Here is a 72,089-nt window from a genome sequence, read left to right as displayed (position 1 = left end):
AAGTATTCAGACAGGCAAGTTTAAAGGCCCCAGTTCAGTCAAAAATGTGATTTCCCTGTGTTTTATATTTACTTCCACACTATGAGGTTGAAATAATCGAGTGACATTTAGAAAATGATGATAATGCCCTTTTAGTGTTTTAGCTGTTTGAAAAGACTGCCAGAAATTATAGCCTGTTTTGTTGGGATGGAGTTTTGGCCTGCCTGGTGACATCAACAAGCAGTAAATTGGTTCATAGATCAATAAGAAAGAGAGTTACAAACCTCTCTGCCAATAACAGCTAGATTTCAGACCACCCACAGACAGTCCTAGCAAAATTCTTGCTTAAGAAGTAGCTTTTTGATACGAAGCTATTTTTGTTTATTTTTGACTATTTTCATTGAAAACATTAACAGTAAGATACTTAATTGTTACCCATAAATGATTTGATATTGAGTTAAAAATGGTTGCATTGGACCTTTAAGCACAGCGATAATCATATAACGGCCATTGCCCCCCCCCCCCCCTCTCTCTCTCAGACTGACACTACATCCAGCCAAACTACACAATAACCAACATGGCTGGAGACCCTTCTGTGACCAGACAACATATTCAGTTCCACCTCCCCAAACGATCTCTTTTCTTCCCCCAACTAGTAGCAGACAATGAATGTCAAGACACAAATAATCAAGGGTCCCTAGAGAGAACAGGGAGGGATAATAAAAGGGGTGGCTGTCTTTGGGATGTACTTGGTCAGTCTCAGCTTTGTGTCTGTGTAACAGTATAACTGTAGACCGTCCCCTCGCCCCCATACCCGGGCGCGAACCAGGGACCCTCTGCACACATCAACAACAGTCACACCACGAAGCATCGTTACCCATCGCTCCACAAAAGCTGGGGCCCTTGCAGAGCAAACACAGCAAGTGACGTCACCGATTGAAACGCTATTTAGCGCGCACCACCGCTAACTAAGCTAGCCGTTTCACATCCGTTACCTCTGTCACAACACCATCTCACAGCCACGGTCATGTTCATTAGGTCATCAAACAGAAGAAAACGCACTGAAACAGAGAGAGAGACTACCTGAATGTGTCCCTATTTTTCATTTTCCGTTGCAAAGTGTTTTGGTTTGGTGTGCGCTAATGAATAAGACCCAGTTACGCAGAGACACAGTAGGATGGACAATAACCACAATAACAGAAACACGGTTATCTGGGTGTGAGAGGAGGGGGAGTGGGTGACGACGTGTCTGCAGAAAGTGTTTAGGTGACTGTCAGAAGGGTGAGCAGGTTAATGATGCTTTGGATGTACATTTTCTATTTGCAGTCTTTGGTAAAAAAAAAAAGAAAATGTAAGACATTGAAGAAGACAAGTGGTGTTTTGGTCTTTGGTAACACAAAGTTACACAATCATTTTGACACCTTAAACATCCCATCCCACATCCCCCAACCCCCATCCCAAATCTCCCACCCCCCATCCCCCATCCCAAATTCCCCATCCCCCACCCCTTTCTATCGTTCACTTGAATGAATCCAATTTTCATGTATTTTACTTTTGTCTATTTTCATTCATTTATTCATTCCCTCCCAGGTGTACTGGGCCAGAGGATCAGGAGGGGTCAGGGGGTGATGTCCTACTCTATAAAATACCAAGCCTCCGTCCAGTACAACAAATATCACTACTGTAGAGGCACCCTCATACACCCTCAGTGGGTGGTGTCTGCTGCCCACTGTTGGTAACCATGAGTAGTGCAACTTCACATTCATTTTAAAAGATTTAGATGCACTACTGTTCCACTGGATGTCATAAGGTGAATGCACCAATTTGTAAGTCGCTCTGGATAAGAGCGTCTGCTAAATTACTTAAATGTAAATGTAAATGTAAAGGTCGGGTTGACCTGCTCAGATGATACATGCATCAACCAATGGTTGCGTGCCACATCATCGACCGTGTCATCCACTGACAGATTGCTATATCATATAATGTGATTAGCTGATACTTGAAATACCTATCAACGTATATTGTAAGATGTGGCATGCGTCAGCCACAACTGGGCAGAGGAACGCGTCTACAGTCTCTTTCAACAGCCACTGTGTCTGGAGTGCATTGAGTCTGGCTAATCTCGACCACCAGCTGGCTCTCTCTCCGAACCTTCTTCGGTCTGGCAATTGAGGCTACCAATAGTACGACATTGATAGGTTATGGCACCATCATAGGATAGAGTCAGGCATTTATAATGGTACTTGTACTCCCTGTATGTAGCTTCATTATTGTGTATTTTATTCATCTTGTGAGTAGTCGTGTTATTATTTTTTATTATTCCTTATTTTTAACAAATTCAATTTGATTTACATTTGTTTTTGTCATTTAACAGACACTCTTTGCGACTTACAGGAGAAATTAGTGTTCAGTGACTTGCTCAAGGACACATCGGCAGATTTTTCACTTAGTCAGCTCCGGGATTCGAACCAGCTACCTTTAGGTGACTGGCCCAACACTCTTAACCGCTAGACTGCCATAATAACATCTAATAAAATGTAATTTTTTGTTTACTTTGGCAACTTTAATTAAGCCTTGGTATGTACAACCACACATTACACTTAGAGCTTCTGTAACGCTCTGACGAGGAGGAGTAGTAGGAAGGATCGGAGGACCAATGCGCAGCGTGGTACGTGTTCATATTGCTTACTTTTAATAGAACACTGAAAAGTACAAAATAACAACAGGAATAAATGACAGCTGCCTCTGATTGAGAACCATACCAGGCCAAACACAGAAATCCCAAATTATAGAAAAAGGAACATAGACTGCCCACCCAAACTCACGCCCTGACCATACTAAAACAAAGACAAAACAAAGGAACTAAGGTCAGAACGTGATAGTACCCCCCCACAAAGGTGCGGACTCCGGCCGCAAAACCTGAACCTATAGGGGAGGGTCTGGGTGGGTGTCTGTCCGCGGTGGGGGCTCTGGTGTGGGACGTGGACTCCACTCCACCATAGTCTTTATCCGCCTCTTTAACCGCCTCCGTGGCCTCTTTAGAGCAGCGACCCTCGCCGCCGACCTCGAACTGGGGACCCTAGCCACGGGTCCCGAATGGACGGGAGATTCCGGCAGCTCCTGGCTGACGGACGGCTCTGGTAGCTCCTGTCTGACGGCCGGCTCTGGTAGCTCCTGTCTGACGGCCGGCTCTGGCAGCTCCTGGCTGACGGGCGGCTCTGGTAGCTCCTGGCTGCCGGACGGCTCTGGCAGGTCCTGGCTGACGAGCGGCTCTGGCAGCTCCTGGCTGACGAGCGGCTCTGGCAGCTCCTGACTGTCGGGCGGCTCTGGCAGCAAATAGACCGGACCATGGAGGTGCACTGGAGGTCTCGAGCACCGAGCCTGCACAACCCTACCTGTCTGGATGCTCCCCGTAGCCAGGCCAGTGTGGGTTATTCCACCTCGCCGGGCTGTGCTGGCGAACCGGGGACACCATGCATAGGGCTGGTGCCATGTACCCCGGCCCGAGGAGACGCAGTGGAGACCAGATGCGCTGAGCCGGCTTCATGGCACCTGTCTCGATGCCCACTCTAGCCTGGCCGATACGAGGCGCTGCTATGTACCGCACCGGGCTATGCCTGCGCACCGGGGACACCGTGCGCCTCACGGCATAACACGGTGCCTGCCCGGTCCCCCTCTCTCCACGGTAAGCACAGGGAGTTGGCTCAGGTCTCCTACCTGACTCCTACCTACCTGGGGCTGCCTCTTGGGCTTCCAACCGCGCTGCCATGCTGCCTCCTCATACCACTGCCTTTTGGCTTTCGCTGCCTCCAGCTCTGCCTTGGGGCGGCAATATTCTCCAGCCTGTACCCAGGGTCCCTTGCCTTCCAGGATCTCCTCCCAAGTCCAGGAGTCCTGAGATCTCTGCTGCTGCCCGTTACCACGCTGCTTGGTCCTTTGGTGGTGGGTGATTCTGTAACGCTTGTCCTCCTGATCAAAGTGGTTCTGAGTGAGCACAGTTTCTTCTCAGGCTTTGGGACGGAATTCAACGTTTCCAAGGTGCTGCTCCACTACATGTACATTTACATGACCTGCGACAACGACATCATGCTGATCAAAGTAAGGGAAACGTTGTTTCTATTGAACATGACATACTAATTAAGGCATTTTAATTAATTGTATGAAGAGGCCTTGGTCCAAAACCTACTACTGTGTAACTTAGTAGCGCTTCCCTTCAACCTACTACTGTGTACCTTAGTACCGTCTGTCTACCAAAACCTACTACTGTGTACCTTAGTACCTTCTGTCCAAAACTTACTACTGTGTACCTTAGTACCTTCTGTCCAAAACCTACTACTGTGTACCTTAGTACCGTCTGTCCAAAACCTACTACTGTGTACCTTAGTACCTTCTGTCTACCAAAACCTACTACTGTGTACCTTAGCACCTTCTGTCCAAAACCTACTACTGTGTAACTTAGTAGCGCTTCCCTTCAACCTACTACTGTGTACCTTAGTACCGTCTGTCTACCAAAACCTACTACTGTGTACCTTAGCACCTTCTGTCCAAAACCTATTACTGTGTACCTTAGTCTGTCTACCAAAACCTACTACTGTGTACCTTAGTACCTTCTGTCCAAAACCTACTATTGTGTACCATGGCACCTTCTATCGCTTCCCTTCCTTCTCTTTCTACTAAGGGATATGGTGGTTTTAATTTAATGTATTTATCACTATCTTGATGACCTACTGACCTTAAGGTCAGGGTTAAAGGGCATATGTTATATTGTATTACCTCACATGCCATAAAGTTACATAGTAGTGTGCTTAATTTGATCTCACTCTATCGGATTACCTCTCCTCCCCTCTCCCTCTCTCCCCGCCCCCTCCATCCCTCTATCATCATCTGGAGAGGCCGGCCACCCTCAACGCCAACGTTCAGCCCAGTGTGGACACGTCCCCGTTGCAGCAGGAAACAACCTGTATGGTGAGCGACTGGGGGAGTCACTAACATCTTCAGCTACAACCTGTATGGTGAGCGACTGGGGGGGGTCACTAACATCTTCAGCTACAACCTGTATGGTGAGCGACTGGGGAGGGGTCACTAACATCTTCAGCTACAACCTGTATGGTGAGCGACTGGGGGGTCACTAACATCTTCAGCTACAACCTGTATGGTGAGCGACTGGGGGGTCACTAACATCTTCAGCTACAACCTGTATGGTGAGCGACTGGGGGGTCACTAACATCTTCAGCTACAACCTGTATGGTGAGCGACTGGGGGGGGTCACTAACATCTTCAGCTACAACCTGTATGGTGAGCGACTGGGGGGTCACTAACATCTTCAGCTACAACCTGTATGGTGAGCGACTGGGGGGTCACTAACATCTTCAGCTACAACCTGTATGGTGAGCGACTGGGGGGGTCACTAACATATTCAGTTACAACCTGTATGGTGAGCGACTGGGGGGTCACTAACATCTTCAGCTACAACCTGTATGGTGAGCGACTGGGGGGGGTCACTAACATCTTCAGCTACAACCTGTATGGTGAGCGACTGGGGGTCACTAACATCTTCAGCTACAACCTGTATGGTGAGCGACTGGGGGGTCACTAACATCTTCAGCTACAACCTGTATGGTGAGCGACTGGGGGGTCACTAACATCTTCAGCTACAACCTGTATGGTGAGCGACTGGGGGGTCACTAACATCTTCAGCTACAACCTGTATGGTGAGCGACTGGGGGTCACTAACATCTTCAGCTACAACCTGTATGGTGAGCGACTGGGGGGGTCACTAACATCTTCAGCTACAACCTGTATGGTGAGCGACTGGGGGTCACTAACATCTTCAGCTACAACCTGTATGGTGAGCGACTGGGGGGGGGCACTAACATCTTCAGCTACAACCTGTATGGTGAGCGACTGGGGGGGGTCACTAACATCTTCAGCTACAACCTGTATGGTGAGCGACTGGGGGGGGTCACTAACATCTTCAGCTACAACCTGCATGGTGAGCGACTGGGGGGGTCACGAACATCTTCAGCTACAACCTGTCCCTGTGACCCAAACCGTGGACGTCATCACCAACTCTCATATGTACATACTGTATTCTATTCTATACTTCTTAGTCTATGCCGCTCTAAATTGCTCATGTATATATTTATATATTCTTATGAATTTACCACAGGTGGAATCCAATCAAGTTGTAGAGACATCTCAAGGATGATCAATGGAAACAGGCTGCACCTGAGCTCAATTTCGATTGACTTATTCTCTATTTCTTAATTCTAATCAATAACTCTCCAGTTCGTAGTGAGTATTTCATCACATAACAATATCATAATTTCTACACTGTAAAGTGTTAAAGGTGGTAGTGTACACTTAAAGCTTGGTTTCAATCTGGAGCAGGGGCGTGTAAGGGTGTCAAATCCAATGTTTCAAGGTTCATATCGGTTTTGCAATTTCTGACTACCCATCCTAAGGAACTGTTTCACGAGTCAATCTGACTAAGCATTATAGTGAAGCAAGCCTGCGATGTACATACAGTATGATGTAGTTCTGTCTGTCCAAGGTCTACACTTCTGTAGATTATTTCCTCAGTCAGCATTGGAATTTAGTCAGTCAGAATTTAGCCATTCAGTCGGAATTTAGCCATTCAGTCAGAATTTAGCCATTCAGTCAGAATTTAGCCATTCAGTCAGAATTTAGTCATTCAGTCAGAATGTAGTCATTCAGTCAGAATTTAGTCATTCAGTCAGAATGTAGTCATTCCGTCAGTCAGTTAAAGTGGGCAAGAAGCCTTTTTGTGCACAAGTATAACTAACAGTCAGTAATTCAGAGTTTCAATAATGTTGTTAATGATGATCGGAGGGGAGGCCATCTAAACTAAGTTATGTCCGTGGCATAAAGACGTGCTTTTAGCCAAACAGAGCAATTAGCATATTAGCCCGTTAGTAATGGTCAATTCATCCTTTGATTAAGCCGTTGAACTTCAGTATAAAAAATAGTGTCAACAACAGTCAGGCTAAGAGACAAGTTGGTCAACAACAAGCTTGATCAAAGTAATATTAGAGTTTGTCTAGCGAGCCCATAGCCTTCTGTCTGTTATTCAAAAGGCTCATATTTGTAACCCTCTCAAGGACAAATGTATTTAAAGGACAAACGCCCTTATAGTCACCAAAAGGATTGCCGTTTTGTCATTGTTGGTCAACTACTCTGTCAATCATCAACTGTTGGAAGTTCCTTAGAGGCATACTTTCCATCTGAAACAGTTCGGAAGAGTTTGTGTATATATTATGATGACATCGTGTGACGTTTTTGTCGTTTTGGGACTTCGGTAAGTTTTTTGGGGGGGGCTGTTCGGGCACAATATTTTTTCTCGAAACCGGCCGAAGTTCTAGGAGCCGAAATCTCAGCACCTTCGTCCGTGATTGGTCACCTGTAGGGATTCTTCAATAAATTAATTGTTGTAATTAAACGAGAAACGACTCGTTTTCATACACATTTTTTAATTGAGAAATACTGCACCAAACATGTTAGATGTAAAATTGCGCGACTTAGATCTTTCTCTGCAAAAACTTCATTTTTTGAGTTATTTTAGGTTAATTTTGACTATTTTTGAGGAAACGTATACTGGCTACGGCATCTCAAATATGACAAACAGTACAATGAACCTTTTTCAAGCGAAGGTCTTTTAAGGGAGTATGGGAGTACTTCGGCTAGCCGTCAGCCGAACTGAAGCATGCTGACCAGCGTGGAAAAACTACTAAATTGTCATACTTGAGTAAAAGTAAAGATACCTTAATAGAAAATGACTCAAGTAAAAATGAAAGTCACCCAGTAAAATACTACCTGAATGAAAGTCTGAAAGCATTTGGTTTTAAATATACTTTAGTATCAAATTTGGTTTTAGATATACTTTAGTATCAAGAGTAAATGGAATTGCTAAACTATACGTAAGTATTAAAAGTCAAAGTATAAATCATTTCAAATTCCTTTTACAAAGCAAACCAGACGGCCATATTTATTATTTTTATTGATGGATAGCCAGGGGCACACTCCGACACTCCAACTCTCCTACACTCAGACATCATTTACAAACAAAGCATTTGTGTTTAGTGAGTCTGCCAGATGAAAGGCAGTAGATGACCAGGGATGTTCTGTGTTTAGTGAGTCTGCCAGATGAAAGGCAGTAGATGACCAGGGATGTTCTGTGTTTAGTGAGTCTGCCAGATGAAAGGCAGTAGATGACCAGGGATGTTCTGTGTTTAGTGAGTCTGCCAGATGAAAGGCAGTAGATGACCAGGGATGTTCTCTTGATAAGTGTATGAATTACTATTTGTATGACTGTGTATGACTATTTTCCTGTTCTGCTAAGCATTCAAAATGTAACGAGTACTTTTGTGTGTCAGGGAAAATGTATGGAATAAAAAGTACATCATTTTCTTTTGGAATGTAGTGAAGTAGAAGTAAAAGATGGCAAAAATATAAATAGTAACATACAGATACCACAAAAAATGACTTAAGTAGTATTTTAAAGTATTTTTACATAAGTACTTTACACCACCGATGCTGACGACATGGACATGAGTGCTGCAAAAAGTCAGAGATGATTTCATGTGTTATATTCCGTACAATAAAAAAAATAAAAATCGAATCAAATGATTGATCAATTAATCAAGCTCATTAGAGGGGACAGGTGAGACTTCTCTTCAGCTCTGCCTGCTCGACCTGACTGTTGCGTGTTACAACCTGGGGGTGTGTGCAGAGAGAAACACCATCTGTAAAGCAGGGTCAGAGGGTTACAGGAGCTTCAAGGCCATCGCTATCGCCAGGTAAAGTTCATGTAGTAGGTGCTCTTGGAACTGTTCTAGTTTAACGTCCCAAATCTCTTCAATTTTTCACCGCTCTAATGCTGCCCCCTAGTGTCAGGAACGTGCTATAACGTCTTGATAACAGTCGAGCGTTCTCAAACAACTGTGTTAGAGTGGCATAGTGCAGTGTGCCAAGGACATTTATTTTATTTTCATCAACTGTATTGTAAAATGTCTTGTATCTATAATATCTGCAGTGACTTAATCGACCAATTCATCTCACGGTGGCTGCAGACAGTTCATGACACACACACACACACTTTTTTAAACAACCTGTGTGCCTTTGGAACGTTAATTGCTTAATTAACTCAGAAAACACACCTGTGTGGAAGCATCTGCTTTGTATCACGTTTTTCCTTTATTTTGGCAGTTACCTGTAAATCAATGAAATATAGTAGATTGAGGGTGACTGGATGTAGAACTATAATCTAGAAAAAGGACCTATTTTTGTAGCATGTGTGGACGGGAAAGTAATGATACGCCAAAGGTCTATGAGTGTATGTTTATGCATTTTCATTGTTAATGTATAAAAAAATGGTAAACAACGTTACATATTTAAGTGCATTGATCAATTTGTTGTGTATTAAATAAATACGTCAAATGTTTGTCTCATTTAGCTGGTATTATTCTTCAATCTAATTTTCACAAATAAACAGTACATACAAGTATTTTTAAATGGTCTACAGTACTACCGATTCTCCCAAACAGCTGATGTAAAACTTTAAAGGGGCAGTGCAGTTTTTTATGTAAGGGGGTGGGGCTCTAGATCGTCCTACCAGCCAATCAGGGTTGTGTATGTAATGTATATAAAAATGGTAAATAACGTTACATATTTAAGTGCATTGATCAATTTGTTGTGTATTAAATAAATACATCAAATGTTTGTCTCATTTAGCTGGTATTTTTCTTCAATCTAATTCTGTGAGTGATAGATTTAGAAAAAGTGTATTTGTGTTAGGAAGCATATACAGTGGGGCAAAAAAGTATTTAGTCAGCCACCAATTGTGCAAGTTCTCCCACTTAAAAAGATGAGAGGCCTGTAATTTTCATCATAGGTACACTTCAACTATGACAGACAAAATGAGGGGAAAAAATCCAGAAAATCACATTGTAGGATTTTTAATGAATTTATTTGCAAATTATGGTGGAAAATAAGTGTTTTAAGACTGTTAGGATCACCACTTTATTTTAAGAATGTGAAATGTCAGAATAATAGTAGAGAGAATGATTTATTTCAGCTTTTATTTTGTTCATCACATTCCCAGTGGGTCAGACGTTTACATACACTCAATTAGTATTTGGTAGCATTGCCTTTAAATTGTTTAACTTGGGTCAAAAACGTTTCAGGTAGCCTTCCACAAGCTTCCCACAATAAGTTGGGTGAATTTTGACCCATTCCTCCTGACAGAGCTGGTGTAACTGAGTCAGGTTTCTAGGCCTCCTTGCTCACACATGCTTTTTCAGTTCTGCCCATAAATGTTCTATATGCTTGAGGTCAGGGCTTTGTGATGGCCACTCCAATACCTTGACTTCGTTGTCCTAAAGCCATTTTGCCACAACTTTGGAAGTATGCTTGGGGTCATTGTCCATTTGGAAGACCCATTTGCCCATTTGCAACCAAGCTTTAACTTCAAGACTGATGTCTTGAGATGTTTCAATATATCCACGTAATTTTCCTTCCTCGTGGTGCAATCTATTATGTGACGTGCACCAGTCCCTCCTGCAGCAAAGCACCCCCACAACATGATGCTACCACCCCCGTGCATCATGGTTGGGATGGTGTTCTTGGGCTTGCAAGCCTCACCCTTTTTTCTTCCAAACATAACGATGGTCTTTATGGCCAAACAGTTCTATTTTTGTTTCATCAGACCAGAGGACATTTCTCCAAAAAGTATGATCTTTGTCCCCATGTGCAGCTGCAAACCGTAGACTGGCTTTTTTATGGCGGTTTTGGAGCAGTGGCTTCTTCCTTGCTGAGCGGCCTTTCAGGTTATGTTGATATAGGACTCGTTTTACTGTGGATATAGATACTTTTGTACCTGTTTCACACAAAAAATAACATTAGCTATGCAGCTGTAATTCAATTAAAAAAACACAGAAGTATTATTATTATTAAGATCCCCTCTTGTCCTGGTCTATTTGAACTGGTCCTTTGTGTGCAACTTGGTACATAATCTAGGGGGAACAACATCACACTGCTACACGTAGATCATCCGTTCACTTACTCTGCATCTCACAAAGACACGGCGGTTGGAACCAAAAATCTCCAATTTGGACTCATCAGACCAAAGGACAGATTTCTACAGATCTATTGTCCATTGCTCGTGTTTCTTGGCCCAAGAAAATCTCTTCTTATTATTGGTGTCCTTTAGTAGTGGTTTCTTTGCAGCAATTCGACCATACAGGCCTGATTCACATAGTCTCCTCTGAACAGTTAATGTTGAGATGTGTCAGTTACTTGAACTCTGTGAAGCATTTATTTGGGCTGCAATCTAAGGTGTAGTTAACTAGTGAACTTATCCTCTGCAGCAGAGGTAGCTCTGGGTCTTCCATTCCTGTGGCGGTCCTCATGAGAGACAGTTAACTTAATGAACTTATCCTCTGCAGCAGAGGTAACTCTGGGTCTTCCTTTCCTGTGGCGGTCCTCATGAGAGCCAGTTTCATCATGTTGCTTGATGGTTTTTGCGACGTCACTTGAAAACTTTGAAAGTTATTGAATGTTCTGCATTGACTGACCTTCATGTCTTAAAGTAATGATGGACTGTCGTTTTTCTTTGCTTATTTGAGCTGTTCTTGCCGTAATACAGGCTCTTTTACCCAACAGGGCTCTTCTGTATTCCACCCCTACCTTGTCACAACACAACTGATTTGTTCAAACACATTAAGAAGGAAAGAAATTCCACAAATTAACTTTCAACAAAGCATCCCTTATTATTGAAATGCATTCCAGGTGACTTCCTCATGAAGCTAGTTGAGAGAATGCCATGAGTATGCAAAGCTGTCATCAAGGCAAAGGGTGGCTCCTTTGAATAATCTGTTTAACACTGTTTTGGTTACGACATGATTCCATTTGTGTTATTTTATAGTTTTGATGTCTTTCACTACTGGGAAATCGCACACACAAAACAATCCGTAGGATATCATAGTCCTGCCTAGTAGAATACCTAAATATGTAATATCATTTAAAATTAGAGTAGGCCTAGATAATGATGATTTTATTACTTACAGGTATGTTTGATTAGGCTACATGTTATGTTGTGCACATACACACAGCACACAAGCCCTTTATTGAAAACATAAACGATGCTGGATATGTCTCCTGTCTGATGTCATTATTTTTACAGTCTATGGTCGAATCCTTTTAACGAAGCTGAGACTACTTTGAAGTAGCCTAACACGGAACTCAAACCGGCTGTGTGCGTGCACCATCGTGCGCTGTCATGCATAAATGTATTTTGTCCCCCCACACCAAACGCGATCACGACACGCAGGTTAAAATGTCAAAACAAACTCTGAACCAATGACATTAATTTGGGGACAGGTCGAAAAGCATTAAACATGTATGGTAATTTAGCTAGTTAGCTTGCACTTGCTAGCTAATTTGTTCTATTTAGCTAGCTTGCTGTTGCTAGCTAATTTGTCCTGGGATATAAACATTGAGTTGTTATTTTACCTGAAATGCACAAGGTCCTTTAATCCAGTCATTCTAGTCATCTCTCCTCCTTCCTGCCTTTTGATAAATCCATGTCAGGCCTTTTGTTCTTAATTGGTCCTGAATGAGTCCACCAGAGGGAGCCACCTGATAAATCCATGTCAAGCCTTTTGTTCTTAATTGGTCCTGAATGTGTCCACCAGAGGGAGCCACCTGATAAATCCATGTCAGGCCTTTTGTTCTTATTGGTCCTGAATGTGTCCACCAGAGGGAGCCACCTGATAAATCCATGTCAGGCCTTTTGTTAAATGGTCCTGAATGTGTCCACCAGAGGGCGCCACCTGATAAATCCATGTCAGGCCTTTTGTTCTTAATGGTCCTGAATGTGTCCACCAGAGGGGGCCACCTGATAAATGTCAGGCCTTTTGGCTCCTCCACATTCCCTTTGTACCTTTTTATGATTAATCATATTTTTAACGTGCAAAATATAAACTAAACCAAAATGCAGTCAAAAAAATAATAATAATCTTCAAGTCTATGGTTTTATCCCCAATATTGATAAATGAATAAAATAGATTTACATTTACATTTAAGTCATTTAGCAGACGCTCTTATCCAGAGCGACTTACAAATTGGTGCATTCACCTTATGACATCCAGTGGAACAGCCACTTTACAATAGTGCATCTAAATCTTTTAAGGGGGGTGAGAAGGATTACTTTATCCTATCCTAGGTATTCCTTAAAAGAGGTGGGGTTTCAGGTGTCTCCGGAAGGTGGTGATTGACTCCGCTGTCCTGGCGTCGTGAGGGAGTTTGTTCCACCATTGGGGGGCCAGAGCAGCGAATAGTTTTGACTGGGCTGAGCGGGAACTGTACTTCCTCAGTGGTAGGGAGGCGTGCAGGCCAGAGGTGGATGAACGCAGTGCCCTTGTTTGGGTGTAGGGCCTGATCAGAGCCTGGAGGTACTGAGGTGCCGTTCCCCTCACAGCTCCGTAGGCAAGCACCATGGTCTTGTAGAGGATGCGAGCTTCAACTGGAAGCCAGTGGAGAGAGCGGAGGAGCGGGGTGACGTGAGAGAACTTGGGAAGGTTGAACACCAGACGGGTTCTGGATGAGTTGTAGGGGTTTAATGGCACAGGCAGGGAGCCCAGCCAACAGCGAGTTGCAGTAATCCAGACGGGAGATGACAAGTGCCTGGATTAGGACCTGCGCCGCTTCCTGTGTGAGGCAGGGTCGTACTCTGCGGATGTTGTAGAGCATGAACCTACAGGAACGGGCCACCGCCTTGATGTTAGTTGAGAACGACAGGGTGTTGTCCAGGATCACGCCAAGGTTCTTAGCGCTCTGGGAGGAGGACACAGTGGAGTTGTCAACCGTGATGGCGAGATCATGGAACGGGCAGTCCTTCCCCGGGAGGAAGAGCAGCTCCGTCTTGCCGAGGTTCAGCTTGAGGTGGTGATCCGTCATCCACACTGATATGTCTGCCAGACATGCAGAGATGCGATTCGCCACCTGGTCATCAGAAGGGGGAAAGGAGAAGATTAATTGTGTGTCGTCTGCATAGCAATGATAGGAGAGACCATGTGAGGTTATGACAGAGCCAAGTTGACGTTGAAAATGTTCAAGTAATGTATGCAATGTCTATCATGACGTTACAGCACAAACTAAACCTGAGGGAAATGGATCACCGCAGGCCCTGGATGAATACAGCAAGGAAGAATGAGAGCAGACAGGCCAGTTCTGAAAAATAATAGCCTTTATTTTCTAACAGTGGTATTAACAGGTGACATTACCTGCTCTCATGGTTCTGAATGTGGGGAATCATTAAAGTACAAAGTAAACATGGTCTGTCTGTTAAAAACATATAAATCAAATAAACAACCATAACAATAGCAAAATAAGGTAACCAATACTCATTACATGATCAGCCAGATTATAAATAGTCATTTTATCTTCATTCTGCAGGATAATTGCTGTGACAGAGAGAGAGAGACAGAGAGAGAGACAGACAGACAGAGAGACAGAGAGAGTCAGAGAGAGAGAGTCAGAGAGAGAGAGAGAGTCAGAGACAGAGAGAGACAGAGACAGAGAGAGACAGAGAGAGACAGAGAGACAGAGAGACAGAGAGAGAGACAGAGAGAGAGAGACAGAGAGACAGAGAGAGAGAGACAGAGAGAGAGAGAGAGAGAGAGAGACAGAGAGAGAGACAGAGAGAGAGAGAGAGAGAGACAGAGAGAGAGAGAGAGAGAGACAGAGAGACAGAGAGAGACAGAGAGAGACAGAGACAGTGAGACAGAGAGACAGAGACAGAGAGACAGAGAGAGAGAGACAGAGAGAGACAGAGAGAGAGAGAGAGAGAGACAGAGAGAGACAGAGAGAGAGAGAGACAGAGAGAGACAGAGAGACAGAGAGAGAGACAGAGAGACAGAGACAGAGAGAGAGAGACAGAGAGAGAGACAGAGACAGAGAGAGAGAGAGACAGAGAGAGAGACAGAGAGAGACAGAGAGAGAGAGAGAGACAGAGACAGAGAGCTGGTTGGAGGACAGTAACCTAACTATGTTACTGTGTCAATACAATGTTTGAGGTTTCTGTGTTACCCCTCTCTCTGTGTTACCCCTCTCTCTGTGTTACCCCTCTCTCTGTGTTACCCCTCCCTCTGTGTTACCCCTCCCTCTGTGTTACCCCTCCCTCTGTGTTACCCCTCTCTCTGTGTTACCCCTCCCTCTGTGTTTACACTCTGTGTTACCCTCTGTGTTACCCCTCTGTGTTACCCCTCTGTGTTACCCTCCAGCATCCTGCTGCTGTAAACATGAAAACACAAGGCTGTATCACAAAGCAGGATCAATGGGTCAGGCAACACACGTTCCTACATGATCAGAAATATCTTTCCAACATTAAGACTTGAAATGGGCCATGCTATAACTGACTTGACAGTCCCGGTTCTAATCATTAATCCAAACAGTTGTGTTTTGCAACGAAAACAAGCGTTTATTAGACAAGTTCAGGTAGGTCCCGCCCAGTTTCGTTAGCTTCCGTTACGGTTTATAATAGTGAACTAATGAATACACCCCGGCTGTAGGCCTATCTGTTAGTGATCCTGCTATGATACAGCCCTCAAGTGGACACTCACTGATTTACACAGAAAGACCACAGCTCTGTATGTCACGAGTCTATGTTCAGAATGCAGCAAATGGTAAAAAAAACAACTTTGAAACATGCAATTAGAAAGCCCATTTGTTTCAAAAACGTTTTCTCCAGTTTTATGCCTAATGAACAGAGAGAGACAGCTGGGGGACAGGTTCAAGTCCATTTGAAATAAAATTGAATGACTTTGACACCAACACTGATTTTGATAGGTAGTCTACTGCTTCACAGAGCCAGAAAATGAGCAGTCATAAAATAATATTAAATAAAAAGTAGTTACTGTGTTAAGATTCAGGCATTGCTTTGTCTTTAACTGGAAGAGATTCTGAATAATGTCTGGTTTGAGTGCTGTACTGTATACATTAGAAGAGATAAATATGTTGATCGCTCTATGGGAATAATCACAGTACATCCTATATGGCAACATATTCCCTATTGAGTGTACTACTTTTGAACAGGGCCCTATGAGATCTGGTCCAAAATAGTGCACTATATAAGGAATAATGTGCTATTTTGGCATGCACTCAGAGACTACCATGTACACATGAAAAGGGGTTAAATACAGTAGGGGGTGCTAGCATCCCACACATTTAATACAACAGAATAACAAGATACATCTACGGACATACAGTTATTTAAAAATACATTTGAATATGATTGAAATCACATTGTCAACAACCAGGAGTGGGAATCCAGTGATTTCTGAAGACTATAGATTCCTAGAATGTTATGTTACTAATAGGATCTCTATACCTATAGCCATCTAATGCTCCGACTGAACCTCAAAGCACTGCACAGAGCAGACACTATGGAGACTTGGGAAAACCCATTCTGATTTCAGCATCAGTCTTGTGATACGGGGATAGAGGACTTTAAATACATTCTATTAAATAACATTTTGTGACAGTCACATTACCTCTCCACTCATTTTTAATCAGACTACACAGAGGGCAGGACAGAGCTCAGGGAGGCAATGATACGACAACGGAGTGAACAAAGAAACAGACAGAGACGGGTAGAAAAATAGATGAGTTAAGAGGCAGGATAAGAGAATAAACCACCCTCCCCCCCCCCTCTTTCTGGGCGATTGACTTGAAAAGATGGAGGTCAAAACTTCCACTATGATTAAAGTTAAAACTGGTGTACATTCTAATGGAATACTATTTAATAACAATCCCTCTGAGTATGGAACCTGCCAGTCTCTCCTGAAGGAATGCGAAGGGGCAACGTTCTAAGCCTTGAGGGTTCTATGTGCTCTATGATAATAGGGACTTCTAGGCAGTATTACTATCGGTGCACAGTATCATTTATTTACAAGAGGGCAGCCTTATTTACACATCTAAAACCCTGCCAGGCATAACAACAGCGTACAGTTTGACAACGGAGACAAGGTTTTGTCGTAGACGAGCAGGTCATGACCACTGTTGTATTTCCTACAGACTTCTATCCAAAAGGCTATAAACTACAGACCATAAATAACGGCTCCATAAGTGCAGTGGTTTGTTGGTTAAACCATGTGATTGTTTTTGCGATATTGAACGTTAAAATCTGAGCACCTTTTCCAGGAATTTAGGTAGTTTTTGGCAAATAATGTGACTTAATAAACTCTAAACACACAAACACTAGATAATATATTACAAAGTCATTTTCCCAATTCTTCCCAGGGACCCAATCAAAGACGATATAATACAGCAAGCAGGAGGAGGGTGTAGAGGGGAGTCACCTTTGACCCTTGACCTCTAACCCCAGAAATGAATGACGGCAGGCACTTGAATGTCGTGGCTTCCTGTTTGTTTGTTTGAACTAGTCTGGTGAGTTGATAGTCCTCACACAAGGTTGCGTGCTCCGGATGTAAGTTGTATCTAAGTACAGATCTAGGATCAGCTTACCCCCAGATCCTAACCTAAACCATTAGGGGATGAAACACAAAACTGGCCCTAGATCAATGTCTACATGCAACTTCTTCCTCACAGTTCAGTAAGAGAAGGAGGCGGGACTAGCAATGACTTCACCCTCGTCCCCTCAGGACTCCATCTCGTCTCCATCGAATGGCAGGGTCTCGAAACTGCAAACCTCCTCATACGTCAACCCTGGGAGAGGGAAAACAAGAGGTCAGTAGACTTGTTCAGCACCTAGTTAAATAAGAGGATTTGGTTATGTCCACCTACTTTTCCACTCCTCTATCTCCAGCTCTCTGCTCTCGAAGCTCTGGTCGTATGGCTCGGACTCTGGCTCATCGTCAGGGTCGTGGTACTGGGAGAAGTAGGGGTGGGCCAGGGCCTCGGACGCTGTGATTCGCTTATCAGTGTCCAGAACCAGCATCTTCTCTAACAGATCCACCGCTAGTGGCAGAGAAGGGGGTGGGTGGGAGAAAGGGAAAGGGATTGTAAACAGAGTGCATCTGATTAGACAGTGTGAGGGAGTGCGTCTGATTAGACAGTGTGAGGGAGTGCGTCTGATTAGACAGTGTGAGTGAGTGCGTCTGATTAGACAGTGTGAGTGAGTGCGTCTGATTAGACAGTGTGAGTGAGTGCGTCTGATTAGACAGTGTGAGGGAGTGCGTCTGATTAGACAGTGTGAGGGAGTGCGTCTGATTAGACAGTGTGAGGGAGTGCGTCTGATTAGACAGTGTGAGGGAGTGCGTCTGATTAGACAGTGTGAGGGAGTGCGTCTGATTAGACAGTGTGAGGGAGTGCGTCTGATTAGACAGTGTGAGGGAGTGCGTCTGATTAGACAGTGTGAGGGAGTGCGTCTGATTAGACAGTGTGAGGGAGTGCGTCTGATTAGACAGTGTGAGGGAGTGTGAACATTCCACTAGACAGACAAAATTCTTCTTTCTTACTGGGTAATATATAAAGATGGACAGTATAAATGAAATGCTGTGTGTTAAACAGTGTGTGTGTGTGTACATATATTACACTACACAGACTAGCCCATTATTACCTAGTGGGTTAGCGCCAACAAACACATCAGCAAAGTTCCTCTTGGGCATCTGGGGAAGGGAGTTGATGTAGTTTCTGGCCTGTCAAAGATACACACATAGCGGCTCAAAAACACACTGGATAGAGAACACAGAATTGACTTCAACACTTCCCACTGTTTCTGAAAGTGATCCCCACAGGACGGCTGTGAAGATAGATTTCTGTACACTTAGGGCCAAAACTTGATCAGAATGCGTAAATCATGCATTGGGGCGGCAGGGTAGCCTAGTGGTTAGAGTGTAGAGGCGGCAGGGTAGCCTAGTGGTTAGAGTGGAGGGGCGGCAGGGTAGCCTAGTGGTTAGAGTGGAGGGGCGGCAATGTAGCCTAGTGGTTAGAGTGTAGAGGCGGCAGGGTAGCCTAGTGGTTAGAGTGTAGAGGCGGCAGGGTAGCCTAGTGGTTAGAGTGTAGAGGCGGCAGGGTAGCCTAGTGGTTAGAGTGTAGAGGCGGCAGGGTAGCCTAGTGGTTAGAGTGGAGGGGCGGCAGGGTAGCCTAGTGGTTAGAGTGGAGGGGCGGCAGGGTAGCCTAGTGGTTAGAGTGTAGAGGCGACAGGGTAGCCTAGTGGTTAGAGTGTAGAGGCGGCAGGGTAGCCTAGTGGTTAGAGTGTAGAGGCGGCAGGGTAGCCTAGTGGTTAGAGTGTAGAGGCGGCAGGGTAGCCTAGTGGTTAGAGTGTAGAGGCGGCAGGGTAGCCTAGTGGTTAGAGTGTAGAGGCGGCAGGGTAGCCTAGTGGTTAGAGTGTAGAGGCGGCAGGGTAGCCTAGTGGTTAGAGTGTAGAGGCGGCAGGGTAGCCTAGTGGTTAGAGTGTAGAGGCGGCAGGGTAGCCTAGTGGTTAGAGTGGAAGGGCGGCAGGGTAGCCTAGTGGTTAGAGTGTAGAGGCGGCAGGGTAGCCTAGTGGTTAGAGTGTAGAGGCGGCAGGGTAGCCTAATGGTTAGAGTGGAAGGGCGGCAGGGTAGCCTAGTGGTTAGAGTGTAGAGGCGGCAGGGTAGCCTAGTGGTTAGAGTGTAGAGGCGGCAGGGTAGCCTAGTGGTTAGAGTGTAGAGGCGGCAGGGTAGCCTAGTGGTTAGAGTGTAGAGGCGGCAGGGTAGCCTAGTGGTTAGAGTGTAGAGGCGGCAGGGTAGCCTAGTGGTTAGAGTGTAGAGGCGGCAGGGTAGCCTAGTGGTTAGAGTGTAGAGGCGGCAGGGTAGCCTAGTGGTTAGAGCGTTGGACTAGTAACCGGAAGGTTGCAAGTTCAAACCCCCGAGCTGACAAGGTACAAATCTGTCGTTCTGCCCCTGAACAGGCAGTTAACCCACTGTTCCTAGGCCGTCATTGAAAATAAGAATTTGTTCTTAACTGACTTGCCTAGTTAAATAAAGGTAAAAAAATAAATAATTTTTGATGCCAATGGGAGGAGGACGTGTCAGTTACAGGCACAGTGGATGACCGGGTAACTGCCAAAATAAAGGAAACACTTGAGTAAACAAAGGGATAAAAAGTATATTGAAAGCAGGTGCTTCCACACAGGTGTGGTTCCTGAGTTAATTAAGCCATTAACATCCCATCATGCTTAGGGTCATCTATTAAAAAATAAATCACCTAATCATTATTTAATGAAATGTTTATCTACGTTGAAAATTCTTATACCACATTTCCAAACTTTTTAGGAGATCATGTCAACAACTTCCTTGTTCTGTTTTTATACTTGGAGATTACTTTTTGGAACTTTGTGCTCCATTTTGCCTGACTGCTGCCTCAAACAGTCACTGCTCAAAATGATAAGTGCATCTTCTCTTTGGGCATGCTTGGAATCCAATACTATAGGCATGGACTATAATTTTTCTGGGCAGGTATGCATATTGAAGTATCAACTCAACCTTAAAAAGCTTTACTGATAAAAACAAAAAACAAACAGATCTCAGTGACTTTAAAACGGGGGTCTCAAAGGAGCACAGGGGGTTTAAAGGGTGTGTGTGTGTGTGTGTGCGTGCGCGTGTATGTGTGTGCGTGTGTGTGCGTGTATATGTGTGTGCGTGCGCGTGTATGTGTGTGCGTGCGTGCGTCTCAGTCACCAGATCTCAACCCAATTGAACACTAATAGAAGATTCTGGAAGCAGCACCTGAGACAGCGTTTTCCACCACCATCAACAAAACACCAAATTGTGAAATGTCTCATGGAAGAATGGTGTCACATCCCTCCAATAGAGTTCCAGACACTTGTAGAATCTATATCAAGGTGCATTGATGCTGTTCTGGCTCGTGGTGAGCCGACGCCCTATTAAGACACTTTATGTTGGGGTTTCCTTTATTTTTTGACAGTTACCAGGAATTAGGGCTTTCTGGGAAGTGGTGAGATTACATCAGAGACAAAAGGCAGACTTGTGCAGAAAGAGGGTGGGAAGAGCTCTGCAGAGTGGAACAAAATTCTAGGGGATATTGTCATTAAACAAAAAAATAGCAAGGTTGATTGGCTTTCAGAGGGAAAAGGGCATTGGTTGATGTTGTGACTCCAATTCTGTCTCTGACTGGGTTCCGTGGACAGAGAGCAATATCAAAATCAAAGTTTGTCACACGACAGAATACAACAGGTGTAACCCATACAGTGAAATGCTGACGTACAAGCCCTTCCTCAACAATAAAGAGTTCAAGATCAAAAGGTGAGAAAAAATGAATTGTAAGACATGCTACGAAGGTTTTTTTCTTTCTTAAACATCCCACTTTGGTCTGGATGTGTCAATGTGTAGGTCACACAAACATAATCTATGAGCAGAATTACTGACTTACCTCCATTAGCCACGAAATCCCTAGTTTGAAAGAGAGTGTTTTCTGGAATCTGTGCGGTATCATTTCCCCCTACATGGGCCAACCCCCTAGCAATTAGTTTCAACCAATGAGCTTCAGTCCCTCGCCATCTGAGCGACAGCTAGCAAGACGCACACACAGCAGAGTGAGAGGGCATTGACGTGGTGCACATACAGTGTCTATAGAAAATCTACACCCCCTTGAACATTTTTCACATTTTGTTGAGTTGCAAAGTGGGATTGAAATATATGTAATTGCAATTATTTTGTCATTGAGCTACAGTACACAAAATACTCCAAGTCAAAGTGAAAGAAAATACTACACACTTTTACAAATTAAATAACTAAAATATAGTTTTGTTTAGGCAAGAAAATAAACAGGCACCAGCAAAATCCTACAGCAAATCTTCAGTCTGCTTTACACCAGACATGGGGAGATGAATTTACCAGGACAATAACCTACAACACAAAGCCAAATCTACACTGGAGTTGCTTACCAAGAAGACAGTGAATGTTCCTGAGTGAATTAAATCTGCTTGAGAATCTATGGCAAGACATGAAGAATTTTGAAAAGAATAACAGGCAAATATTGCACAATCCAGGTGTGCAAAGCTCTTATGAAACTCCCAAGAGTACTTATCTAACCAAGGTATAATAGCATTTTAATTCACCTTTATTTAACTTTTTTAAATCTATTTTTCTTCCACTTTGACAAGAGTATTTTGTGTAGATTGTTTATAAAAAAATGACAATTAAATACATTTTCATCCCACTAATTAAGACAATAAAATGTGAATAACTCCAAGGGGGATGTAGACTTTCTATGGGCACTGTATCGGCACATATGTGATGTAGTACGCAATTTCCGGGGACCACGTTTGCCCCGTGAGCTTTCAGAACTACTGGCTAAAAAGTATACAAAAGTACAGGAGAATCTCTTTAAAAAAGGAAACAACATGGGACTTGTGGGAAGGCCTGCTGCAGCCTGGATGAAGTGGAGGGACCTGGGAAGGACATGTCGTAGTGCCTCACCTCGTGGCTGGGCATCTGGCTAATGAGACAGGCCGGGGGCGTTCCTGTCAGCCTCATGATCTGCTGCAGCTGGTTTATATCTTTCAGGCTCAGGGTCAAGGGTCACACATCATTCTGTCACACAGGTCAAAGTGTCCCTAAACTACAGTTGAAGTCAGAGGTTTACATACACTTAGGTTGGAGTCATTAAAAAACTCATTTTTCAACCACTCCACAAATATCTTCTTAACAAACCATAGTTTTGGCAAGTCGGTTAGGACATCTACTTTGTGCATGACACAAGTCATTTTTCCAACAATTGTTTACATACATATTATTTCACTTATATTTCACTGTGTCACAATTCCAGTGGGTCAGAAGTTTACATACACTAAGTTGACTGTGCCTTTAAACATCTTGGAAAATTCCAGAATATGATGTCATGGCTTTAGAAACTTCTGATAGGCTAATTGACATCATTTGAGTCAATTGGAGGTGTAACTGTGGATGTCTTTCAAGGCCTACCTTCAAACTCAGTGCCTCTTTGCTTGACCTCATGGGAAAATCTAAAGAAATCATCCAAGACCTCAGAAAATAAATTGTAGACCTCCACAAGTCTGGTTCATCCTTGGGAGCAATTTCCAAACTCCTGAAGGGACCACGTTCATCTGTACAAACAATAGTACGCAAGAATAAACACCATGGGACCACGCAGCCGTCATACCGCTCAGGAAGAAGATGCGTTCTGTCTCTTAGAGATGAACGTACTTTGGTGTGAAAAGTGCAAATCAATCCCAGAACAGCAAAGGACCCTGTGAAGATGCTGGAGGAAACAGGTACAAAAGTGTCTATATCCACAGTAAAACAAGTCCTATATCGACATAACCTGAAAAGCCGCTGAGCAAGGAAGAAGCCACTGCTCCAAAACCGGCATAAAAAAGCCAGACTACGGTTTGCAACTGCACATGGGGACAAAGATCATACTTTTTGGAGAAATTTCCTCTGGTCTGATGAAACAAAAATAGAACTGTTTGGCCATAACAACCATCGTTATGTTTGGAGGAAAAAGGGGGAGGCTTGCAAGCCCAAGAACACCATCCCAACCGTGAAGCACGGGGGCGGAGGCATCATGTTGTGGGGGTGCTTTGCTGCAGGAGGGACTAGATAAGTGTTTCCCAACTCTGATCCTCCAGGACCCCCCACTTCACAAAATAGATGGCATCATGAGGAAGGAAATTTACATGGATATATTGAAGCAACATCTCAAGACATCAGTCAGGAAGTTAAGCTTGGTCGCAAATGGGTCTTCCAAATGGACAATGACCCCAAGCATACTTCCAAAGTTGTGGCAAAATGGCTTTTAGGACAACAAAGCCCTGACCTCAATCCTATAGAAAATTTGTGGGCAGAACTGAAAAAGCGTGTGCGAGCAAGGAGGCCTACTAACCTGACTCAGTTACACCAGCTCTGTCAGGAGGAATGGGCCAAAATTCACCCAACTTATTGTGGGAAGCTTGTGGAAGGCTACCCGAAATGTTTGACCCAAGTTAAACAATTTAAAGGCAATGCTACCAAATAATAATTGAGTGTATTTAAACTTCTGACCCACTGGGAATGTGATGAAATAAATAAAAGCTTAAATAAATAACTCTACTATTATTCTGACATTTCACATTCTTAAAATAAAGTGGTGATCCTAACTGACCTAAGACAGGGAATGCTTACTAGGATTAAATGTCAGGAATTGTGAAAAACTGAGTTTAAATGTATTTGGCTAAGGAGCATGTAAACTTCCGACTTCAACTGTAAATACTGAATACATATTTTCCTATTTTTGTGTGTGTGAGTGTGGGTTGGTGGCGGGGTAGAGAATAAGATGAGGCGATGAGAGTAAATATAGGGAGAGGAGGGAGGGGGGTAGAGAGGACTGAGAGCCATGCGGTGCTATTGAATAGAGACAACATGCTTTTAGATCACAGCCAGCAGAGAAACATGTCAGAGGAACAGAGAAACATGTCAGAGGAACAGAGAAACATGTGTCAGAGGAACAGAGAAACATGTGTCAGAGGAACAGAGAAGCATGTGTCAGAGGAACAGAGAAGCATGTGTCAGAGGAACAGAGAAGCATGTCAGAGGAACAGAGAAGCATGTGTCAGAGGAACAGAGAAGCATGTCAGAGGAACAGAGAAGCATGTCAGAGGAACAGAGAAGCATGTCAGAGGAACAGAGAAACATGTCAGAGGAACAGAGAAGCATGTCAGAGGAACAGAGAAACATGTGTCAGAGGAACAGAGAAACATGTGTCAGAGGAACAGAGAAGCATGTCAGAGGAACAGAGAAACATGTCAGAGGAACAGAGAAGCATGTCAGAGGAACAGAGAAACATGTGTCAGAGGAACAGAGAAGCATGTCAGAGGAACAGAGAAACATGTGTCAGAGGAACAGAGAAACATGTGTCAGAGGAACAGAGAAGCATGTCAGAGGAACAGAGAAACATGTGTCAGAGGAACAGAGAAACATGTGTCAGAGGAACAGAGAAGCATGTCAGAGGAACAGAGAAGCATGTCAGAGGAACAGAGAAACATGTGTCAGAGGAACAGAGAAACATGTCAGAGGAACAGAGAAACATGTCAGAGGAACAGAGAAACATGTGTCAGAGGAACAGAGAAACATGTCAGAGGAACAGAGAAGCATGTCAGAGGAACAGAGAAACATGTGTCATAGGAACAGAGAAACATGTGTCAGAGGAACAGAGAAACATGTCAGAGGAACAGAGAAACATGTGTCAGAGGAACAGAGAAACAAGTGTCAGAGGAACAGAGAAACAAGTGTCAGAGGAACAGATGAACTCAGATGGACAAGAGGGAGTCAAGGGCATTACAGGGCAGCTCTACTCAATGACAACTAGCCCAGTGTTTCCCAACTCTGCTCCTCCAGTACCCCCAACAGTACACATGTGTATTGTGGCCCCGGACAAACACACCTCATTCAACTAGTCAACTAATCATCAAGGCCTCAATGAGATGAATGAGGTGTGTTTGTCCAGGGATACAATACACATGTGTACTGTTGGTGGGACTGGAGGAGCAGAGTTGGGAAACTGAACTAGATGGTTGTCTTTGCTTCTCTTAATAGACACACTATGGAAGTTTTTAGTTGCTAATTGGTTACCTTAAATATTGGCTTTAAGAATACAAGAATATAGACTGAGAGCAGCCCATGTATCTGGGAGCTGGACATACACAGGGACCTGTGGTGTTGAGTTAGAGTTACAGTGAGTGGCTATATAAGGGCAGGACAGGAAGAAAGTATAGTAGTTTAGGAGGTTGTCATAGTAACGCAGGACCCTGTCCTTCAAAGATAATTTGTAAAAATCCAAATAACTTCACAGATCTTCATTGTAAAGGGTTTAAACACTGTTTCCCGTGCTTGTTCAATGAACCATAAACAATTAATGAACATGCACCTGTGGAACGGTCGTTAAGACACTAACAGCTTACAGACGGTTGGCAATTAAGGTCACAGTTATGTAAACTTATGACACTAAAAAGAGGCCTTTCCACCGACTCTGACAAACACCAAAATAAAGCTGCCCAGGGTCCCTGCTCATCTGCATGAACGTGCCTTAGGCATGCTGCAAGCAGGCATGAGGACTGCAAATGTAGCCAGGGCAATAAATTGCAATGTCCGTACTGTGAGACGCCTAAGACAGCACTACAGGAAGACAGGAAGGAGAGCTGATCGTCCTCGCAGTAACAACACCTACACAGGATTGGTACATCCGAACATCACACCTGTGGGACAGGTACAGGATGGCAACAACAACTGCCTGAGTTACACCAGGAACGCACAATCCCTCCATCAGTGTTCAGACTGTCCGCAATAGGCTGAGAGAGGCTGGACTGAGGGCTTGTAGGCCTGTTGTAAGGCAGGTCCTCACCAGACATCACCAGCAACAACGTCGCCTATGGGCACAAACCCACCGTCACTGGACCAGACAGGACTGGCAAAAAGTGCTCTTCACTGATGAGTTGTGGTTTTGTTTCACCAGGGGTGATGGTCGGATTCATGTTTATCGTTGAAGGAATGAGCGTTACACCGAGGCCTGTACTCTGGAGCGGGATCGATTTGGAGGTGGAGGGTCCGTCATGGTCTGGGGCGGTGTGTCACAGCATCATCAGACTGAGCTTGTTGTCATTGCAGGCAATCTCAATGCTGTGCGTTACAGGGAAGACATCCTCCTCCCTCATGTGGTACCCTTAAAATGCAAAAATGTATGCATGTATACAGTGGGCTCAAACTACTGGCACCCCTGACTGGCAATGTACAAACAATACTTAAACAAATAGAAACAATATCATTATAGAGATAAACTCAAAATACCAAACATGTGAGAAATACTGTACTTTATTCATGTTTCAATGGACCCAACCAAAATCATACAATGGACCCAACCAAAATCATACAATGGACCCAACCAAAATCATACAATGGACCCAACCAAAATCATACAATGGACCCAACCAAAATCATACAATGGACCCAACCAAAATCATACAATGGAACCTTCCAAAATCATACAATGGACCCAACCAAAATCATACAATGGACCCAACCAAAATCATACAATGGACCCAACCAAAATCATACAATGGACCCAACCAAAATCATACAATCATTACAATTATCCTCTTGCAAGGATAACAGCATGGAGTCTTTTCCTGTGATGTTTGACAAGGTTAAGGAACACATCTGGAGGGATTTTGGACCATTCCTCTATGCAGATCCTTTCAAGATCCTTCACATTCTTGGGTTTGTGCTTATCAACAGCCCTCGTACACTCAGCCCACAGGTTTTCCATTGGATTGAGGTCCGGCCACTGAGATGGCAGAACATTGATTTTGTTGTCACAGAACCATTGCAGAGTGGATCTGGAGGTACGTTTTGGGTCATTGTCTTGTTGGAAAGTCCACCTACGGCCAAGTCCCAGCCTTCTGGCAGAGGCAACAAGATTGTCAGCCAAAATTGCCTGATACTTGGTGGAATTCATTATGCCGTCAATCTTAACCAGTGTCCCTGGACCTCTGGAATTAAAACAGCCCCAAAACATCACTGACCCCCCCTCCATGTTTCACCGTGGGTAGGAGGTGCCTCTCCTTGTATGCATCTCTGTTTCAGCGTGGGTACGAGGTGCCTCTCCTTGTATGCATCTCTGTTTCAGCGTGGGTACGAGGTGCCTCTCCTTGTATGCATCTCTGTGCCTCTCCTTGTATGCATCTCTGTTTCAGCGTGGGTACGAGGTGCCTCTCCTTGTATGCATCTCTGTTTCAGCGTGGGTACGAGGTGCCTCTCCTTGTATGCATCTCTGTTTCACCGTGGGTACGAGGTGCCTCTCCTTGTATGCATCTCTGTTTCACCGTGGGTACGAGGTGCCTCTCCTTGTATGCATCTCTGTTTCACCGTGGGTACGAGGTGCCTCTCCTGTATGCATCTCTGTTTCACCGTGGGTACGAGGTGCCTCTCCTTGTATGCATCTCTGTTTCACCGTGGGTACGAGGTGCCTCTCCTTGTATGCATCTCTGTTTCACCGTGGGTACGAGGTGCCTCTCCTTGTATGCATCTCTGTTTCACCGTGGGTACGAGGTGCCTCTCCTTGTATGCATCTCTGTTTCACCGTGGGTACGAGGTGCCTCTCCTTGTATGCATCTCTGTTTCGACGCCAAACATGCCGATGCTGTATCTGACCAAAACATTCCATTTTGGTCTCATCTGACGCACCTTCTTCCAGTCATAAGTTAAATGAGGTTTGGCAAACTCCAAGTTCCTGTGCCTGTGTCTTGGGGTCAGAAAGGGGTTTCTCCTAGCAGCCCTTCCAAAGAGCCTGTGGTTGTGAAGGTAGCGTCTGATGGTGCTTCTTGAAACCCGGTGTCCCCAAGACCCCACCAAGGCCTGCAAATCTTTCAGTGATTCTTGGGGATTTTGTTGCTTCTCTCACGATCCTCCTCCCTATCCTGGGGGGCAAAATGCATGTGTCCTCTACACGTGAGGTTTTCCATATCTTTAGAATTTGTAAATAATTCCCCTGACAGTTCTCAGTGGAATATTCAATTGTTTGTGGATCTTCTTGTAGCCATGAGCAGATTTATGAAGGTCTACGACCATCTTTCTCTTTTCAACTGCCAGTTCTTTTATTTTCTTCATGGTGTTGGACGACAAAGGGATATTGCATGTGTGTTCTAGTTTTTATACCCTAGTGAAACAGGAAGTGATGTAATGGCTCAATATAGTTCCTTAAGACTTCCTGGTTTAATTTTGGTAGATGTTATTTACAATAATCTTTAAGGGTGCCATTAATTGTGAAACCTTGATTTAGAGGACATTGACTTTTAATTAAATTAATAAATTATTTTGGTTGGTTCCATTGAAACATGAATAAAGTACAGTATTTTTCACATGTTGGAATTTTGAGTCTCTCTATAATCATATTGTTTATATTTTTTAAGGATTGTTTGTGCATTGCCAGTAATTTTGTAGGCCCATAAACATATACTGTAGGCCCATATACTGTAGGCCCATAAACATATACTGTAGGCCCATAAACATATACTGTAGGCCCATATACTGTAGGCCCATAAACATATACTGTAGGCCCATAAACATATACTGTAGGCCCATATACTGTAGGCCCATAAACATATACTGTAGGCCCATAAACATATACTGTAGGCCCATAAACATATACTGTAGGCCCATAAACATATACTGTAGGCCCATAAACATATACTGTAGGCCCATAAACATAAACTGTAGGCCCATAAACTGTAGGCCCATATACTGTAGGCCCATATACTGTAGGCCCATAAACATAAACTGTAGGCCCATATACTGTAGGCCCATAAACATATACTGTAGGCCCATATACTGTAGGCCCATAAACATAAACTGTAGGCCCATAAACTGTAGGCCCATAAACATATACTGTAGGCCCATAAACATAAACTGTAGGCCCATATACTGTAGGCCCATAAACATAAACTGTAGGCCCATATACTGTAGGCCCATAAACATAAACTGTAGGCCCATATACTGTAGGCCCATAAACATAAACTGTAGGCCCATATACTGTAGGCCCATAAACTGTAGGCCCATAAACTGTAGGCCCATATACTGTAGGCCCATATACTGTAGGCCCATAAACATAAACTGTAGGCCCATAAACTGTAGGCCCATAAACATAAACTGTAGGCCCATATACTGTAGGCCCATAAACATAAACTGTAGGCCCATATACTGTAGGCCCATAAACATAAACTGTAGGCCCATATACTGTAGGCCCATAAACATAAACTGTAGGCCCATATACTGTAGGCCCATAAACATAAACTGTAGGCCCATATACTGTAGGCCCATATACTGTAGGCCCATATACTGTAGGCCCATATACTGTAGGCCCATATACTGTAGGCCCATAAACTGTAGGCCCATATACTGTAGGCCCATATACTGTAGGCCCATAAACTGTAGGCCCATATACTGTAGGCCCATATACTGTAGGCCCATATACTGTAGGCCCATATACTGTAGGCCCATATACTGTAGGCCCATAAACTGTAGGCCCATAAACATATACTGTAGGCCCATAAACTGTAGGCCCATATACTGTAGGCCCATAAACATATACTGTAGGCCCATAAACTGTAGGCCCATAAACTGTAGGCCCATAAACATATACTGTAGGCCCATAAACTGTAGGCCCATAAACTGTAGGCCCATAAACATATACTGTAGGCCCATAAACTGTAGGCCCATAAACTGTAGGCCCATAAACTGTAGGCCCATAAACATAAACTGTAGGCCCATAAACTGTAGGCCCATAAACTGTAGGCCCATAAACATAAACTGTAGGCCCATAAACTGTAGGCCCATAAACTGTAGGCCCATAAACTGTAGGCCCATAAACTGTAGGCCCATAAACTGTAGGCCCATAAACATAAACTGTAGGCCCATAAACTGTAGGCCCATAAACTGTAGGCCCATAAACTGTAGGCCCATAAACATAAACTGTAGGCCCATAAACTGTAGGCCCATAAACTGTAGGCCCATAAACATAAACTGTAGGCCCATAAACTGTAGGCCCATAAACTGTAGGCCCATAAACTGTAGGCCCATAAACTGTAGGCCCATTAAAATGTACACATACTTCCTATCTTGTTTTAGATGTTCAAAAGTGGGTAGATTTTTTCTCTCTCTATATTTTTTTACCCCCTTTTTCGATCTTGTTTCATCGTTGCAACTTTCCAATGGGCTCGGGAGGCGAAGATCGTTGTGATATAGCCCCCCAAAATATTATTTTCCCCCAAATAATAATTTCCCAAACAAACAAAACAATGAAACCTCCCCCCATATTGATTGGGCTCGCGGGCAAGATCCATATGTTACCCACCCTTGATGTAGGGGTTAGGGGTCAATATTGAATTTGTCCATTAGAACCTTTCTCCGTCACCATGACGACAGCGAAAGGATACGGTCGGTGCCCGGGAATAACGTCCGTCCAGTGAGCAGCTCTGCCATGATGCAGCCGACTGACCAGATGTCCACTACAACAACAAAAACATTGTTACCATCCATTCATGTAGTTGTCGGTTTTCTTGTGTGTGTGTGTGTGTGTGTGTGTGTACTAGATGAGTATGTACCAGGTGTGTGTTGTATCTGTCATGTTGTAGTGATAGTTAGTATATCATTACCTGTCATGTTGTAGTGATAGTTAGTATATCATTACCTATCATGTTGTAGTGATAGTAAGTATATCATTACCTGTCATGTATTAGTGATAGTTAGTATATCATTACCTGTCATGTATTAGTGATAGTTAGTATATCATTACCTGTCATGTTGTATTGATAGTTAGTATATCATTACCTGTCATGTATTAGTGATAGTTAGTATATCATTACCTGTCATGTTGTATTGATAGTTAGTATCATTACATTACATTACTGTCATGTATTAGTGATAGTTAGTATATCATTACCTATCATGTTGTAGTGATAGTTAGTATATCATTACCTGTCATGTAGTAGTGATAGTTAGTATATCATTACCTGTCATGTTGTATTGATAGTTAGTATATCATTACCTGTCATGTTGTAGTGATAGTTAGTATATCATTACCTGTCATGTTGTAGTGATAGTTAGTATATCATTACCTGTCATGTAGTAGTGATAGTTAGTATATCATTACCTGTCATGTTGTATTGATAGTTAGTATATCATTACCTGTCATGTTGTATTGATAGTTAGTATATCATTACCTTACCTCATGTTGTAGTGATAGTTAGTATATCATTACCTGTCATGTCATGTAGTAGATAGTTTATAGTGATAGTTAGTATATCATTACCTGTCATGTTGTAGTGATAGTTAGTATATCATTACCTGTCATGTAGTAGTGATAGTTAGTATATCATTACCTGTCATGTTGTAGTGATAGTTAGTATATCATTACCTGTCATGTTGTATTGATAGTTAGTATATCATTACCTATCACGTTGTATTGATAGTTAGTATATCATTACCTATCATGTTGTAGTGATAGTTAGTATATCATTACCTGTCATGTTGTAGTGATAGTTTTAGTGATAGTTAGTATATCATTACCTATCATGTTGTAGTGATAGTTAGTATATCATTACCTGTCATGTTGTATTGATAGTTAGTATATCATTACCTGTCATGTTGTAGTGATAGTTAGTATATCATTACCTGTCATGTTAGTATTGATATCATTACCTGTTTGTATTGATATATCATTACCTGTCATGTTGTAGTGATAGTTAGTATATCATTACCTGTCATGTTGTAGTGATAGTTAGTATATCATTACCTGTCATGTAGTAGTGATAGTTAGTATATCATTACCTGTCATGTTGTAGTGATAGTTAGTATATCATTACCTGTCATGTTGTAGTAGTGATAGTTAGTATATCATTACCTGTCATGTTGTAGTGATAGTTAGTATATCATTACCTGTCATGTTGTAGTGATAGTTAGTATATCATTACCTGTCATGTAGTAGTGATAGTTAGTATATCATTACCTGTCATGTAGTAGTGATAGTTAGTATATCATTACCTGTCATGTTGTAGTGATAGTTAGTATATCATTACCTGTCATGTTGTAGTGATAGTTAGTATATCATTACCTGTCATGTTGTAGTGCATCCAGTTCAACATGATCTCTGGGGCGCGGTACCACCTGGTCGCTACATAACCAGTCATCTCATCATCAGTGTGTCGCGCCAATCCAAAGTCCAGGATCTGACGGATAAATGAAGAGATAGGGGTGTGTGTGTGTGTGTTGTATATGCGTGGGTGTATGTGAAGATAGGGTTAGCTTTAAACAAACAGCAGATTAAATCCTACGCTTCTAACCTCGTGTGTGTGTGTGGGTGGAGTGTATTAAAGCCACTCTAATAATAATGAACACACAGTACTGTAAACAGTACTATCCAACAAGAACTATTACTGCTGGTACACATTGTGTTATTACATGTTTTCTGTTGCTGATCTGAATGTTGGCGACTGTCAGGTGTTTAATTATTATTATATATTTTTTTTAAAGACAACTACAGTAACATATTGCTTTCTAGCTGGAGAAGAGGAGCTGATCAGAGCAGATGCTATATCTTAATTTGTCCCTGCTTCTCACAGCACCAAGATCATTCTGCAGCAACAGGAAATGTGAATTATTATGTGGATTATGGACATTGTTGTAGAGGTTGATACATTTTTCGTTAGGGATAATCAAGCCTGACATGTTAAACCTTTAATACACTACACCAGAGTGATCAGATTAAGACAGCAGATCTATAGGCACTAAGCAGGGTACAGTAGGCCAATATTTTTTATTTATTTTTTACCTTGAGCTCACAGTCCTCATTCACTGCCAGATTACTGGGCTTCAAATCCTGTGGAGGAGAGGGAGAGGGAGGGGAGAGGGAGGGAGAGAGGGAGAAGGGAGAGGGAGGGAGGGAGAGAGAAGAGAGGGATGGAGGAGACGGAGGGGAGGGAGGGAGACGAGAAGAGAGGGGGAGGAGAAGAGAGGGAGGGAGGAGACGAGAAGAGAGGGAGACGAGATGGAGGGAGAGAGAGAGAGAGAGAGGGATGGAGAGGAGAGAGACGAGAGAGAAGAGAGGGATGGAGGGAGAGAGGAGGGAGGGAGACGAGAAGAGAGGGAGGGAGGGAGAGAGGGAGGGAGACGAGAAGAGAGGGAGGGAGACGAGAGAGAGGGAGGGAGACGAGAAGAGGAGGAGAGAGGGAGGGAGACAGAGAAGAGGGAGGGAGAGAGGGATGGAGGAGAGAAGAGAGAGAGGGAGACGGATGGAGAGGGAGGGAGACGAGAGAGAGGGAGGGAGACGAGAAGAGAGGGAGAGAAGAGAGGGAGGGAGGGAGACGAGAAGAGAGGGAGGGAGGGAGAGAGGGAGGGAGGGAGAGAAGAGGGAGGGAGACGAGAGAGAGGGAGGGAGACGAGAAGAGAGGGAGGGAGGGAGACGAGAAGAGAGGGAGGGAGACGAGAGAGAGGGAGGGAGGAGAGAGAGAGGGAGGGAGACGAGAAGAGAGGGAGGGAGGGAGACGAGAGAGAGAGAGGAGAGAGGGAGGGAGACGAGAGAGAGGGAGGGAGACGAGAGAGAGGGAGGGAGGGAGAGAGAGAGACGAGAGAGAGGAGAGAGGAGAGGGAGGGAGACGAGAGAGGGAGGGAGGGAGGAGGGAGGGAGACGAGAGAGAGAAGGGAGAGGGAGAGGGGAGACGGAGGGAGAGAGAGAAGAGAGGGAGGGAGGGAGACGAGAGAAGGGAGGGAGACGAGGAGAGAGAGAAGAGAGGGAGGGAGGGAGACGAGAGAAGAGAGGGAGGGAGGGAGACGAGAGAAGAGAGGGAGGGAGGGAGACGAGAGAAGAGAGGGGAGGGAGGGAGAGGGAGGGAGACGAGAGAAGAGAGGGAGGGAGACGAGAGAAGAGGAGGGAGGGAGACGAGAGAGAGAGAGGGAGACGAGAGAGGGAGGGAGGGAGAGAGAGAGGAGGGAGGGAGAGAGGGAGGGGGAGAGAGAGAGAGGGAGGGAGACGAGGAAGAGGGGAGGGAGACGAGAGAAGAGAGGGAGACGAGAGAGAGAGGAGGGAGACGAGAGAGAGAGGGAGACGAGAGAGGAGAGACGAGAGAGAGGGAGGGAGGGAGGAGGGAGGAGACGAGAGAAGAGGGAGGACGAGAGGGAGACGAGAGAAGAGGGAGGGAGAGGAGAGAGAGGGAGGGAGACGAGAGAAGAGGGAGGGAGGGAGAGGAGGAGGGAGACGAGAGAGAGAGAAGAGAGGGAGGGAGACGAGAGAAGAGAGGGAGGGAGACGAGAGAAGAGAGGGAGGGAGACGAGAGAAGAGAGGGAGGGAGACGAGAGAAGAGGGAGGGAGAGGAGGAGATGTAGAAGAGAGAGGAGGGAGGAGAGGGAGATGTAAAGAGAGGGAGGGAGAGGGAGACGAGATGGAGAGGGAGGGAGAGGGAGGAAGAGAGGGAGGGAGAGAGAGAAGAGAGGGAGGGAGGGAGACGGAGAAGAGAGAGGGAGAATAGAGAGAGGGAGGGAGGAGATGTAAAGAGAGAGGGACAGAGGAGAGAATAGAGGGAGGGAGGAGATGTAAAGAGAGAGGGAGGGAGACGAGAGAAGAGAGGGAGGGAGGAGATGGAGAGAGGGAGGGAGGAGATGTAAAGAGAGAGGGACGGAGGAGATGTAACGGAGGAGGGAGAGAGATGTAGAGGGGGAGGGAGAGAATATGTAAAGAGAGAGGGACGGAGAAGAGAGGGAGGGAGAGAATAGAGGGAGGGAGGAGATGTTAAGAGAGAGGGATGGAGGGGAGAATAAGGAAGGTATTGAGTAATATTCCCTCCCTCCAACCCATGCAAGCATCTTGATTTAAATATGAAATGTAAATATGATGTAACTTACTCTGTGGATGATGTCTGCTGAATGGATATACTGCAAAACAAAACAACAATTAATAACACTGCATACCTACGGAACCTTTACCTGCTGCAGCTATGGAAAAACACAGACCAGACAGACAGACAAACAAGACAGACAGGACAGACAGGACAGACAGACCTTGAGTCCCCTGAGGATCTGGTATATGAGGAATTGCACATGGTCGTCTGTCAGCTTCTGACACTTCACTATGTTGTTGAGGTCCGCCCCCATCAGGTGGGTCACCAGGTAACTGCCAATCAAAAAAGAAAATGAAAAAAAAGGGTTGTCACCATGGCAACACAACAAGAGAGAGTATGAAAGAGAGAGAGCATCTTGATTTAAATATGAAATTTCAAGCCATAAACACTGCTAAAAGCTTAGGGTCCTTTATCCTTTAGGGTGAACCAGGGAGAGCGTGTGTGTGTGTGTGTTTTTTATTTTACCTTTATTTAACCAGGCAAGTCCGTTAAGAACAAATTCTTATTTTCAATGAAGACAGATTTGTACCTTGTCAGCTCGGGGGTTTGAACTTGCAGCCTTCCGGTTACTAGTCCAACGCTCTAACAACTAGGCTACCCTGCCGCTACCCTGTGTGTGTGTGTGTGAAGTGATATGAAGTGAAGGATATTGCATCAGTATTCTGCACACACACTGGCCGCCATGGAGAAAGTGGAATAATAAGGAATAATGTGTGCATGTGGTAATCCTGCATGTTCCTTAGTGAGATGAACCACACAACAAACCATACGAAATAAAGATCTGCAGAAATTGGTTTGTTTAAATAAACCATTATATTCCACATGCATATGTGTGTGTGTGTGTGTGTGTGTGTGTGTGTGTGTGTGTGTGTGTGCATCCGCGCATGCGTTCTGCTAGGCAATTCAAACTCCACGTGCTATACGAACTGCCAGAGAGAGGGGGGGGGGTAAAAGTGGAGGAAAGAGAAGGAGAGAAAGAAAGTGATTACTCACACATCGTTGAATTCCTCTAGGCTGGTGGCAGGCGTGAACACATCCAACAGACCAATCACCTAACAGCAAAGGTCAAAAGGTTACACAACATTCTACACACAACAGACACGACTCACACTACAGATAAAGGTCACACTAGAAAACAATATTGTCCGTGTCTGAATAACCGTACTGGCGTTCTAAATTCCAAGCAGACCACCATAGTCCCTGTGCCCAAAGAAGCGAAGGTAACCTGCCTGAATTATTAAGTGCTTTGATAGGTGCTTTGATAGGCTGGTCATGGCTCACATCAAGAGCATCATCCCAGACACCCTAGACCCACTCCAATATGCATACCACCCCAACAGATCCACAGATGACGCAATCTCAATAGCACTCCACACTGCCCTTTCCCATCTGGACAAGAGGAACACCCATGTGAGAATGCTGTTCATTGACTACAGCTCAGTGTTCAACACCATAGTGCCCATGAAGCTCATCACTAAGCTAAGGACCCTGGGACTAAACACTTCCCTCTGCAACTGGATCCTGGACTTCCTGACGGACCGCCCCCCCAGGTGGTAAGAGTAGGCAACAACACGTCTGCCACGCTGATCCTTAACACTGGAGCCCCTCAGGGGTGTGTACTTAGTCCCCTCCTGTATTCCCTGTTCACCCACGACTGCGTGGCCAAACGACTCCAACACCATCATTAAGTTTGACGACACAGCTGTGGTAGGCCTGATCACCGACAAAGATGAGACGGCCTATAGAGAGGAGGTCAGAGAAGTGTGGTGCCAGGACAACAACCTCTCTCTCAAAGTGAGCAAGACAAAGGAGCTGATCGTGGACTACAGGAAAAGGCAGGCCGAACAGGCCCCCATTAACATCGACGGGGCTGTTAGTGGAGCGGGGAGAGTTTCAAGTTCTTTGGCGTCCACATCACCAGCGAACTATCATGGTCCAAACATACCAAGACAGTTGTGAAGAGGACAGTCGTGAAGAGGGCACGACAAAACCTTTTCCCTCTCAGGAGACTGAAAAGATTTGGCATGGGTCCCCAGATCCTCAAAAGGTCCTACAGCTGCAACATTGAGAGCATCCTGCCCGGTTGCATCACTGCCTTTAGATTTGTTTAACACTTCTTTGGTTACTACATGATTCCATATGTGTTATTTCATAGTTTTGATGTCTTCACTATTATTCTACAGTCTAGAAAATAGTAAAAATAAATTTAAAAACCCTTGAATGAATAGGTGTGTCCAAACTTTTTACTGGTACTGTATATTTTAGACTGCTTGTCAGATCTTGGTCGACCAACAGCCTATCGACCAGTTGACTAAATGGGGTCAGCCCTAAGGACGATTATCACAACGTATGTAGTTTTAGTAAGTAGTAGGCAAGACCGAGTCAGACATGGCCATTGACACTGACAGAAAACAAACATGTGGTCTTCTTTCAATTGCTAAAACCCTTCAGGGTGAATGAGGCAATGTGCAGAATGCACATACAGAGGGGATGGTTTCCAACGTTGTCTCTCAAGGAAAACAAGCAACGTCATGGTGAGACTGTGCTACCACCCGGTGTCCTTGACATGATCCATCACTTTGTTTTAACTGAGAACATCACGTTTCATTTAAACAAAGATGATGGATTTGAGACTCCAGTAACGTGGGGTTGTTCTCAAAGCTCTGGAACAGCCTACACCACCGTTCTCCTCTCCTCACAAGGCAGAACATCCAATCAAATGTTATTGTAGGTGCAGCGAAATGCTTGCGTTTCTAGCTCCAACAGTGCAGTAACACCTAGCAATACCTAGCAATACACACAACAGAACGAAATAGTAGAACGAGCAATGTCAGGAATATAAAACAGTATGTGGACACCCCTTCAAATGAGTGGATATGGCTATTTCAGCCACAACCTTTGCTGACAAGCGTATAAAATCAAGCACACAACCATACAATCTCCATAGACAAAAATTGGCAGAAGAATGAATGGCCTTATGGAAGAGCTCAGTGACTTTCAAACTGCCTCTGGAAGCATCGTCAGCACAATAACTGTTTGTCGGGAACATCATGAAATGGGTTTCCATTGCTGAGCCTAAAATCACCATGCACAATGCCAAGCGTCGGCTGGAGTGGGGTTAAGCTCACTGCCATTGGACTCTGGAGCAGTGGAAACGCTTTCTCTGGAGTGATGAATCACACTTCACCCTCTGGCAGACCGACCGACAACTCTGTGTTTGGTGGATGCCAGGAGAACGCTACCTTCTCGCATGCATAGTGCCAACTGTAAAGTTTGGTGGAGGAGGAATAATGGTCTGGGGCTGGTTTTCATGGTTCGGGCTAGGCCTCAGTTCCAGTGAAGGGAAATGTTACGCTACAACATACAATGACATTCTAGATTCTGTGCTTCCAACTTTGTGGCAACAGTTTGGGGAAGGCCCTTTCCTGTTTCAGCATGACAATGCCCCCGTTCACAAAGCGAGGTCCATAAAGAAATGGTTTGTCAAGATCTGTGTGGAATAACTTGACTGACCTGCACAGAGCCCTGACCCCAACCCCATCGAACACCTTTGGGATTAATTGGAACGCAGACTGCGAGCCAGGCCTAATCACCCAACATCAGTGCCCGACCTCACTCAGCAATGTTCCAACATCTAGTAGAAAGCCTTCCCAGAAGAGTGGAGGCTGTTATAGCAGAAAAAGGAGGGACCAACTCCATATTAATGTTCATGATTTTGGAGAGCAGGTTACATAGTTTTGGCCATGTATATAAACAAAATATACACAAATAAATATAAAGGCAACATGTAAAGTGTTGGTTCCATGTTTCATGACCTGAAATAAATTATCACAGAAATGTTCCATACGCACAAAAAATCTATTTCTCTCAAATTCTGGGAACAAATTTGTTTACATTCCCTGACAGGTGTGGAATATCAAGAAGCTGATTAAACAGCATGATCCTTACACAGGTGCACTTTGTGCTGGGGACAATAAAAGGCCTCTCTAAAATGCACAGTTTTGTCACACTAAACAATGCCACAGACACCTCAAGTTTTGAGGGATCGTGTAATTGGCATGCTGACTGTATGAATGTCCACCAGTGCTGTTGCCAGATAATTTAATGTTCACTTTCTATCATAAGCCACCTCTGTCATTTTTGAAAATTTGGTGGTACGTTCAACCTGCCTTACAACCGCAGATCACGTGACCACTCTAGCCAGGGACCTCCACATCCTGCTTCTTCACCTGCTGGATCATCTGAGACCAGCCACCCGGACAGCTGATGCAGCTAAAGAGTATTTCTGTCTGTAATAAAGCCCTTTTGTGGAAACTGGAAAACAGCAAAACTTCTGATTGGCTGGGACCAGCCACCCGGATGGCTGAGACCAGCCACCCGTGGGTGGGCCTGGACCAGCCACCCGGACAGCTGATGAATCTGAGGGTTTGGGCCAGCCACCCGGACAGCTGGCTCCCAGCCAGTGGGTGGGCCTGGCCAGCCCCCGGAGTGATGGTGGGCCTGGCTCCCAAATGGGTGGGTCTGTAATAAAGCTGGATTGGCTGGGCCCTCCCCAGTGGCTGGGCCTGGGTGGGTGGGCCTGGCTCCCCAGTGGGTGGGCCTGGCTCCCCAGTGGGTGGGCCTGGCTCCCCAGTGGGTGGGCCTGGCTCCCCAGTGGGTGGGCCTGGCTCCCCAGTGGGTGGGCCTGGCTCCCCAGTGGGTGGGCCTGGCTCCCCAGTGGGTGGGCCTGGCTCCCCAGTGGGTGGGCCTGGCTCCCAGTGGGTGGGCCTATGTACTCTCACTCTCCTATGCACCACCCATGGCTGCGCACCGGCCCAGTCATGTGAAATCCAATGGTTAGAGGCTAATGAATTTATTTCAATTTTCTGATTTCCTTTTATGAACTGTAACTTAGTACAATTGTTGAATATACATGTTTGTTCAGTATAGTATTAGTGTGTGTAGATTTGAATCTAAAATGGATTAAATTAAAAAGTGTTCCTCATCAATCTACACACAATACCCCATAATGATAACCCAAAACAGGTTCTGAAATGTATGAAAAATAAAAAACAGAAATACCTTACTTATATAAATATTCAGACCCTTTGCTATGAGACTCAAAATTGAGCTCAGGTGCATCCTGTTTCCATTGATCGTCCTTGAGATGTTTCTACATCTTGATTGGAGTCCACCTGTGGTAAATTCAATTGATTGGACATGATTTGAAAAGGCATGCACCTGTCTATAAGGTCCCACAGTTGACAGTGCATGTCAGAGCAAACAACAAGCCATGAGGTTGAAGGAATTGTCCATAGAGCTACGAGATAAGAGTGTGTCGAGCCACAGATATACACCTCTAAATATAAACCTCTGCTGTCTTCAACCAAGATCTCAGCGATCACTGCCTCATTGTCTGCATCCGTAATGGGTCAGCGGTCAAACGACCTCCACTCATCACTGTAGAACGCTCCCTGAAACACTTCAGCGAGCAGGCCTTTCTAATCAACCTGGCCGGGGTATCCTGGAAGGATATTGATCTCATCCCGTCAGTAGAGGATGCCTGGATATATTTTTTAAATGCCTTCCTAACCATCTTAAATAAACATGCCCCATTCAAGAAAATTAGAACCAGGAACAGATATAGCCCTTGGTTCTCCCCAGACCTGACTGCCCTTAACCAACACAAAAACATCCTATGGCGTTCTGCATTAGCATCGAACAGCCCCCGTGATATGCAGCTGTTCAGGGAAGCTAGAAACCATTATACACAGGCAGTTAGAAAAGCCAAGGCTAGCTTTTTCAAGCAGAAATTTGCTTCCTGCAACACTAACTCAAAAAAGTTCTGGGACACTGTAAAGTCCATGGAGAATAAGAACACCTACTCCCAGCTGCCCACTGCACTGAAGATAGGAAACACTGTGACCACTGATAAATCCACCATAATTGAGAATTTCAATAAGCATTTTTCTACGGCTGGCCATGCTTTCCACCTGGCTACTCCTACCCCGGTCAACAGCACTGCACCCCCAACAGCAACTCGTCCAAGCCTTCCCCATTTCTCCTTCTCCCAAATCCGTTCAGCTGATGTTCTGAATGAGCTGCAAAATCTGGACCCCTACAAATCAGCCGGGCTAGACAATCTGGACCCTTTCTTTCTAAAATTATCTTCCGAAATTGTTGCCACCCCTATTACTAGCCTGTTCAACCTCTCTTTCATGTCGTCTGAGATTCCCAAAGATTGGAAAGCAGCTGCGGTCATCCCCCTCTTCAAAGGGGGGGACACTCTTGACCCAAACTGCTACAGACCTATATCTATCCTACCATGCCTTTCTAAGGTCTTCGAAAGCCAAGTCAACAAACAGATTACCGACCATTTCGAATCTCACTATACCTTCTCTGCTATGCAATCTGGTTTCAGAGCTGGTCATGGGTGCACCTCAGCCACGCTCAAGGTCCTAAACGATATCTTAACCGCCATCGATAAGAAACATTACTGTGCAGCCGTATTCATTGATCTGGCCAAGGCTTTCGACTCTGTCAATCACAACATCCTCATCGGCAGACTCGACAGCCTTGGTTTCTCAAATGATTGCCTCGCCTGGTTCACCAACTACTTCTCTGATAGAGTTCAGTGTGTCAAATCGGAGGGTCTGCTCTCCGGACCTCTGGCAGTCTCTATGGGGGTGCCACAGGGTTCAATTCTTGGACCGACTCTCTTCTCTGTATACATCAATGAGGTCGCTCTTGCTGCTGGTGAGTCTCTGATCCACCTCTATGCAGACGACACCATTCTGTATACTTCTGGCCCTTCTTTGGACACTGTGTTAACAACCCTCCAGGCAAGCTTCAATGCCATACAACTCTCCTTCCGTGGCCTCCAATTGCTCTTAAATACAAGTAAAACTAAATGCATGCTCTTCAACCGATCGCTACCTGCACCTACCCGCCTGTCCAACATCACTACTCTGGACGTCTCTGACTTTGAATACGTGGACAACTACAAATACTTAGGTGTCTGGTTAGACTGTAAACTCTCCTTCCAGACCCATATCAAACATCTCCAATCCAAAGTTAAATCTAGAACTGGCTTCCTATTTCGCAACAAAGCATCCTTCACTCATGCTGCCAAACATACCCTTGTAAAACTGACCATCCTACCAATCCTCGACTTTGGCGATGTCATTTACAAAATAGCCTCCAATACCCTACTCAACAAATTGGATGCAGTCTATCACAGTGCAATCCGTTTTGTCACCAAAGCCCCATATACTACCCACCATTGCGACCTGTACGCTCTCGTTGGCTGGCCCTCGCTTCATACTCGTCGCCAAACCCACTGGCTCCATGTCATCTACAAGACCCTACTAGTTAAAGTCCCCCCTTATCTCAGCTCGCTGGTCACCATAGCATCTCCCACCTGTAGCACACGCTCCAGCAGGTATATCTCTAGTCACCCCCAAAACCAATTCTTTCTTTGGCCGCGTCTCCTTCCAGTTCCCTGCTGCCAATGACTGGAACGAACTACAAAAATCTCTGAAACTGGAAACACTTATCTCCCTCACTAGCTTTAAGCACCAACTGTCAGAGCAGCTCACAGATTACTGCACCTGTACATAGCCCACCTATAATTTAGCCCAAACAACTACCTCTTTCCCAACTGTATTTAATTAATTTATTTATTTTGCTCCTTTGCACCCCATTATTTTTATTTCTACTTTGCACATTCTTCCATTGCAAAACTACCATTCCAGTGTTTTACTTGCTATATTGTATTTACTTTGCCACCATGGCCTTTTTTGCCTTTACCTCCCTTCTCACCTCATTTGCTCACATTGTATATAGACTTGTTTATACTGTATTATTGACTGTATGTTTGTTTTACTCCATGTGTAACTCTGTGTCGTTGTATCTGTCGAACTGCTTTGCTTTATCTTGGCCAGGTCGCAATTGTAAATGAGAACTTGTTCTCAACTTGCCTACCTGGTTAAATAAAGGTGAAATAAATCAAATAAAAAGATCTGGGGAAGGGTACCAACAAATTTCTGCAGGATTGAAGGTCCCAAAGAACACAGTGGCCTCCATCATTCTTAAATGGAAGAAGTTTGGAACCACCAAGACTCTTCCTAGAGCTGGCCACCCGGCCAAACTGAACAATTGGGGGAGAAGGGCCTTGGTCAGGGAGGTGACCAAGAACCCGATAGTCACTCTGACAGATCTCCAGAATTCCTCTGTGGAGATGGGAGAACCTTCCAGAAGGACAATCATCTCTGCAGCACTCCACCAATCATGAATGCCAAGTCTCATGTCTGGAAGAATCCCGGCACCATCCCTATGGTGAAGCATGGTGGTGGCAGCTTCATGCTGTGGGGATGTTTTTCAGCAGCAGGGACTGGGAGACTAGTCTGGATCGAGGGAAAGATGAACGGAGCAAAGTACTGAGAGATCCTTGATAAAAACCTGCTCAGGACCGTAGACTGGGGTGAAGGTTCACCTTCCAACAGGACAACAACCCTAAGCACACAGCCAAGAAAAACGCAGGAGTGGATTCGGGACAAGTCTCTGAATGTCCTTGAGTGGCCGAGCCAGAGCTCAGACTTGAACCCAATCAAATATCTCTGGAGACCTGAAAATAGCTGGGCAGCGAGGCTCCCCAGCCAACCTGACAGCGCTTGAGAGGATTTGCAGAGAAAAATGAGAAACTCCCCAAATACAGGTGTGCCAAGCTTGTAGCGTCATGAAGACTCAAGGCTCTAATCGCTGCCAAACGTGCTTCAACAAAGTACTGAGTAAAGGGTCTGAATAATTATGTATTATAGGGTATTGTGTGTAGATTGATAAGGGATAAAAAATGATTTAATCCATTCTACAATAAGGCTGTAATGTAACAAAATGTGGAAAAAGTCAAGGGGTCTGAATACTTTCTGAATGCACTGTGTGTGTGTGTGTGTGTGTGTGTGTGTGTGTGTGTGTATATATATATATATATATATATATATAAATAAAAAATAAAATGTATGGACAGTATATGAATAGAAAAGGTGTGTACAGCAGTAGTTATAGGAAGAGTCTTGACTAGAATACAGTATACACATATAAAGTGGGTAAAACAGTATGTAAACATTATTAGTGACCAGTGTTCCATATCTATGTATATAGGGCAGCAGCCTCTAAGGTGCAGGGTTGAGTAACCGGGTGGTAGCCGGCTAGTAACAGTGCCTAAGATTCAGGGCATGGTACTGGGTAGAGGCCGGCTAGAGGGTAGTGTTTAACCGTCTGATGGCCTTGAGATAGAAGCTGTTAATCAATCTCTCTGTCCCAGCTTTGATGCACCTGTACTGTCTCCACTTTCTAGATGGTAGTGGGATGAACAAGCTGTGGCTCGAGAGGCTGAGGTCCTTGATGATCTTCTTGGCCTTCCTGTGACATCGGGTGTGTGCCCCCAGTGATGTGTTGGGCTGACCGCACCACCCTCTGGAGAGCCCTGCGGCTGCAGACGGTGCAATTGCCGTACCAGGCAGCGAAACAGCCCGACAGGATGCTCTCAATGGTGGATCTCTAGAAGTTTGTGATGGTCTTAGGGGCCGAGCCAAACCTCTTTAGCCTCCTGAGGTTGTAGAGGAGCTGTTGCATCTTCTTCACCACACTGTCAGTGTGGAGGGAACATTTCAGATCCTCAATGATGTGCACACAGAGGAACATGAAGCTCTTGACCCTCTACACTGCGGCTCCGAAAGATGTGGATGGGAGCGTGCTCTCTCTGTTGTCTCCTGTCGTCCACGATCAGCTCCTTTATTTTGTTGACTTTGAGGGAGAGGTTATTTTCCTGGCACCACCTTGCCAGGGCCCTCACCTCCTCCCTGTAGGCTGTCTCATCATTGTTGGTAATATGGCCTACTAATGTTGTGTTGACAGCAAACTTGATGATTGAGTTGGAGATGTGAAGCAAATGTTTGCTGTGTGTGTGGACGTGTTTAACTATTCTTGTGGGGACCAAAAGTTAGAGCTACGGTTAGTTTTAGAGTGAGGAGCTACGGTTAGTTTTAGAGTGAGGAGCTACGGTTAGTTTTAGAGTGAGGGTTAGGAGCTACGGTTAGTTTTAGAGTGAGGAGCTACGGTTAGTTTTAGAGTGAGGAGCTACGGTTAGTTTTAGAGTGAGGAGCTACGGTTAGTTTTAGAGTGAGGAGCTACGGTTAGTTTTAGAGTGAGGAGCTATGGTTAGTTTTAGAGTGAGGAGCTACGGTTAGTTTTAGAGTGAGGAGCTACGGTTAGTTTTAGAGTGAGGAGCTACGGTTAGTTTTAGGGTGAGGAGCTACGGTTAGTTTTAGAGTTAGGAGCTACGGTTAGTTTTAGAGTTAGGAGCTACGGTTAGTTTTAGAGTGAGGAGCTACGGTTAGTTTTAGAGTTAGGAGCTACGGTTAGTTTTAGAGTGAGGAGCTACGGTTAGTTTTAGAGTGAGGAGCTACGGTTAGTTTTAGGGTTAGGAGCTACGGTTAGTTTTAGAGTTAGGAGCTACGGTTAGTTTTAGAGTGAGGAGCTACGGTTAGTTTTAGAGTGAGGAGCTACGGTTAGTTTTAGAGTGAGGAGCTACGGTTAGTTTTAGAGTGAGGAGCTACGGTTAGTTTTAGAGTGAGGAGCTACGGTTAGTTTTAGAGTGAGGAGCTACGGTTAGTTTTAGAGTGAGGAGCTACGGTTAGTTTTAGAGTGAGGAGCTACGGTTAGTTTTAGGGTGAGGGTTAGGAGCTACGGTTAGTTTTAGAGTGAGGAGCTACGGTTAGTTTTAGAGTGAGGAGCTACGGTTAGTTTTAGGGTGAGGAGCTACGGTTAGTTTTAGAGTGAGGAGCTACGGTTAGTTTTAGAGTTAGGAGCTACGGTTAGTTTTAGAGTGAGGAGCTACGGTTAGTTTTAGAGTGAGGAGCTACGGTTAGTTTTAGGGTTAGGAGCTACGGTTAGTTTTAGAGTTAGGAGCTACGGTTAGTTTTAGAGTGAGGAGCTACGGTTAGTTTTAGAGTGAGGAGCTACGGTTAGTTTTAGGGTGAGGGTTAGGAGCTACGGTTAGTTTTAGAGTGAGGGTTAGGAGCTGGGTTAGTTTTAGAGTGAGGGTTAGGAGCTGGGTTAGTTTTAGAGTGAGGGTTAGGAGCTGGGTTAGTTTTAGAGTGAGGGTTAGGAGCTGGGTTAGTTTTAGAGTGAGGGTTAGGAGCTGGGTTAGTTTTAGAGTGAGGGTTAGGAGCTGGGTTAGTTTTAGAGTGAGGGTTAGGAGCTGGGTTAGTTTTAGAGTGAGGGTTAGGAGCTGGGTTAGTTTTAGAGTGAGGGTTAGGAGCTGGGTTAGTTTTAGAGTGAGGGTTAGGAGCGGGGTTAGTTTTAGAGTGAGGGTTAGGAGCTGGGTTCGTTTTAGAGTGAGGGTTAGGAGCTAGGTTTAGGGTTAAGGTTTTTTTGTTTAGGGTTAAGAGTACAGGTTAGGGTAACTAGGTTTTGAATGGGACTAAATTATGTGTGAGGCTGTTAACACATAGGGAAAGTGATGAATGAACTCTGAACAGGAAAATCATCCAGAATGCAATTATAGAGAGAGGCCGAGGAGAGAGAAAAAGACATGGGGGGAGTGTGTGAGCAGAGCGAGCATGCAGGCAGAGTGTGAGCAGAGCTAGCATGCAGGCAGAGTGTGAGCAGAGCGAGCATGGAGGCAGAGTGTGAGCAGAGCTAGCATGCAGGCAGAGTGTGAGCAGAGCTAGCATGCAGGCAGAGTGTGAGCAGAGCTAGCATGCAGGCAGTGTGTGGGTGACTAGAGAGGGGGGGAGAAAAGGAGACATCGTGCCAGACCCAGTGTGCCCCCTTCTAGAGAAAGGGACTGCGGTGGGTGGGTTTCATAACAACACGACTCCACACCGCCCACGCAGGGCAGTGACCGCTGCGATTGGTGGACTCCAGCCAAAGCAAACAGTGATTGGCCGACTCAGGCTTTCCAAAAAAGCATAACCAACCGTGTAACCAGGCAACATTGGGGAAATCAGCTCAAAGAATAACCGGGTCAAGAGCTGCGTCAGGTAGATCAGTGTTTTGTACTGTTACCTCACCCTGCTGCTGAGAGAGTTACCTCACCCTGCTGCTAAGAGAGTTACCTCACCCTGCTGCTAAGAGAGTTACCTCACCCTGCTACTGCTGAGAGAGTTACCTCACCCTGCTGCTAAGAGAGTTACCTCACCCTGCTGCTAAGAGAGTTACCTCACCCTGCTACTGCTGAGAGTTACCTCACCCTGCTGCTACTGAGAGTTACCTCACCCTGCTGCTAAGAGAGTTACCTCACCCTGCTGCTACTGAGAGTTACCTCACCCTGCTACTGAGAGTTACCTCACCCTGCTGCTACTGAGAGTTACCTCACCCTGCTGCTGCTGAGAGAGTTACCTCACCCTGCTGCTGCTGAGAGAGTTACCTCACCCTGCTACTGCTGAGAGAGTTACCTCACCCTGCTACTGAGAGTTACCTCACCCTGCTACTGAGAGTTACCTCACCCTGCTACTGAGAGTTACCTCACCCTGCTACTGAGAGTTACCTCATCCTGCTACTGAGAGTTACCTCACCCTGCTACTGAGAGTTACCTCAACTCAGAGAGAGGTTTTTAAAACTTTAAAAAACTTTAACACACACTCTTTCTGTCAGGTGTAGCATACTATTTTGTAGCATACTATCAAACACACACACTCTCTGTGGATCATACTGTATTCTCCTGTTCCCTTCCTGCAGCTGAGTTACTCACAACTCACAGAGGGACAAGTTTGAAAGTTTGGGTAGACCTTCTGCACAATCACCACCAACATTGTCAGATTCAGATTATTAGTTAAACTCCGACTTCACCCTCACACACAGCGGTTGACCCAGTGTGTTACCGTTGTAAACACCCCTGAAGGAAGAGAATGGTGTTGTTTACTCCTGATCTACAGAAAACTTCCTTTCACACCAGAAGCACGGCTTTAACAGGGCTGAGGGGGCTTTGTCGGTTCTAGTGATTGTGGTTCTATGGATGTGACACGGATCTGTTGACGGCTGAGAGAAGCTACACTGTTAGAAGCTAGAGGATCATGTAACAGCTCAGAGAGAAGCTACACTGTTAGAAGCTAGAGGATCATGTAACAAACTTGTTACAAAGACATCTTACACTTGACCCCCTTCACACACAGACACTCAGGTGCACACACACTTCTCCATCTGCTCTTTAGTTTAAGAGACAGCGATCTATAGCCTTTTTATAGAACACAGACATTCAGTACCACAGTCAGATACAACTCCTCTCACTCGAGGTCAGGTCAGCTTGCTCAAGAGTGAAGGCATGTCCACTCGTGCAAGCACACGCACGTGCACACAACAGATTTCCCCCCGAAATCTCGGTTGGAGGACTCTTGGAAGGCTCAAAATGGGATTTGTGAAAACCTGGGAACTTTGGAAAAGTTTCTAGAATTTCTTCACCCCAGTGATGGATCAGTAAAAGGTCATGGAGGGGTTAACTCATACGTCTGTGTGTGTGTGTGTTGGGGTTAACTCACATTCTCGTGTTTCATGTGTTTCAGGAGCCTTAGTTCTCTGTAGGTCCTCTTAGCGTGGATCATTGACTGGAACGGCCTGGACAGCTTCTTCACCGCCATCTTCTGCCCAGACTTCACGTCATACGACGAGCTGCAGTATTGAAGAGCGCACACACACACACACACACGATACCTTACGACATGGTAATGACAACATTCATATCATTCCTGATATCACATGAAATTCCTGTTATCACATTCATGACATGTTGTACATCAATAATTCAACACTAACATTGCTTTTATTCCGTGTGTGTATGCTACTTTCAACCAAACTTTGAATTCAACGATGATGTAATAGTGTGTGAAGAGGTGCTGTAAATGTGGGACCTGGAGAGGTCACGCCCAGAAATATGCTCCTTTTATTCTCTGTCCCCAACGCACTAGACGACCAGTCCGTATAGCCTTTAGCCATACCCTTATCCTACTCCTCTGGTGATGTTGTCACGACTTCTACCGAAGTCGTTGCCTCTCCTTGTTCGGGCGGTGCTCGGCGTTCGACGTCACCGGTCTTCTAGCCATCATTGATCCATTTTTCATTTTCCATTGGTTTTGTCTTGTCTTCCCACACACCTGTTTTCTATCCCATTCATTACCTGTTGTGTATTTAACCCTCTGTTTCCGCTCATGTCTTTGTCAGAGATTGTTTATTGTCAGTGTAGTGTTGTTGTTGTATAGGTGCGCGACGGGTCTTCCTACCCATATTTGTTTGTTCTTTTCCTGTTTAGTGTTATGGAGCATGTTACTATGACATTATTAAAAGACTCCATTTTACACTCCGTTTGACTCTCCTGCGCCTGACTTCCCTGCCACCTATACACATATGCATGACAGAATCTCTGACAAAGACATGAGGGGAAACAGAGGGTTAAATACACAACAGGTAATGAATGGGATTGAAAACAGGTGTGTGGGAAGACAAGACAAAACCAATGGAAAATGAAAAATGGATCAATGATGGCTAGAAGACCGGTGACGCCGAGCACCGCCCGAACAAGGAGAGGCAACGACTTCAGTAGAAGTCGTGACAGATGTAGAGGTTAACCCAGGCCCTGTAGCCCCCAGTTCCACCCCTATTCCCCAGGCGCTATCATTTGTTGACTTCTGTAACCGTAAAAGCCTTGGTTTCATGCATGTTAACATCAGAAGCCTCCTCCCGAAGTTTGTTTTACTCACTGCTTTAGCACACTCCCCCAACCCTGATGTCCTAGCAGTGTCTGAATCCTGGCTTAGGAAGGCCACCAAAAATCTTGAAATTTCCATCCCCAACTACAACATTTTCCCCCAAGATAGAACTGCCAAAGGGGGTGGAGTTGCAATCTACTGCAGAGACAGCATGACAGAACTCTGCAGGCTATCCAGGTCTGTGCCCAAACAGATCGATCTTCTACTTTTAAAAACCAATCTCTCCAGAAATAAGTCTCTCACTGTTGCCACTTGTTATAGACCCCCCTCAGCTCCCAGCTGTGCCCTAGACACCATATGTGAATTAATTGCCCCCCATTTATCTTCAGAGTTTGTACTGTTATGTGACCTAAACTGGGATATGCTTAACACCCCGGCCATCCTACAGTCTAAGCTAGATACCCTCAATCTCACACAAATGATCAAGGAACCTACCAGGTGCAACCCTAAATCCGTAAACACAGTCACCCTCATAGATAGATATAAAAGAGCTTTCCTCACCAGCTTACATAAGCATGCCCCATTCAAAAATGTAGAACTAAGAACAGATATAGCTCTTGGTTCACTCCAGACTTGACTGCCCTTGAACAGCACAAAAACATACTGTGCAGCCGTCTTCATCGACCTGGCCAAGGCTTTCGACTCTGTCAATCACTGCTTTCTTATCGGCAGACTCAATAGCCTTGGTTTCTCAAATGACTGCCTCGCCTGGTTCACCAACTACTTCTCAGACTAAGTTCAGTGTGACCAATCGGAGGGCATGTTGTCCGGACCTCTGGCAGTCTCTATGGGGTGCCACAGGGTTCAATTCTCGGGCCGACTCTTTTCTCTGTATATATCAATGGGGTCGCTCTTGCTGTTGCTGATTCTCTGATCCACCTCTACACAGACAACACCATTCTGTATACTTCTGGCCCTCTTTGGACACTGTGTTAGCAAACCTTCAGACGAGCTTCAATGCCATACAACTCTCCTTCCGCTGCCTCCAACTGCTCTTAAATACAAGTAAAACTAAGTGCATGCTCTTCAACTGTTCGCACCTGCCCACCCGTCCAGCATCACTACTCTGGACGGTTCTGATTTAGAATATGTGGACAACTACAAATACCTAGGTGTCTGGTTAGACTGTAAACTCTCCTAGCCTCCAACACTCTACTCAGCAAATTGGATGTAGTCTATCACAGTGCCATCCATTTTGTCACCAAAGCCCCATATACTACCCACCACTGCGACCTGTATGCTCTCGTTGGCTGGCCCTCGCTTCATATTTGTTGCCTAAGCCACTGGCTCCAGGTCATCTATAAGTCTTTGCTAGGTAAAGCCCTGCCTTATCTCAACTCTCTGGTCACCATAGCAACACCCACACATAGCACGTGCCCCAGCAGGTATATTTCACTGGTCATCCCCAAAGCCAACTCCTCGTTTGGCCGCCTTTCCTTCCAGTTCTCTGCTGCCAATGACTGGAACAAATTGCAAAAATCACAGAAGCTGGAGTCTTATATCTCCCGCACTAACTTTAAGCACCAGCTGTCAGAGCAACTTACCGATCATTGCACCTGTACATAGCCCATCTGTAAATAGTCCACCCAACTACCTCATCCCCCCATATTGTGATAATTTTTTTTGCTCCTTTACACCCCAGTATCTCTACTTGAACATTCATCTTCTGCACATCTATCACTCCAGTGTTTAATTGCGAAATAATTATAATTTAGCAACTATGGCCTATTTATTGCCTTACCTCCCTAATCTTACTACATTTGCACACACTGTATATAGATTGTTCTATTGTGGTATTGACTGTACATTTGTTTATTCCATGTGTAACTCTGTGTTGTTTATGTCGCACTGCTTTGATTTATCTTGGCCAGGTCACAGTTGTAAATGAGAACTTGTTCTCAACTGGCCTACCTGGTTAAATAAACATGGGACCTGGAGAGGTGCTGTACACATGGGACCTGGAGAGGTGCTGTACACATGGGACCTGGAGAGGTGCTGTACACATGGGACCTGGAGAGGTGCTGTACACATGGGACCTGGAGAGGTGCTGTACACAGTTTCTCAAAACTCCCCTGATTTCTCCCCCTTCTACCACCTACACAGTCTCTTCCCCAACCCACCTCCCGACTGATCTTGGAAACAACAATGGGTCTCCCTACTAGGTTGCTATGGCAGCAGGAGCTGGCGTGGTCAGAATTCTGTGAAATGTTTTTTCCAGGAAGTCGTAAGTAGGGCAGTAGTTGTAACATTCAGAGTGCCTTAAACACCATAAACACACTTCTACCGCACACTAGAGCAAACAAACACTGGCTCCAAAACCCAGGCAACAACATGCTAGGGAATCATACTCCGGTAGGCCAGGAGAGAGATATGCTTCTGGCTGGTTGCTGGTCATTAACCCTTTCCTAATTCTGTTCTGCTTATGGCCTATATTCACTTAGGGGTAATGAGATCGTACGTCCAGACCGGCCTGTTAGTTCTGCAGATTGCCTACTGCTTTGTAGATGGATGGTGTCCTGTGTGTGTGTGTGTGTGTGTGTGTCAGACTCTCAGCATTGTTGTCTGTGTCCTGTAGTCTCCTCAGCCATTAAGCAGGCTAAAGAAGGCAGTGCCACTCAGCCAGCGCTTGCATGCAGTGAAACACCAAACGCTCCTCATGTTAGATTATCTGAGATGGTTGATCCATGTTGTATGTTTATGTTTGAAAGAACATGTCTGACCATCTGTAGGGGAGATTCTTGGGACAACCTTTGCCCTTCCAACTGACAGATGAGATACAACATGGTCTATCAACACATGGTTTTAGTATATGTTAACAGCTAATACAGCTGCTGCACCCGTCTCATAACAATCCCATCAGCTCCTGACCATCCGGTTCCTATAGCAGCTGACTGTTAACAGATTACAGCACCACTGTAACAGGAAGTACAGTGATGTCACTATCCATGGGGAGCCAGAGCTGACCATCTGGCAGTCAGAGTCTCTAGAAGATCCTACTTTACTGGTCTCAATGGGGCCAATCATAACTTGCACCTAAGTCACATTTTTCACTCACCTAGTCTCCCATTGACAGTGATGCCTTAGGATTTGCCCCTATGTTATGTTACTGTCTGCTAAGAGGTGGATGTGACCGATAGTGACTCTGCTTCATCACGACAGTCCATATGTACAACAGTAACAAGGCTTGGCTGTAACACACACGGGGCTTGGCTGTAACACACACACGGGGCTTGGCTGTAACACACACACGGGGCTTGGCTGTAACACACACACGGGGCTTGGCTGTATAACACACATGGGGCTTGGCTGTAAACACACACACGGGGCTTGGCTGTAACACACGAGGCTTGGCTGTAACACACGGGGCTTGGCTGTAACACACACAGGGCTTGGCTGTAACACACACAGGGCTTGGCTGTAACACACACAGGGCTTGGCTGTAACACACACAGGGCTTGGCTGTAACACACACAGGGCTTGGCTGTGCTCCCTGCTACAGTAATTCCTCAGCATGTCCACACCCTGAGACTGAACAGAGAGTACAGAGAGCAGAGGTTGAGTGGGTGTTAAACCTGCCCTGCCCATCTGAGTCTCTCACTCACACACACACACATCTGATTTGTATCAGTGATATATTGGGGCAGTGACAGCTATGGCATATCTCCTGACAAACACTTTCCTATAAACTACCTCTCTATATATACACACCATGTTGCCAAATACAGACACTGTTGCGTTTCCCATTCAAATACCAAGGAAGCAAGTTCCTACGAAGAAGTCTGACATGTATAGGAGCTGTTTTCTTTTCTGAGAGTAAACTTGCTACCACAACTACACGCCCACGTGGTCATGTTCAAGAAAGCAGGCCTATCATGGGTTGTCTCGTCTCCACTGTTTAGTTTCCATAATGAATGCATGTGATTTTGGGAAGCTTGGTTTTGTAGCTGGCTCTGAGGGATCTGTACACCATAGCTCTCCTCACTGTACCTACAGCCAACTAATGATTTACAACTGTTAAAGAATGATTTTATACATATATAAACGGTCTATAACCTTTGAACTTTAAAAGGGGTGTCTTAAAGTAAATGTATCAATATACAGAGTGTACAAAACATTAAGAACACCTGCTCTTTCCATGACAGACTGACCAGGTGAAAGCTATGATCCCTTATTGATAATCACCTGTTAAATCCACTTCAATCAGTGTAGATGAAGGAGAGGAGACAGGTTTAAGAAGGATTTTTAAGCCTTGAGACAATTGAGACATGTATTGTGTATGTGTGCCACTTAAAGGCTGAATGGGCAAGACAAAATATTTAAGTGTCTTTGAACAGGGTATGATAGTAGGTACCAGGCGTACCGGTTTGTGTCAAGAACGGCAATGCTGCTGGGTTTGTCACACTCAACAGTTTCCTGTGTGTATCAAGAATGGTCCACCACCCAAAGGACATCCAGTCAAATTAACTGTGGGAAGCATTGGAGTCAACATGGGCCAGCATTCCTGTGGAACGCTTTTGACACCTTGTAGAGTCCATGTCCTGATGAATTGAGGCTGTTCTGACACCTTGTAGAGTCCATGTCCTGATGAATTGAGGCTGTTCTGACACCTTGTAGAGTCCATGTCCTGATGAATTGAGGCTGTTCTGACACCTTGTAGAGTCCATGTCCTGATGAATTGAGGCTGTTCTGACACCTTGTAGAGTCCATGTCCTGTTCTGACACCTGAATTCCATGTCCTGATGAATTGAGGCTGTTCTGACACCTTGTAGAGTCCATGTCCTGATGAATTGAGGCTGTTCTGACACCTTGTAGAGTCCATGTCCTGATGAATTGAGGCTGTTCTGACACCTTGTAGATTCCATGCCCCGACTAATTGAGGCTCTTCTGAAGACAGAAGTGTGGAGGGGGTGCAACTTAACGTTAAGAATAACTCTGAACACTCTTTTAATAAACTTGCATAGCCAACCAACCAATTCCTGGATGGCTTCCACCTTCTGAGAACAGATCAGGAATAAAGTGAGGTCTGAGATGGGAGTGGTTTTCTCAGGAAGACTTTGAGAGTGACAGATGGGGTAAAATCTAGCATGCTTAACATGGTGCTTTTACCTTCCTCCAGCAGGCAGAGGTCAAACTGAGGCCTAGGAAGGGGGAGACAGCCTAGCGGCAGGAACAAAGGCATACATACATTAACTCTGACTGGCGAGATGGTTGACTGGCTGAAAGGCTGGCATGCCACGTTGTTGTGTTGTGCATATGATAAGATCACTACAATGTGTTAAAGTGGTTCCTGGTATGTTAGATCACTCCAGGCGACGTGAGATCTGATCATCTGAGTAGCAGGACGGCAAAAAAGAAAACCTGGAACACAGCCAAAGAGTGACTGGACTGACCAACAGTCTGGCAGGGCGACCGACTGACTGGACTGACCAACAGTCTGGCAGGGCGACTGACAGTCTGACTGGACTGACCAACAGTCTGGCAGGGCGACCAACTGACTGGACTGACCAACAGTCTGGCAGGGCGACTGACCAACAGTCTGGCAGGGCGACCAACTGACTCTGGCAGGGCTGGACTGACCAACAGTCTGGCAGGGCGACCAACTGACTGGACTGACCAACAGTCTGGCAGGGCGACCAACTGACTGGACTGACCAACAGTCTGGCAGGGCGACCGACTGACTGGACTGACCAACAGTCTGGCAGGGCGACCGACTGACTGGACTGACCAACAGTCTGGCAGGGCGACCGACTGACTGACTGGACTGACCAACAGTCTGGCAGGGCGACCAACTGACTGACTGGACTGACCAACAGTCTGAGGGCCAACACTGACCAACAGTCTGGCAGGGCGACCAACTGACTCTGGAGGGCTGACTGGACAACAGTCTGGCAGGGCGACCGACTGACTGGACTGACCAACAGTCTGGCAGGGCGACCAACTGACTGGACTGACCAACAGTCTGGCAGGGCGACCAACTGACTCTGGCAGTCTGGCAGGGCGACCGACTGGACTGACCAACAGTCTGGCAGGGCGACCGACTGACTGGACTGACCAACAGTCTGGCAGGGCGACCAACTGACTGGACTGACCAACAGTCTGGCAGGGCGACCAACTGACTGGACTGACCAACAGTCTGGCAGGGCTGACTGGACTGACCAACAGTCTGGCAGGGCGACCGACTGACTGGACTGACCAACAGTCTGGCAGGGCGACCAACTGACCAACAGTGGCAGGGCGACCGACTGACTGGACTGACCAACAGTCTGGCAGGGCCAACAGTCTGGCAACTGACCAACAGTCTGGCAGGGCGACCAACTGACTGACTGGACTGACCAACAGTCTGGCAGGGCGACCGACTGACTGGACTGACCAACAGTCTGGCAGGGCGACCGACTGACTGGACTGACCAACAGTCTGGCAGGGCGACCAACTGACTGGACTGACCAACAGTCTGGCAGGGCGACCAACTGACTGGACTGACCAACAGTCTGGCAGGGCGACCGACTGACTGGACTGACCAACAGTCTGGCAGGGCGACCGACTGACTGGACTGACCAACAGTCTGGCAGGGCGACCGACTGACTGACTGGACTGACCAACAGTCTGGCAGGGCGACCGACTGACTGACTGGACTGACCAACAGTCTGGCAGGGCGACCGACTCTGACTGGACTGACCAACAGTCTGGCAGGACTGGACGACCGACTGACTGGACTGACCAACAGTCTGGCAGGGACCAACCGACTGACCAACAGTGGACTGACCAACAGTCTGGCAGGGCGACCGACTGACTGGACTGACCAACAGTCTGGCAGGGCGACCGACTGACTGGACTGACCAACAGTCTGGCAGGGCGACCAACTGACTGGACTGACCAACAGTCTGGCAGGGCGACCAACTGACTGGACTGACTCTGGCAGGGCTGACCACCAACAGTCTGGCAGGGCGACCCACTGACTGGACTGACCAACAGTCTGGCAGGGCAACTGACTGGACTGAACTCTGACTGACTGGACTGACCAACAGTCTGGCAGGGCGACCGACTGACTGGACTGACCAACAGTCTGGCAGACTGGCTGACCAACTCTGACTGGGACTGACCAAGTCTGGCAGTCTGGCAGGGCAGGGCGACCTGACTGACTGGACTGACCAACAGTCTGGCAGGGCGACCGACTGACTGGACTGACCAACAGTCTGGCAGGGCGACCGACTGACCAACAGTCTGGCAGGGCTGACTGGACTGACCAACAGTCTGGCAGGGCGACCAACTGACTGGACTGACCAACAGTCTGGCAGGGACTGGACCAACTCTGACTGGGACTGACCAACAGTCTGGCAGGGCAACCAACTGACTGGACTGACCAACAGTCTGGCAGGGCGACCGACTGACTGGACTGACCGACAGTCTGTCAGGGCGACCAACTGACTGGACTGACCAACAGTCTGGCAGGGCGACCGACTGACTGACTGGACTGACCAACAGTCTGGCAGGGCGACCAACTGACTGGACTGACCAACAGTCTGGCAGGGCGACCGACTGACTGGACTGACCAACAGTCTGGCAGGGCGACCAACTGACTGGACTGACCAACAGTCTGGCAGGGCGACCGACTGACTGGACTGACCAACAGTCTGGCAGTCTGGTCTGGCAGGGCGACCTGACTGACTGGACTGACCAACAGTCTGGCAGGGCGACCGACTGACTGGACTGACCAACAGTCTGGCAGGGCGACCGACTGACTGGACTGACCAACAGTCTGGCAGGGCGACCAACTGACCAACAGTCTGGCAGGGCGACCGACTGACTGGACTGACCAACAGTCTGGCAGGGCCAACTGACTGGACTGACCAACAGTCTGAGGGCTGGACTGACCAACAGTCTGGCAGGGCGACCGACTGACTGGACTGACCAACAGTCTGGCAGGGCGACCGACTGACTGGACTGACCAACAGTCTGGCAGGGCGACCAACTGACTGGAACTGACTGGACTGACCAACAGTCTGGCAGGGCGACCAACTGACTGGACTGACCAGTCTGGCAGGGCAGTCTGACCAACAGGGCGACCGACTGGACTGACCAACAGTCTGGCAGGGCGACCGACTGACTGGACTGACCAACAGTCTGGCAGGGCGACCAACTGACTGACTCTGGCACTGACCAACAGTCTGGCAGGGCGACCGACTGACTGGACTGACCAACAGTCTGGCAGGGCGACCGACTGACTGGACTGACCAACAGTCTGGCAGGGCGACCGACTGACTGGACTCTGACCAACTGGCAGTCTGGCAGGGCGACCGACTGACTGGACTGACCAACAGTCTGGCAGGGCGACCAACTGACTGGACTGACCAACAGTCTGGCAGGGCGACCAACTGACTGGACTGACCAACAGTCTGGCAGGGCAACCAACTGACTGGACTGACCAACAGTCTGGCAGGGCGACCGACTGACCAACAGTCTGACTGGACTGACCAACAGTCTGGCAGGGCGACCAACTGACTGGACTGACCAACAGTCTGGCAGGGCGACCTGACTGACTGGACTGACCAACAGTCTGGCAGGGCTGAGGGCCAACTGACTGGACTGACCAACAGTCTGGCAGGGCGACCGACTGACTGGACTGACCAACAGTCTGGCAGGGCGACCGACTGACTGGACTGACCAACACTCTGGCAGGGCGCCAACTGACTGGACGACCAACAGTCTGGCACTGGACTGACCAACAGTCTGGCAGGTCTGGCAGACCGACTGACTGGACTGACCAACAGTCTGGCAGGGCGACCGACTGACTGGACTGACCAACAGTCTGGCAGGGCCAACTGACTGGACGACTGACTGGACTGACCAACAGTCTGGCAGGGGACTGACCAACTGACTGGACTGACCAACAGTCTGGCAGGGGGCGACCGACTGACTGGACTGACCAACAGTCTGGCAGGGCCAACTGACTGGACTGACCAACAGTCTGGCACTGACTGGACTGTCTGGCACCAACAGTCTGGCAGGGCGACCGACTGACTGGACTGACCAACAGTCTGGCAGGGCGACCAACTGACTGGACTGACCAACAGTCTGGCAGGGCTGACCAACTGACTGGACTGACCAACAGTCTGGCAGGGCAGGGCGACGACTGACTGGACTGACTGGGGCTGGACTGACCAACAGTCTGGCAGGGCGACCAACTGACTGGACTGACCAACAGTCTGGCAGGGCGACCAACTGACTGGACTGACCAACAGTCTGGCAGGGCGACCGACTGACTGGACTGACCAACAGTCTGGCAGGGCGACCGACTGACTGGACTGACCAACAGTCTGGCAGGGCGACCAACTGACTGGACTGACCAACAGTCTGGCAGGGCGACCAACTGACTGGACTGACCAACAGTCTGGCAGGGCAACCAACTGACTGGACTGACCAACAGTCTGGCAGGGCGACCGACTGACTGGACTGACCAACAGTCTGGCAGGGCGACCAACTGACTGGACTGACCAACAGTCTGGCAGGGCGACCAACTGACTGGACTGACCAACAGTCTGGCAGGGCGACCAACTGACTGGACTGACCAACAGTCTGGCAGGGCGACCAACTGACTGGGCGAACGACTGATTGACAACTGAGTGGAGACAGGACGACAGGAACTGACCCATGGAAGAAATTTAATGTTACATGCACACATACAGTGAAAAATGCCTTTCTTGCAAACTCAAACCCAACAATGCAATAATCAAATCAAACTTTATTTGTCACATGCGCCAAATACAACAGGTATTTGTGAAAGGCTTTACTGACAAGCCCTGAACCAACAATGTAGTTCTAGAAAGAGTTAAGAAAAAATGTACCAAATTAACTAAAGTAAAAAATAACAAAAAGTAACACAATAAAAATAACAATAAGGAGGCTATATACAGGGGTTATGGGTACTGAGTCAGTGTGCTGGGTACAGGTTAGTGGAGGTCATTTGTACATGTAGGAAGGGGTAAAGTGACTATGCATAGATAATAAACAGGGAGTAGCAGCAGTGTAAAAATAAGTGCGTGTGTGTTTGGGGGGGGGGGGGTCTATGTAAATAGACTGAGTGGCCATTTGATTAATTGTTCAGCAGTCTTCTGGCTTGGGGGTAGAAGCTGTGAGGCACTGCAAGCTGTGCCACTAGAGATTCTGGATTTGAGTGCAGACTCTGTCGCAGCCGGAAGAGCCATGGGGTGGTGCACAATTGGCCCAGCGCCGTGCGGGTTACAGGAGGGTTACGCCGGCAGGGAGTCCTTGGCCCATCGGACACTAGCGACTCCTGTGGTGGGCCGGGCACAGTGCACGCTGACACAGTCGCCAGGTGTACGGTGTTTCCTCCGACACATTGGTGCGGCTGGTTAAGTGAGCATTGTGTTTCGACCTTCGCCTCTCCCGAGTCCATACAGGAGTTGCAGCGATGAGACGAGACTAACTACCAATTGGATAAAACGACATTGGGGAGAAAAAGGGGTCAAATGAAAAAATAAGCTGTTAAGGAGTCGTTTGGTCCTAGACTTGGCGCTCTGGTACCGCTTGCCTTGTGGTAGCAGAGCCTTGTGGTAGCAGAGCCTTGTGGTAGCAGCAGTATTATAGCTTGGGGGTAGAAGCTGTTAAGGAGCCTTGTGAGTGTGCAGGGCCGTGTGAGTGTGCAGGGCGGTGTGAGGTGTGCAGGGCCGTATGAGTGTGCAGGGCCGTGTGAGTGCGTAAGGCCGTGTGAGTGTGTAAGGCCGGCAGGATAGCCTAGTGGTTAGAGCGTTGGACTAGTAACCGGAAGGTTGTGAGTTCAAACCCCGAGCTGTTCAGCAGTCTTCTGGCTTGGGGGTAGAAGCTCACTGCAAGCGTGCCCCTGAACAGGCAGTTAACCCACTGTTCCCAGGCCTTGGCCCATCGTCACTCCTGAAAATAAGAATGTGTTCTTAACTGACTTGCCTGGTTAAATAAAGGTAAAAAAAAAACGACATTAAAAAAATAAAGGCCCTAGACTGTGAGTGTTGTAGGGCCTTGTGTGAGTGTGTAGGGCCGTGAAGCTGAGTGTGTAGGGCCGTGTGAGTGTGTGTGCAGGGCCGTGTGAGTGTGTAAGGCCGTGTGAGTGTGTAGGGCCGTGTGAGTGTGTAACCGGAAGGTGGCCGTGTGAGTGTGCCCCTAGGGTTCCCAGGCCGTGTAAGAGTGTTCTTAACTGACTTGTAAATAAAGGCCGTGTGAGTGTGTAAGGCCGTGTGAGTGTGTAGGGCCGTGTGAGTGTGTAGGGCCGTGTGAGTGTGTAGGGCCGTGTGAGTGTGTAGGGCCGTGTGAGTGTGTAGGGCCGTGTGAGTGTGTAGGGCCGTGTGAGTGTGTAAGGCCGTGTGAGTGTGTAGGGCCGTGTGAGTGTGTAGGGCCGTGTGAGTGTGTAGGGCCGTGTGAGTGTGTAGGGCCGTGTGAGTGTGTAAGGCCGTGTGAGTGTGTACAGAGACTAATAAAGTACCAAGGTCAACTCAGATAGTCTCTGTAGCCATTTGTTAGCTATTTAGTAGCCTTATGGCTTGGGGAGCTCAGCCCCAGTGACATACTGGGCTGTCTGCACATCCCCTCTGTAGTGCGATCGAGGGCGGTGGTATTGCCATACCAAGCGGTGATGCGCAGCCAGTCAAGATGCTCTCAGTGGTGTAGCTGGATAACCTTTTGAGGGCCCAAGCTTTTCAACCTCCTGAGGGGGAAGGTCACACCTTCTGTGCACGTGGATCCTTTTAAGTTCTTAGTGATTTGAACAGCCAAGACAACTGGGAGGAGGTAGAGTTAGTCTATTAATACCTCACTACTCTCCCATTATACTGTTTCCTACTGCCTCTCTCACCACTGCATTAAATCAGTATACATCTGCTGTGTCCAGGAGAGCAGAGAGATGCAGCAGGTCATCAATATGTGGTTATCATACTGAGAGAGACATTCTGAGGTTAGCTAACCTAACATTAAAATTAAGCCTTGCAGCTACCCTTACCACTATCCCTAAACATCTCATGTATTTGCTAATCAGTTCAGTTGCTTCTCACTTTCTGATGATAAATCGCCCTTAGCATAGTCCTTTATAGAATGACCACCCAGTGACAGACGGTCAAAGCATCATTCTCCAACTGAAAGCAAAATGAGACATCTGCAGCTGCTACTGTACAAAACAACCCAGTAGTGACACACACACTTATCCTGTCCAGAAGAGAAAATAACTATTCTCGAAGGGCACGAGGATTAAGTAATAATAGTACATATAATAATGAGGTCTTCTTGTCAAAGGGACATTGAATAGGATGACTAAACTAAATCAGTGCTGAGGAGTGTAGACTACCTAAGCTTGAGGCTATGACTCATCCCTGTAGACACAATGGGTAATTATGACATCATTCTAGAATCCCCCCCAAAGTCTGAGCCAAATGTTTCTTAAATGTTGTATTCCTATTGGACACCAACGACTAAAAACACCAGGAAATCAGCTCCAAGTCATTTTAATTTAGGAAATCTTGTCAAGTATTCCCACGCATAACAGGGTGACTTGATTGTATACAAATGTAAGCCTCTGCCCGAATACCATGTGACTTACTGTCAGTCACACACACTGCTGGCTTGGAGTGGAGTACTAGAATGAACATGCATGGATGTTAAAGGAGGCACAGGGCTATTGGGCACAGGGGTGATGTAACTAGAAGCTTAAGTTCAGTTTCAGTCACTTTAAGCTTACATACAGGCGCAAAGCACAATGAATTAGCCAAGATCAAGAAACATAATGTGAGACAAATCTAATAGCCTATGTATAGCTTGTAAAAACCATGCAGAAAATGTTGTTCCATTTAGAACACTAATCATTTTTATGACCCTAGTCATTTAGCAGACGCTCTTATATGGAACAATTTACAGGAGCAATTAGGGTTAAGTGCCATGCTCAAAGAGCACGCACATCGGCAGATTTGTCATCAAGTCGGCTCGAGGATTCGAACCAGCAAGATACAGACGTCACAGTTGAAAACACACTTATTGTTATCCAACATTTTGGAGATAGACGCCAGAACCATATAAGCTACACATTCTGATTCTACAATCTTGACAGATGATGCATTAGTTTTGTTGTTTATGTGCTGCTGGCAACGACATGCGATACGTGCGTGCACTCATTGGCACACTGCGTTCTCACGGATAAGTAGGGCTGCTAACAATAACAATCTGCACCATTTAACAAATTCCTCCAAAACTATTTCGATTGTGCCTTAATGTTTACTTGAGAGTCAATAGTGAATAGCCTTTCTTCTGTAAGCTAACTTCTCGCAAATGACAATCTACTTTTGTTTACAGGATGTTGTGCACCATCAAAAACATCCCCGTCAAACAAAAATGTTTCGATCAGCACAAAAACAAAGATAATCCGAGACAAACCCGAGGCACCCCGAAACGTGCGTAGGACAACAATCTGGTTTGAGTAACATTAGTCTAATAAATTGTTACACTGGCTGAAACTTTGTAGATTCCCTGCACGATTTGTGATTTGATGCATTGACATATTGCTACACTGATGCTATCGTTTATTGGTAGATCATCACAGTAGATTGAGCAAGCTTTGAATTTCCCCAGGCCCTATAACTATGGGGTTGGGCGTTAGGTTAAACCTCAGCCAACTCTGGTATTTGTTATGCAACAGTCAACTCTATAGTCCTCTGAGATATTGTTATAATGCACGGTATTTACCAGACTGATCCATAGGCTCCAGAGCCGACCGGGGACAGGGATTGATACCGCTCCGGGACCTCCCATATCGTTTTGTTCAGCTCCTGTCTGTAGAAAGTGGGTCTCTCCTTGTGAGACATTCCTGCAGAATTCAGAGACTACGAGACAAACAAGCCAGTCGTAACTTCGGTTTCCTCCTTCGCGTGGCAGTAGAGCCTCTCTGAAAACTAAAAACTCAATACAACGAGAACTATTGTTGACCCAACCAATACATACATTGGATCTCGCGCATTCCAGGCAGTGCAACTGTGCAAACGTTATCCCGTGCACTATATATGAGGAAGTCTCTTTGAGGACAGCAGACTCCTAAAACAACACGTTCGATCAGCGAGCTACAGTAGATTTTCCCTCTATGCAGATTCCAATCTGTTTCTTGTGTTGAAGAGGACCTAAACTGAACATAATTCTCGCTCCGTCAAAGACGAAGCGCGCTCCCGTCCCGATTCACACTTCTCGCGCGATTTAAATTTAGTAGCTGGGGAAATCCCGCTGTGGGGATTCCTAATCTCTTTTTACTGCAGGCTACGTAATATGTTGACATTAATTAAATAGCCCTGTGACATAGAGTGATTGATATTTGCGCGTTGCCACAATATATATATTAAATCACAAATCTAATGATGACCAAACCCTTCAAAGTGTATGATTCCTTACTATCGTGATGGTCCTCCTATATTTTGAATTGCCCCGGGACAAGCATTCTGCATTCATTTTTACTTGCAGTAAGAGTAGGTATTAACTGTTCGTTTAATTCGGTAACAAGTACTGATTAGCCTATGTATCCTATACGTTTATATCAAAGACACTCATTACACCCTATTTCTATTGCTATATATACTGAACAAAAATATAAATGCAACCTGTAAAGTGTTGGTCCCATGTTTCACGAGCTGAAATAAAAGATCCCAGAAATGTTCCATATGCACAAAAAGCTGGTTTCTCTCCAATTGTGTTTACATCCCTGTTAGTGAGCGTTGTGCGTGCTCTGTGTTGTCTGTTCACACTGCTATGCTTTATCTTGGCCAGGTCGCAGTTGCAAATGAGAACTTGTTCTCAACTAGCCTACCTGGTTAAATAAAGGTGAAATAAAAAATAAAAAATCCACCTTCTTATTCTTTGGTATAATGGCGTTCACAACAATTATATGTGCATTCAGCCACCTAGTGTACAGGTGGATAATAAACATCCAAAAAGGAAATCGATCCACCTGACATGTGTGTCATATCAAGAAGCTGATTAAACAGCATGATCATTACACAGGTGCACTTTGTGCTGAGGACAATAAAAGCCCCTGAAAAACCCAACATTATGCCACAGTTTTTGAGGGAGCGTGCAATTGGCATGCTGACTGCAGGAATGTCCAACAGAGATCTTGCCAGAGAATTTAACGTTCAAATCAATTCAATTCAATTCAATTCAAGGGTTTTATTGGCATGGGAAACATGTGTTAACATTGCCAAAGCAAGTGAGGTAGATAATATATAAAGTGAAATAAACAATAAAAATGAACAGTAAACATTACACATACAGAAGTTTCAAAACAATAAAGACATTACAAATGTCATATTATATATATATGCAGTGTTTTAACAATGTACAAATGGTAAAGGACACAAGATAAAATAAATAAGCATAAATATGGGTTGTATTTACAATGGTGTGTGTTCTTCACTGGTGGCAACAGGTCACAAATCTTGCTGCTGTGATGCACACTGTGTAATTTCACCCAGTAGATATGGGAGTTTTTCAAAATTGGATTTGTTTTCAAATTCTTTGTGGATCTGTGTAATCTGAGGGAAATATGTCTCTCTAATATGGTCATACATTGGGCAGGAGGTTAGGAAGTGCAGCTCAGTTTCTAATTTAAGCCGCCTCCAATGTCATTTTAGAGAATTTGGCAGTATGTCCAACCAGCCTCACAACCACAGACCAGGTGTTACCACGTGTAACGGATGTGAAATAGCGGTGGTGCGCGCTAAATAGCGTTTCAATCGGTGACGTCACTTGCTCTGAGGCCTTGAAGTAGTGGTTCCCCTTGCTCTGCGAGGGCTGCGACTTTTGTGGAGCGATGGGTAACGATGCTTCGTGGTGTGACTGTTGTTGATGTGTGCAGAGGGTCCCTGGTTCGCGCGAGGGTACGGTCTAAAGTTCTACTGTTACACACACAAGCCGTTGACCTCCACATCCGGCTTCTTCATAATTTCTGTAATAAAGAGCTTTTGTGGGGAAAATGAATTCTGATTGGCTGGGCCTGGCTCCCCTACCCCTGCCCTGTCATGTGAAACTAATTAGCATTTAATACATTTATTTAAATGGACTGATTTCCTTATATTGAACTCAATAAAATCATTGAAATTGTTGCAGGTTTCGTTTATATTTGATACACAACTGGCTGGGACATAAGACCACCTTTGAGGTCTGAAACCATTTGACAAACTTTGATTTTGGAGTGAATTGTCCCTTTTAATGTGGAGGAGACCATCGATTACAAATTCAAATTTTGAAATACTTCATAAAAAACATTACACACACAGTTGGCCTCTGTTCCTAACAATATCCGAGTTCCATTGCTCTGTCCTGATGAATCCGGATACGTCGCTTGATTGGTCATCCTGGCTGCTGCCTGTCACAGGGAAGGGAGGACAACATTTAACAACATGGATGATTGAAAATACCTGAGAATTCGACACAGTCTTGGATAACAGCAAACTGCAAACATGACAAATGGTCAGTTTGATGAGACGTGTGTCATTTTATAGGTAATCTTGCAGGAGATGCACTGTTTTGAAAGGAAAGAAGTAGACATTGGCTGTCTGGCTGGACGGACGTTAGTTAGCTCTGATTCCATTTCTGCTACTTTTGTAACTAGCATAGATTTCTGGTGACGTGGCTGCAGACCGTCGCCAGCCAACATCAATTAGATAACGTTTGGATTTATGAACATAAAAAGTGCATGGTCAATTTGGAACCAAATACTAGTTATGGGCAAGGATACGTCCAGTTGGTGGCTATCTAACGTTAGCTATAGGCCAGTATTGGAGTGAAGGAGCCTAATGGGACCTTACATGTTCTGTTTAAATGGCGAATTGGCCCTGGAAGCCTAAACAGCCGAATACTCCCATCTAAACCGGAATGATTCTAGAAACAACCCTCTACTTTCATATCACATACATCATTATCAACAACAACAACAAACAAATTAAGCGGTTACTGTACACTGTTTTAACAGTTGCAGTCAACACTATTTTACATTTCCAACACATTTATGGTCTCTGTCTTCCGTTGACACAAAGGTGTCCGGAGAAGCAGATAACGAATTAGCACAGGTACAATAGTCCACTCACGTCTTCTCCGTAAACAAGCGCTGTAACATGGACATATGGGAACCCTACTCCTATAAAGCTGTGTGTCAATATTTAGTTTTTTGAAAATGATTTCTCGCTCATATTATAGATACGATCCATATGCTCCCAAACCTTACCGCAAGCGATGCGTGTTAATGTTCAGACCGAACATTTAGGCTCTTACCAAAACCCTTTACAGAAGACTCGTTTGTCCAATGACGCTTGTGTAATGGAACTGAGAGACTTGATCAAGGGCTAGCTGTATCTGGCTAGTTTGCTATCTATCTACCTACCTATCTATGTGATGTTTGGTGGCCAGTTTACTGACTCCTACAGCCATCTATGCTTTTGTACATTATATTAACATAAGTGACAATTTTTTGAAATGGTATCTAGCTGTGGTTCCACACAGGTATCAAGTGTAGCCTAGCTGTCGAACAGGTTTAATTGGCAATGTTGTTGTTTTTTACCATTGCTGTAGACCTCAACGTTATTGTGTGCTAGCTACATCAAGATGCAATCTGTCAAACTATTGTTGTCATTGAAATATTCAACTATCCTAAGTAATGCTAGTTCATCTTTGAATATTGAATGACCAGCCATGTGTACAGATGTCATCTTCAAACCAAATTCTTATTATTTTCTCTTCTCCACCTGTCAGTGTACTCGTTCGATGGGATTGTGGTGTTTGGGCTTCTGTACATCTGTACGTGTGCGTACCTCAAGAAGGTGCCTCGCTTAAACAGTTGGCTACTTTCTGAGAAGAAGGGAGTGTGGGGGGTGTTCTATAAAGGTAAGACCTCAATCAATCTGTCATCATCTATGTAATAGAACAATGGAATATAAATACTGGTTATGTGTTTCTGACTACAATCAAAGAGCTATGCTACAGCTTCACCACAGTGAAGCAGAGGGGTTCACTACTACAGCTTCACCACAGTGAAGCAGGGAGGTCCACTACTACAGCTTCACCATAGTCTGAAGCAGAGAGGTCCACTACTACAGCTTCACCATAGTCTGAAGCAGAGAGGTTCACTACCACAGCTTCACAACAGTGAAGCAGAGAGGTTCACTACTACAGCTTCACCATAGTCTGAAGCAGAGAGGTTCACTACTACAGCTTCACCACAGTGAAGCAGAGAGTTCCACTACTACAGCTTCACCACAGTGAAGCAGAGGTTCACTACTACAGCTTCACCATAGTCTGAAGCAGAGAGGTCCACTGTTACAGCTTCACCACTGTGAAGCAGGGAGGTCCACTACTACAGCTTCACCATAGTCTGAAGCAGAGAGGTCCACTACTACAGCTTCACCACTGTGAAGCAGAGAGGTTCCACTACTACAGCTTCACCATAGTCTGAAGCAGAGAGGTTCACTACTACAGCTTCACCATAGTCTGAAGCAGAGAGGTTCACTACTACAGCTTCACCACAGTGAAGCAGAGGTTCACTACTACAGCTTCACCATAGTCTGAAGCAGAGAGGTTCACTACTACAGCAGAGAGGTTCACTACTACAGCTTCACCATAGTCTGAAGCAGAGAGGTTCACTACTACAGCTTCACCATAGTCTGAAGCAGAGAGGTTCACTACTACAGCTTCACCATAGTCTGAAGCAGAGAGGTCCACTACTACAGCTTCACCACAGTGAAGCAGAGATGTCCACTACTACAGCTTCACCACAGTGAAGCAGAGAGGTTCACTACTACAGCTTCACCATATTCTGAAGCAGAGAGGTTCACTACTACAGCTTCACCACAGTGAAGCAGAGAGGTTCACTACTACAACTTCACCATAGTCTGAAGCAGATAGGTTCACTACTACAGCTTCACCATAGTCTGAAGCAGAGAGGTTCACTACTACAGCAGAGAGGTTCACTACTACAGCTTCACCATAGTCTGAAGCAGAGAGGTTCACTACTACAGCTTCACCATAGTCTGAAGTAGAGGTTCACTACTACAGCGTCACCATAGTCTGAAGCAGAGAGGTTCACTACTACAGCAGAGAGGTTCACTACTACAGCTTCACCACAGTGAAGCAGAGAGGTCCACTACTACAGCTTCACCATAGTCTGAAGCAGAGAGGTCCACTACTACAGCTTCACCATAGTCTGAAGCAGAGAGGTCCACTACTACAGCTTCACCATAGTCTGAAGCAGAGAGGTTCACTACTACAGCTTCACCATAGTCTGAAGCAGAGAGGTCCACTACTACAGCTTCACCATAGTCTGAAGTAGAGTTCACTACTACAGCTTCACCATCGTCTGAAGCAGAGAGGTTCACTACTACAGCTTCACCATAGTCTGAAGCAGAGACTCTGTCTTTTTTTCTCCCTTGTTCTCTCTCCCATTCTATCTTCCTGTTTCTCTCTGTCCATCTCTCCACTATGTATCCCTCTCCTCAATCTCACTCTTCCTCTCTCCCCCTCTATCTTCCTCTGACTCTCTTTCTCTCTCTCTCTCTCTCTGTCTTTCTGCCTCTCAGCTGCAGTGATTGGGACCAGACTCCACCATGCTGTGGCTATAACCTGTCTGTCGATGGCATTGTACCTTGTCTTCTTAAAGTGACAGCGTCAGGCTGGACTGGACTGAGATGGACTGATCCAGGGCAGGCTTGGCTGGGCTTTGCAGAGCTGGATTGGGCTGCACTGGGTTGCCACCCATGGAAACTTAGGACCGTGTGCCCCCAGAACACCAATTCATTCACCCAGTAACCTCAAAGGACATGTATAAAGGACAAGCTAATACTGCCCCCAGGTGGTGATAAAGATCCCAGTCACTCTCTGCACTCTTCTACACCTGTGTGCGTCCCAATAACATCTCCTTTCTCCTGAAGTGAGCACTCGTTCGCTACACCCCACAAATGTAAAAGCATTGAATTGGGGTTGGCGTGGGGCTAGGACGTTTCCATATACCAGTGATTTCTGTTCAGAGATTATGAAGGGGAGTGTTCAAGTGCACATTTGGGGTGAAAGGAGAGACGACAGGGACGCAGGCGTTGTATCCATCCCTGCACGACACCACCGTCACCCAGTTTAACCTGTGTTTACTGTACACATCCCATTAGAACACGGTTTGTCAATCTATTCTCCAGGGGCACATTTTTGTCTTAGCTCAGCACTAACACATCATTTCCCTCCATTTCTTTTTCCCCACACCAAATACACAACAATTTATAGACAAACACAAACAACTACTACATTTCCCCTGCCCAGACCCGCATGCTCACACGCCCATCCCTAGTGCCTGCATTGTTTGCCATGTGGCCTGAAACGGCACCATTTTGTTTCTCTGTAGCCCACGCACTTTCAATATTGAAATAATAAATCATAGATTTTTCCATTGTGTTAATGATGGTGGATTGATTCATTTCCAAGTTTTTAGTATGTGTTTTTCAAGATGAGAATGACCGAACCCATCGGGTATCTCACTAAACCCCCAAATGCATATCTTGAAATATGCAGACAGACACGTTCAAAGGATTTAACAATATTTAACATTTTTTTACTAGGTAAGTCAGTTAAGAACAAATTATTATTTACAATGACTGCCTACCCCCTCAGCCAAACCTTCCCCTAACCCGGACCACGCTGGGCCAATTGTGCGCTGCCCTATGGGACTCACAGGCAGTTGTGACACAGCCTGGGAACGAACCAGGGTCTGTAGTGATGCCTCTACCACTGCAATGCAGTGACTTAGACCGGTGCGTCACTCGGGAGGCCTGGGAGGCTTTTACTGAGGAGGCTTCCGTCAGGCCACTCTACCATAAAGGGCTGATTGGTGGAGTGCTGCAGAGATGGTGGTCCATCTGGAAGGTTCCATGGCTTCAGATGGGAGTGCTATGGGTCGATAATAATTTAGACAGGTTACCTTGGCGTTCTTGGACACAGGGACTATGGTGGTCTGATTGAAACGTAGGTATTACAGACTTGGTCAGGGAGAGGTTGAAAATGATTAGTGAAGACACTTGCCAGCTGGTCAGCGTATGCTCTGAGTATGCGTCCTTGTAATCTGTCTGGCCCCGCGGCCTTGTAAATGTTAACCTGTTTAAAGTTCTTACTCACATCGGCTACGGAGAGCGAGATCACACAGTTGTCTGGAACAGCTGGTGTTCTCATGCATGGTTCAGTGTTGCTTTTTTTTGTTATTCTGATATTATGTATTACCACTATGCTGTAATTTATATTATGTATTACCATGCATGTTCACAATATACTGTATTTATAACTGATAAATGTGTGTATTTTTAACATATATAACTGTGACCCTCTGGATATGCATGATGATCAGTCATGATAGCTGATGTCGGTGGTTTATGACAACTAACTTAACTCTGCCATCATGGCACGAACCAGTTATATGTGGCCGTAAGCCTGCTGGAGGTCAGCCATCAGTGTGTCAAGCCAATTAGCTGACCCAAACAATGGTCTATACAGGGACAGTGTCAAGTCAGTGGCTTTTTTTCTCATTCTGATATTATGTTTTACCAGGCTCACAATATACTGTACTTATAAGAATTAATTTGTTCTCTCGCTCTCTGTGAGCAGTTGCGACACCAGTTTCCCTTGAAAAGAGAGGGCGGGATGATTAGACGTAATCACATTTGACCTACATAGGGCTGTAAACTGCACCTGTTCAATATGTCACTACATTCACTGCTGCTGCTGCTCAAAGCTACTGCCGAGTCCACTCTCAGAGGAGAGAGTTTCTTCTGAAGACAATACCAAGATTTTGCTTTGAAGTGTGTGCATGTCTGTTTGAAAGAGAACGTGTACCAGAATTAAGATCTATCAAGACAGTACATGCTTTCTTCTCTCAGAGCAGCAGTCTATCTAAAATGTGACTGTAAAACTGCGCACAGATAAGGCTGTTGTTT

General features: G+C 45.7%; 2 protein-coding genes across 2 annotated transcripts; one reads left to right on the top strand and one right to left on the bottom strand.

Moving 5' to 3' along the window:
* Positions 1-14,224: 14,224 nt before the first annotated feature.
* LOC115143529 (mitogen-activated protein kinase 14A-like) lies at positions 14,225-64,307 on the bottom strand. The gene is made up of 12 exons (XM_065002048.1): positions 63,835-64,307; positions 48,895-49,024; positions 36,371-36,429; positions 35,538-35,649; positions 35,382-35,411; positions 33,316-33,363; positions 32,599-32,713; positions 30,923-30,994; positions 22,419-22,498; positions 18,575-18,653; positions 17,800-17,973; positions 14,225-17,721 (listed from the first exon to the last, which is right to left on the bottom strand). The coding sequence occupies exons 1-12, from the start codon at positions 63,951-63,953 to the stop codon at positions 17,654-17,656; spliced, it is 1,086 nt and encodes a 361-aa protein (XP_064858120.1). The 5' UTR covers positions 63,954-64,307; the 3' UTR covers positions 14,225-17,653.
* A 2,160-nt stretch (positions 64,308-66,467) lies between these two features.
* On the top strand, positions 66,468-70,564 carry LOC115143527 (protein kish-B). The gene is made up of 3 exons (XM_029684029.2): positions 66,468-66,600; positions 67,879-68,010; positions 69,699-70,564. Exons 1-3 carry the CDS (start codon positions 66,591-66,593, stop codon positions 69,779-69,781), a joined length of 225 nt encoding a protein of 74 aa, XP_029539889.1. The 5' UTR covers positions 66,468-66,590; the 3' UTR covers positions 69,782-70,564.
* The last annotated feature ends 1,525 nt before the right edge of the window (positions 70,565-72,089 follow it).

The sequence above is a fragment of the Oncorhynchus nerka genome, linkage group LG15 (assembly GCF_034236695.1).
Source record: "Oncorhynchus nerka isolate Pitt River linkage group LG15, Oner_Uvic_2.0, whole genome shotgun sequence".
NCBI lineage: Eukaryota > Metazoa > Chordata > Actinopteri > Salmoniformes > Salmonidae > Oncorhynchus > Oncorhynchus nerka.
The sequence above is the reverse complement of the archived record's forward strand: the minus strand, read 5'-3'. Positions and strand labels throughout refer to the sequence as shown.

Bases quoted from the DNA above. Each gene is read 5' to 3' on its own strand.
- LOC115143529 (XM_065002048.1), bottom strand. From the start codon at position 63,953: ATGTCTCACAAGGAGAGACCCACTTTCTACAGACAGGAGCTGAACAAA. The intron at 35,412-35,537 runs GTCTGTCTGTCC...TTTGTTTTGCAG, and splicing joins AGATCCTCAGGGGACTCAAG to TATATCCATTCAGCAGACAT. The intron at 22,499-30,922 runs GTATCCTTTCGC...TGAGCCTGAAAG, and splicing joins GTTATTCCCGGGCACCGACC to ATATAAACCAGCTGCAGCAG.
- LOC115143527 (XM_029684029.2), top strand. The intron at 68,011-69,698 runs GTAAGACCTCAA...TCTGCCTCTCAG, and splicing joins GTGGGGGGTGTTCTATAAAG to CTGCAGTGATTGGGACCAGA.